The 72,089-nt window shown below is 34.8% G+C and overlaps 5 protein-coding genes across 12 annotated transcripts; 3 read left to right on the top strand and 2 right to left on the bottom strand.

Annotated features, from left to right (window-relative positions):
- Positions 1-2,065: 2,065 nt before the first annotated feature.
- Positions 2,066-19,400, top strand: LOC113708657 (probable starch synthase 4, chloroplastic/amyloplastic). 8 transcript variants are annotated; one of them, XM_072065065.1, is made up of 16 exons: positions 2,066-2,551; positions 3,678-4,101; positions 4,459-4,540; positions 4,634-5,681; positions 5,794-5,845; positions 10,403-10,525; positions 10,644-10,719; positions 10,807-10,991; positions 11,082-11,276; positions 11,434-11,505; positions 13,261-13,470; positions 14,763-14,888; positions 17,084-17,233; positions 17,317-17,378; positions 17,472-17,547; positions 18,773-18,912. In XM_072065065.1, exons 1-16 carry the CDS (start codon positions 2,394-2,396, stop codon positions 18,830-18,832), a joined length of 3,099 nt encoding a protein of 1,032 aa, XP_071921166.1. In that variant the 5' UTR covers positions 2,066-2,393; the 3' UTR covers positions 18,833-18,912. The 8 variants fall into 8 exon arrangements, with proteins under 8 accessions (XP_071921166.1, XP_027087011.1, XP_027087013.1 ...); XM_027231210.2 differs by having other exon boundaries at positions 2,067-2,551; positions 18,825-19,400; XM_027231212.2 differs by having other exon boundaries at positions 2,067-2,551; positions 3,731-4,101; positions 18,825-19,400.
- Positions 19,401-19,848: 448 nt separating this feature from the next.
- On the bottom strand, positions 19,849-20,810 carry LOC113708658 (chlorophyll a-b binding protein 21, chloroplastic). The gene has a single exon (XM_027231217.2). It carries the CDS (start codon positions 20,730-20,732, stop codon positions 19,938-19,940), a length of 795 nt encoding a protein of 264 aa, XP_027087018.1. The 5' UTR covers positions 20,733-20,810; the 3' UTR covers positions 19,849-19,937.
- A 2,804-nt stretch (positions 20,811-23,614) lies between these two features.
- On the top strand, positions 23,615-24,582 carry LOC113708659 (chlorophyll a-b binding protein 21, chloroplastic-like). The gene has a single exon (XM_027231218.2). The coding sequence runs from the start codon at positions 23,699-23,701 to the stop codon at positions 24,491-24,493; it is 795 nt and encodes a 264-aa protein (XP_027087019.2). The 5' UTR covers positions 23,615-23,698; the 3' UTR covers positions 24,494-24,582.
- A 6,270-nt stretch (positions 24,583-30,852) lies between these two features.
- LOC140014340 (chlorophyll a-b binding protein 21, chloroplastic-like) lies at positions 30,853-31,895 on the top strand. The gene has a single exon (XM_072065068.1). It carries the CDS (start codon positions 30,941-30,943, stop codon positions 31,733-31,735), a length of 795 nt encoding a protein of 264 aa, XP_071921169.1. The 5' UTR covers positions 30,853-30,940; the 3' UTR covers positions 31,736-31,895.
- Positions 31,896-59,866: 27,971 nt separating this feature from the next.
- On the bottom strand, positions 59,867-61,715 carry LOC113708390 (uncharacterized). The gene is made up of 2 exons (XM_027230849.1): positions 60,970-61,715; positions 59,867-60,854 (listed from the first exon to the last, which is right to left on the bottom strand). The coding sequence occupies exons 1-2, from the start codon at positions 61,713-61,715 to the stop codon at positions 59,867-59,869; spliced, it is 1,734 nt and encodes a 577-aa protein (XP_027086650.1).
- Between the last annotated feature and the right edge of the window lie 10,374 nt (positions 61,716-72,089).

Raw genomic sequence — 72,089 nt, forward strand, 5'->3', positions numbered from 1 at the left:
TCTTGTTACCTGGTCCATTGGGTGGTCCTTGAGAAAAGAAAGGTAGACTGTGAAAAAAGGTGGCCTATATTTTAGCTGGTTTTTGAAAACCTAATTCACCCCCCCTCTTAGGTTGTCTTCGATCCTTACAAAATCTGTATTTGAAAATAAATATTTGTAATAAAGTAAATGTTTAAAAGTAAAATACCCGTAAAGAACTGGTACTTTAAATAAGTAATACGTATTTGCCTATAAACTACGCTCCTTAAAGTTTATTAATTATTAATTAATTTGTAATACTTTGTCATTCATTGAACATGTAGCACAAAGGGCAAATCAAGTACAAAATTCTAATTTCACTCTCTAAAACAATATTTTAATCATTTGGACTGAATTTGTAAAGGATTAGTAACTTCAGGAGAGGTTAGTGTAATTGTTCAAACCACAGGGGGGTGAGTGTAAATGTCAGAAACTTCAGGGGAGGTTTCTGAAATTATCCCTATTATTAATTTACAAATATGCCAAAATATAAAGATTGACATTTTTTATGACCATGTGCACATGAATATTGAGTAAACAAATTAGGTGGGTACTAATTTTTTCCTTTTTTTTATGCAAAATATTTCCTACCAATAGAAAATTAAAATGATAATCAATTGCTGCAATTTAATTAAGGTGATCTAAATTTTAGGCATAAGTTACGGTGACATTAGGATATTTATTCCATCATAAGAATTAATGATTACTCAAATGAGTCCATTCTATTATTATTAATTTACAAATATGCCAAAATATAAAGATTGACATTTTTTTATGACCATGTGCACATGAATATTGAGTAAACAAATTAGGTGGGTACTAATTTTTTCCTTTTTTTTTTGATGCAAAATATTTCCTACCAATAGAAAATTAAAATGATAATCAATTGCTGCAATTTAATTAAGGTGATCTAAATTTTAGGCATAAGTTACGGTGACGTTAGGATATTTATTCCAACATAAGAATTAATGATTACTCAAATGAGTCCATTCTATTATTATTAATTTACAAATATGCCAAAATATAAAGATTGACATTTTTTTATGACCATGTGCACATAAATATTGAGTAAACAAATTGGGTGGTGTACTAATATTTTTCTTTTTTTTTTTAACCATATAATGAACTATCAAAGGTGTTACAATTCGATATGAGTGCATATATGAAGAAAAAAAAGTTTGGGAAACATAATAAGACCAATCAATTGCTAGAATTGCATTAATTTATACTCGTGATTGCATAATTTACATCACAATATGAAACATAATAGTTTGGGAAAGGAGATTGGTCCAGTGGTTTATTAAATCACTTAAAACGGTCTCCTCATCCTTCATGCCATGATTCTGACAAATTGGCTAGCACGGGCAAACTATGACTCTGCTTGGTGATGTGATTTTTTACTGCCTGCCGACCCCAAATTAATAGGCTTCCCCTTTTATTTTATTTTTTTAAGAGGCAAAAAGATAGATCCGCTTATAATTAAACAAATAATTCAATTTATATTTATTTTTAGTTCTAAAAATGCAAGATTTGATCCGAACCATATTTATTTATTTTTCTAAAAATGTAAATTCGACTTAATCTATATCTATTTTTGCATCTAAAAAAAGTGGGATCTAATCGTTTTATACATAAATATGATCACATGTGAATTTCGTAATGATTTCAAGTTAAAAAATAATCACAAATTTAAGTTGAAATCAAATTTTACTAATTTAAATTTGCAATGGCCATAAAGTTAATATTAATTTTAATTTATAATGGACATAAAGTTAATATTTAATAATAAAAAATGAAAAAATTAATTTAACAAAATATGAGAAATATTTTAAGCAATTTTCTCTTAAGTACTAGATACCCTCCTTGAAGTAATCAAATTGCGCCAACTATACTACTACATATGATAGATTGTAGGACTTGCGTGTAGTAAATAAATAGTTCAAGAAAGGCACATTTTGAGATTCGAGCAGCAATGATAAAAAAAAAAAAAAAAATCCCAATTTCCAACTTCACGCATCAATATAATCAGTATTCCTCCTTCATCCTCAACCATTCACTTCTTAACCCTCATATCATCCCATCACTCTCAACTCAAGATAAACATGCTTAATCATCTGCCCCGTGTCAATTCAGGACACAATCGATTTTCCTTTCAGTACACCATCACGTAGCCAATTTTTCCTCTCCCCAAAAATCTCCCGGAAGAAAGAAGAAGATACAATATGCTTTTGCCATTAAGCACTTGTCGCTGGTCCTAAGTAACCGTTTGTTCTCTCCCTCTCAACTTTCACACACACACGCAATTCCACAACACCATTTTCACACCATGACCGTGTGAAGAAGTTTTGGACCAAATTTGAAGGAAGAAGTAATCAATGGAAGCCAAGTTGGCATCAAGCTTTCTAGGCCAAAGATGGTGGTGCTATGGAGGAGGAGGGCTCGACTACTGTAAGCAGGGGAATGTGCGGTTCTGCCCTTCAGTTTCTCATCGTTTCGTCCCAGCTTCTTGCAAAATGCGCCAGCGGAATCACAGGTACTTGGACTTTATTGTTGTTTCATTTTTTTGGAACCTTCTTCGGTGCCCAGTATTCATTTCTTATTTCTACTTGAATAATCCCACATGGGTTGCCAATTTTTTGCATTGATAACTTGAATTTGTTGAACAAGATTGAAACTTAGATTCTGGATAATCTGGGGCATTTTTTTTCATGTCCTGTTTTTATGGGATTTTCTTGATTTTCTTTGGTTACGTTATTTGTATTGCCTTGAGAGGTGTAAAGCAGCCAATTGGTGATGAAACTAGAGAAAATTTGAGAACGAATAAGAGGTTTTTTTTTTTAATGATTAAATTGTAGGTCTGTTGCCTATGTAGACTAGACAATGTTGTTGGGAGTGTGAATTTTGGAATTTAATTTGGTTAAGTAATATGATACAATTGGACTCTGTAATGCTATTTATTTTTGTGATTGAAGAAATAGGATAGGATAGGAGCACACAAGTTTCTTGAGAAGTCGGCATATGGCTTTCTATGGTATCACTCGAGCTCATTGATATTGATTTTGGGGCCTTTTTTGATGTGATGTTAAATCTCTTATCTCCCATCTTTATACTGGTTTCAATAAAGTAGTAAACATAACTCAAATACTTGTCCTATTTTAGGATTAGGATGTTACACCATTGTCCCTCACATCTATGTGACGTCCTAGCCAGATAATATAACCTGTCCTGTCTCTCAGACCTGGAAATGTGTTTGTTTCCTCCATTTTTTTTTTACCTTGGGTAAAATGTCACTACTAATACTTGCAATGATCTGTAGATCGTGATAAGGGGACTCTGGTGGCATATGCAATATAATTTTAGGCTCATTTTGCAGCCTATTTATTATGAATGACTGCTTAACTGTCAGAACTGAAATGTTCAAGCTATTGTTTGATTCTAAAACCTAGGAGGGTAGACCAACATGCCTTGGTACTCTTACATAAATGTTGAGGTTTTCAAATCATTCGTGAAAGTTCTCTATTCTTTCTATGACATCAATTATCTGAGTTTTCATCCGTTTGCACTTCTGCTATTTGCAAAGCTAACATTGCCTTCTCTTTTCTATTCCGTTTTCATGTATTTCTGATTTCATTAAGTAGTAGGCCTTGAAATATGTACAGTTCCCAAAATAAAAGACAGCAAGCGAAGAAGTTATATCCTGATCGTCCCACAGGTGTGAATTTCCCTGCAACCAGTGACGAAGATTCTGATATGGAAAACTTCTCCAATGATGGCATCACAAGCTTAAAAGAGACAGCAGATGACCTTGATGCTGCTGAAAAAGCTGAGCAAACTGATAATCCCACCAGTGATGATTTGCTGGCAACCAGTGGTGAAGATTCTGACACAGAGAAGTTCTCCAAAAATGGCATCACAATCTTGAAAGATACAGCAGATGACCTTGATGCTGAGCAAACTGAAATACTTCCCAACAACAACATCACAGGTTTGAAAGGTGATGCCAATGGTATGGATTTTGCATCAGAAGCTGAGCTGTCAAATGAGAATATGAGCTTGACTCTGCTCAATGAGATTAGACCTGTGGTATGTATTCTTTTGCTGACATTAGTATGTTATCATCAATTTATTGTTAATATAGCTGATGTGGTAGCGCCTTACTTGTGATGCTCAGTTTTCAAACCAAAAAATTCACATTTTTTTAAAATCAATTCTTGGGGTGCTGAACCTTTGATATGATGCATCTGATGACTTGTTCTTGACCTCTATTAAGAAAATTCTTATTGTGCACAGATAGTAATTTTGTTCTATTAAATCAGTTGATTCTCGATTAGGATTATATTTGTCTATAATGTTATTGACTTGCTTTTGTATTTATTCTTCCATACGAGAGGATGGATAATTTATTAAGAATATAATGAACTCATGTTCTATCGAAAACAGTCAATTGCTGCTAATGGTGAGGATGAGCTTTCAAATGTTCATCTTTCAGGTTTAATTGGGATGATTAGAAATGCTGAAAAAAGTAAGCACTTTTCTTTCCTTAAAGCAATACTTGCACAGTTTTTGGCTTATGTAATGTCTGAAGAAGTTTAATTTCAGTTTCCTTTTGAGATAGATATCCATCTACTCAACCATGCTCGGATTACCGCTCTTGAAGATCTTGAAAAAATTCGTAGTGAGAAAGAGGCTTTACAGGGGAAGATGAATGTTTTGGAGATGAAACTTGCAGAAACTGATGAGAAGCTCAGAGTTGCTGCACAACAAAAGATGCATGTGGAACTCCTTGAAGATCAGTTGGAACAATTACGAAATGAGTTGCTTGCTAGGGGTGATAATGAAGGCAGTATGCATGACAAGCATGTCTCCCTGCCTTTTTCTCTCAGTGAGGAGCTTGATGTACTGAGAACTGAGAACTTGTCCCTAAAGAATGATCTTCAAGCACTAAAAGCAGATCTTGGAGATATTAAGGGAACAGATGAACGTGTTCAGATGTTAGAGAGAGAAAAATCGTTTTTGGAGTCTTCATTGAAAGGGTTGGATAATAAACTTGCTGCATCTCAGGAAGACGTTTCAAAATTATCTATGTTGAAGTTTGAATGCAAAAATTTGTATGAAAAGGTAGAGCACTTGCAAACATTACTTGATAAGGCAGCCAAACAGGCAGACCAAGCTATTTTTGTCCTGCAAGAAAACCAAGAACTACGAAAGAAGGTTGACAAGCTTGAAGAATCTGTTGAAGAGGCTAATGTCTACAAGCTATCATCAGAGAGATTACAACATTATAATGATCTAATGCAGCAAAAACTAAGAATTCTTGATGAACGGCTTCAAAAGTCTGATGAAGAGATTCATGGTTATGTTCAGTTGTATCAAGATTCTGTAAAAGAATTTCAGGATACACTCAGTAATCTAAAAGAAGAAAGCAAAAGAAGAGCAGAGGATGAACCTGTCAATGATATGCCTTGGGAATTCTGGAGTCAGTTATTGCTTATGATTGATGCTTGGTTGCTTGAAAAGAAGATATCAACTGATGATGCCGGGCTCTTGAGAGAAATGGTATGGAAGAGAGATGGACATATTTGCAATGCATACATGTCATGCAAGGAAAAGAAACAACATGAAATAATCTCTACGTTTCTACGGCTAATTTCATCCCCTAAAAGGTATAATCCTTTTGCATCTTTTATTCTAGTTTGTGTATTTTGCTCGTGTTCTTGTAATGCTACAGTGTTCATGCTTGCTTGTCTCTAACATTCACTGGTTGTCAATGTTTAGTTCAGAGTTGCATGTCATTCACATTGCAGCTGAGATAGCACCTGTTGCAAAGGTATAACATTTTATTTCCTTTTCAGAATTATAAACAGTCTAACTTTTGATTCTGTGGATAGAAAATTTCCTTCTTAAATGTGAGAATCATTCTCCTGGTCATATATAGGGTTGAAAACAAGTCTCAACGAGTGAGACAGAGGTATGTTCAGGATTGGTTTGAAAATTAAAAGGAATGTTTGAACTTGACTTGCATTTGAAAATTTTTTGAAAGAAACTGATCGAGCTTGGCTTGAAATTTCAAGCGTATGTTCATGGAAAACTTGGCTTGGCTTGGCTTGTTAAAGTATTGAGTTCAAGTACATACAATCAAAGTTTGGCTTGATTTGAAATATCATGTTGTATTATATGGAGATTTGACTCTTATATTTCTTTTTTCTCTTAATTTTTGCTTTCTGATTTTCAAGAAATCTGTTAGATGAATTAGGGATGTGATTAAAATCAATTATGTCTATTCAAGAGACGAGTATTATGTGCTTCTATTTAGAAGATAAGCAATATACACAAAGGAAAAAAGCGGAGTTAAGAAAGGAAACTATGGGTATATTTTTATGAAATTTACTTGTTTCATATGTTCCTGAATACATTGACTCAGACAACATGCAGATCATGACTGGTTCATTAATATTTTCGAGTTTGAAATCATGTTCGGGCTTGGATTGATACCTAAACAAACAAGTTTGAACGAGCCTGGTTTGAGTCAAATTCAAGCTGAGTACCGAGTTGTTTGGTTTGATTTACAACCCCAGTCGTAAAGCACCATCAAACTAATGTTTTCCCTCTTACTTTCTAGCCAGCCTTTTTTGTGTGGTTGAGTGTTTTTTTTTTTTTTGGGTTGTGACGTTATCTCAATCAGAGCTATCAAAGGGTAAGTTGGGTCAATTCTCAATGGGTTGATATAGGAGCAATCAGGAGGATCGTTTGATGCTGAGACTTTTTAGTTAGTCTACATGGTTCTCTGTTGACATCTACTCAACATCTTTCTTTTAAATAAATGAATGGTATTTAGGATACTTCTAGGTTGCTGAAAAGAAATTATGCCTACATGGAGAATTTTCTATGAGCTTTTAGGTCTTGCTTAAGCAAAACATCTCATGCCGGAATAATATGGCAGGTGTTAGGAGTTTTTTGGATGCTCTAGAGTGTGGTAGTTATTCAGTTGAATTTTTTTTTGCCAAATATGACTTTTTTGAAGTGGTTCTTATGCCTTCTTGTTTCGATTGTTATGCTCGCATTGAACCCCTCGTTTCATACGCAGGAATGCTCAGAATGGAAAGGTTTTTTCACCTAGAACACATTTACACCCAGAATTGCAAGGGAAAAATTTTATCATTAGACAAGTCAAAATGGAATGTTTACTCAGTTTTCGATATTTGGTATAATCAATATTCAGATGTTAGAATGAAATATAGTAAATGCCAAATTGACTTAATTGCCCTGGATTAGTTTATAGGACGTAACATGCCTTATTACTTCTTTTATTTGTTCCATAATAGTTGTTCCAAAAAATTCTTGCACAGTTGTTCAAAAGTCAAAGAATAAAGTATTTTAAAACATTTGTTTCCTAGTATAAAAGAAAAAAAATTATTTTAAATGCAAGAAAAATTAATTATTATGAAAAATTACATTCAAAAATGAATGGACCTACAAGTTAGAAAGAGGCTAAGATATCATGGTCTAGTGTAAAAATTTATAAGGATAAATTTGACGTCCTACCATTTACGCATTCTAGGATGAAGGTGGAAAGGGCTTTTGCCAAATTTTTTTTAAGGAATGGGATTCTAGGAAAATGTTGGAATGAACATTTCAGTGGGAAAGGGCTTTCCCACTTAAATGAACCATACTAAATGCTGAAATGGAATGGACAAGTTGGAAAAGCCTTTTCTTTCCTGGCCATTCCTACGTATCAAACAAGGGGTGAATTTCTTTAGGCTTTCCCACTTAAATGAACCATACTAAACGCTGAAATAGAATGGACAAGTTGGAAAGGCCTTTTCTTTCCAGGCCATTCCTACGTATCAAACAAGGGGTGAATTTCTTTAGATGATGATGGTTGATGAAAGGCATCTATTTCTACTCGTTAGTGTTTTATTTTCTTCTGATCTCATCGGTTTATGTTGAAGAAGGATCTTAGGCTGTTCTTTTTCTGCTTTTGTCAGAAACCCTTGACCGCAGCTTCATTGGTTTTCAAGTAGATTATTGTCTTGCATTACATTTCTCTGACATTGTAATTAAAGTGTTTAAATAGAGTGTCATTCTGTTATGTGTTACTGGTTTCCCTGGTCTGATTTTTGGATGATGCTTAAATTCATGTTTGGTCATATCTTTATTTGTGGTTATTGGTTTGTCAAGTCTGTTGGCTTCTTTAAAGCTGCACAATAGAAAGTTTCTGTGATAAATGTGTAGATAGGGGCTTTCAAGATTACCAAATATCAATGGATTGCTTGACTTTCTAGCTGTTTATAGGGTAAGTTTTGATGCCCTTTAGGTTATCCCAGTGTTATAGTGTTATTATTGTGTTTGCTAGGTTTGAATGGTATTTTTGTCATTTCAAAAATGCTTGACTGTTACTGCTAAGGACATGCTTTCTAAATTTAAGTTGTCAAGTCCAACTAGAATTGCCAAATCCTAGGCCTAAACAGCTGCAGACACGTAGCAATTTTTACGAGTTCGAGTTGAACTTGGTTTCCTAGATCAGTTGCATTCAGCATATGTAATTGTTGAGTTCCAGTAGGTGTAAAGTATAATGAGTAACTAAGAATGCTTGGGCTCCATGTGCTGTTTTCTACGGAAGGAATTGATCTAATCTAACGGAAAAAATTGATGTATGCTTAGTTGAATTAATGAAAATATGTCACATTTGGGGCACACAAACAGTGTAAGCTGCGCCATTGCACGCGTCTTGTGGGGTAATCCATGTTCTCAGAGGCAGCTGAGCAAATTGGGTCATGCCCATCCATTAGCAAAAATAACAATAATAAAAACTAAATAAATAAAAGTTTTATTGCCTTTCTTGAAGAATTGAAGCAGACAAACTGTTTTGTTTGGTCAATCTATAAGAAAATGTGGTTGGGATTCCTAGAATTTCTACTGTTCTTTCCACTCTTCTTATTCTTTCACCCCTTCTTTTAAATTCCATATCTTTCCCTTTGTTTCCTCAGATTCATAAATTTTCTTAGGCTGGGAATGCTAATATCAATATTATCCGCTTGTTGCATTTTTTTGCACTGTATCACTATGCAGGACAAATTCTGTTAGCATAGTTTAAAGTTCAAATAGGTTACAATTCTTGTAACCCTAGATGTGTCCAAATCCTGACGTTTGGCTTTTTGTTCTATTTTGATTATATATGAAGTTCAAACTTCATAATTTCCTTCCTTTAGAACTACAGTGTATGATAGATCAGCTTGCTGTTCAGGGGAAAACCCTAAATTTTAGTAATGAACAAAGGTGTTTTGATGGAGTAGCTCCGTATTTAGGGTTATCTCTGGTATTTTCTTTAAACTGATATCGTCAAGCATTAATTGTGTGTTGTACGCTTTCTTTGCACTTCAGTCTGCCTGTTCAAGAAAAGACTATTCACTTAAAATCCACTGAATGTGTCAAAGCTTGGTGGGGTAAAATAAACAAGTATACCTCTATGATTGCCTTTGTTTCGATTTTGAATGAGCTATTAAGATGCCAAGGACACCTAAGAAGCCAGAAAGAATGTCTTACTTGGAGGCTAGACCCCCCCCCTCTCTCTCTCCCTCAACCCGTCTTGTATAGAGAAATAATAAATTGCTAAAATTTTGCCATCAAAGGCACAGAGCATCTTCCAAAAGTTGATTGATCTTTGTTGAATCTGATAAGGTTGTTGGCTAATAGTGTTGGCCTTTTGAAACCTACGCTGATGTTACATATTATTAGAAAGTACTTCCTTTTTAATGCGAATAACAAATGAGCCCAATATTTCTTCTCCTCCTAGATTGGCAAATTTTATGTTTCTCACTGCTATAATAAAGTAAAAAATCTTCTTATGTTTCATATATATTATTCATTTTGCTTCTGTGCACCATCTTCTTTTCTGCTTGTAATATGATATATGAGAGCTAATATCTATGAGTTTTTTATTGATGAAATGCTCCATTAGGTAGAAATAACTCCAGACTATTAGAATATCTCTGGCCATCTGACACTTGATAATCATTGTATTTTATTAATTAATATTATTATTATGATGATGATGATGATGATGATGATGATGATGTTGGTGGGGGAAAGTAACAATTTTGCATATTCCTCCTTCAAGAACATCTAGTTTTCTGATTTACAATCTCTGCTCGTGGTTTTGATAAGAACATGTAGTTTGTAAGGACTCTTATTGTATTGAGAACTTAACATTTAGTATTTGAACTTTCTGCATAGGGATCTTATACAAAATTTCATGCATTTTTGCATTTATCCTTGAGGAATTGATATTGCTAGGGGAGTTTTTATCAATACTGCTGCACCATCTTCTGAATTACTTTCATTTTGATGAAATTTACGTGATATAACTATCCCTGTCTATATGAAGGTTGGTGGTCTTGGTGATGTGGTGACTGGGCTCGGTAAAGCTTTACAAAGGAGAGGGCATCTTGTGGAGATTATTCTTCCTAAATATGATTGCATGCAGTATGAGCTTATTCGTGATTTAAGAGTAAGTTCATTGCTTGGACTTGATTCTTGTTTTGTGGTCTTGCTTATGGAGGATTCTGCAGGAAGATAATTCTTAATATGGTGAATTTCATTACAAATATATGGCTTATTCTTTACAGGCTTTAGATGCAGTGGTTGAGTCATACTTTGATGGTCGGCTACACAAAAACAAGATCTGGACTGGCACCGTTGAAGGTTAAGAATGTTTACTTACTCCTTAAGGAAATGTTTTAGTGCTTTATTGTATTAATACAGCAGTTCACTTTGATTGCAAAATCTCAGGTCTTCCTGTCTATTTTATTGAGCCTCATCATCCAGGAAATTTCTTCTGGAGAGGACAATTTTATGGTGAACATGATGATTTTAAGCGGTTCTCATTCTTCAGTAGGGCAGCACTTGAGTTACTTATTCAAGCTGGCAAGAAACCAGATATAATCCATTGCCATGATTGGCAGACAGCTTTTGTGGTATGGGAGATTTTAGTTTGATAATACAAATGTTAATTCTTTTTGTCTTGATATTATATTTCAGCTAAAAGTTTTTCATGCTTTTCAAAGGCTCCGCTATATTGGGATATTTATGCACCAAAAGGTTTGAATTCAGCTCGGCTATGTTTTACATGCCACAATTTTGAGTATCAAGGGACTGCGCCAGCTTCAGAACTAGCATCATGTGGTCTTGATGTTCACCATTTAAATAGACCAGATAGAATACAAGACAATTCCGCACATGACAGGGTCAATCCCATTAAGGTAATGTGGCTCTAGCTGGTTTTGTTTTCTTCTATTATTGACAGCTGTGTCTATTACTTGTTTGTGCTAGTTCCTTTCAGTTTGAGTCTCATGTACATGTAGTGACTTTACGTACATGTATTTTTATCACATTAAAAGCTCAGGTGTTGTTTCTCAGGGAGGAATTGTGTTCTCTAACATTGTAACAACTGTTTCACCGACCTATGCCCAAGAGGTGCGGACTGCTGAGGTATGGGTACTGCTGATATTGTAAGAGATCTAATCTGTACATTTTTGTAAACTCAACATGGGTTTAGCTTCTGTGCAACATCTTACCATGTCTGCTTTTAAGCACTTGTTAGTGATTATTTATTGGCAGCCCTATGATCCAGGTTGTTGTCTTCACTGTGCTTTCTTTTTGGTATTTTGTTCTTATTTCTTTCCCAAAATCTTTTGTGCATTGAGTATTGAGGTGTACTTTCCACGAATATTTGGTCTTCATACTATTGAAGACGGTTGAGCATTGAGAAAGACCGAGTGCTAGACTTGAGGTACCCGCTTGCTGAATGCACTAGCTTGGATGCTGGATCAACAAATATTGATTTTATATACTATTAACAACTAGTAAATCTGTTTATGTGTAAGCAAGGGAAACGTACAACCAGCATATGACATCCTTAAGAGGCAAGCAGAATTTGTTCAATTTGGTATTCATGGTTGTTGACATTTGCAACCTGGTGAAGTAGTGTAACACATCAAAAGAACATGGTCCCAATAAAGTGGAAGTACCCCCAAGTCATTGGGTTTTGGACTGCTTTACATAAATAAACATATTTGGAAGGATATATTCCATTGAAGATTTTGAGATGAAGTTTGAGCTCCATTGATTTAGTTTATAAATATCATGATTAGTGCTGGTTACCTTTTTTAATGATTTCCATGTTTACCGAGGTTTTAGTACAGATCATCTGAGAATTGATGAATTGACTTTAGAGCTTTTGGTCCAAAACGATAGTGCTTTCCAATGCAACAGTGAGAAAATGAAGTTTTACTTCCAACCCTTGGATCAGCTGCTTATTATCTGAAGCTTTATTAGTAGAAAATTCTTTGTGTACTGCAAAGATTTTATTGCATATAGTTTTAGTAATTTTGTAACTTAAAGCAGCTACAGAGATGGAAACTTGAGCAAGATTAGAATTTGCTTTTGGGGAGAATTTTGTATATGTAAGTGCATGTCTGTTTGATATCAGGCAAAAATAGCTATGACTTATCATTCTGAGGGTCTTGGAGAGCATGAGATGACGAGAAAGGAATAGAAGGGACAAATTTTATTAAAAAAGGGTTATGGAGCCAGAATGACTGCGAAGAACCTCTAGTGCAGTTAGATGCATTTGCTTTAATCTTAACTGTGGAAGCTTCAGAATCAACTTAAAGCTGTTTATATATAGTATCTTTTATCCACTTTTTGGTTCCATGTGGCTATAATTAGAGTGATTCTTGTTTAAAAGCTCTTGTTGTTTTGTTAGCATAGTGGCTTCTGTAGTGGAACTTACCTCTACAACAGTTTGTACACTACGGGTCCAATTGAAACTCTCTTTCAAAATAAAGTTCAGTAATGGGTTTTGGCTAGGGATAAAATGAAAGCTTAGGAAAAGGTATTTGAGTTGCTTGTCTGGCACTCCTGTAGCACTAACTAAGAAGCTTTTGTCATGTTGTCGTCATGGGAATCACCAATAGTTTCCTAGGTCTGGCATTTTTTCGGATAAAGAGACTAATAACATTCATGTATTCAAGAAACGAACTTTTCTTCAACTGGATGGCTTTCTGTTGGGACTCAGGTCTTTTATTTTACACCAATCTTATTCATACAGTTCAAGTTCATATGGATTTTGAGTCCATCTTAATTAAATCAGCTATATAAAGTTAATAATCATGCACAACAGCATATATGGTGTTTCCTATTATTTCTCATTTTATTAGAGATATTTTTGGGTGTTTCATTCAGGGAGGACGAGGCCTTCATGCTACACTGAACTCTCATGCTAAAAAATTTGTGGGAATTCTCAATGGAATAGATACTGATGCATGGAATCCTGCTCGTGACACTTTTCTCAAAGTACAGTACAGTGCCTTTGATACTCAAGGGAAAACTGAAAATAAAGAAGCTTTAAGAAGAAAGCTAGGTCTTTCTTCTGCCAATATTGGACAGCCTTTGGTAATTATTATAAGCTTTTTCTCCTTTCAGTAAAAATAGCACATGTTGATGAACATGATATTATACATAAATCATGCATCATTGATTATGAGACCATAACTTTTGATGGGGGTGTGATTTTGTTAGCATGGCATAAATTAAGAGTATATGTATGTATGAGCTTATACCAGAAAGACATTTCAGCATTGAGATGTATTATGTACCATCTAGTGTTTTTTCAATTTTTATTTTATTTTATTATTTATTTTTTTTGTGTCAAAGTTGAGAGTTTGTTTTGTGTACTTATTGATTTCTTACTAAATTAATCATCATCTGTGGCAAAAGATAGTTTTGCATTAAATTGTGCGTGCATATTTGCATAAGTAGCAAATTATGAACATAGCTTAAGGGAATTTTGTCAATGAGCATGAATGGGCCATGAATATGATCATCAAATTGGTCATAGAATGATAGAAAACGTAATAATTTGTCGGGTGGTGGACGGGATAGGGTTGTTTTTGAACAACTCTACACTTGCACAGCACACCTATTGCCAGCCCCTAGATTTTATGACGTACACTGTGTTGTCTAATATTTATTGGGTTATTTCATGTCCAGTCCGTTTGATATTGTCCAACCATCTTAACATATTAATTATTATTTAATGATCAGCATCAAACTAGGTAAAAAGTCTTTTAAACAATTGAGTAATGGTACAATGTGCTCTTGGGCAGCATGGTTTTTTCCTTTGCCTTGAACATTCAGAAGGAATTATTTTTGAGTATATTTGATTGTTATCCTCTGTAAGGGATTCTTTGATGTAAGTTGTGCTACTGAATCTCAATTGGTGTTGACTTCTGAAATTTGTTTTCTGTTCTTTCTACCCCTAGTTGCCAAACAAACAAACAAACAAACAAACAAACAAATACACACATGCACCCAAAAAAAAAAAAGAAAAAAGAAAAAAGAATGGACAGAAGATGAACAACATGAGGACAGTAAAATACTACACACAACATTTTTGGGAAAGTAATCTTGTACTTTATGATGAAAAATTTTTGGTTGCAAGGAAGATTACCCGTTTGAATCTCTTATGAAGATGGCAGTTCCAATATTATTGGGTTACCATAGCAGTGCAACATTTTACTCTCAGTGCTGGTAATCAGTTGTTTGCTGCATGGCATTGATGTTATGACTTTGTCGTGTTCAATGGAATAAAGGTTTTTCCATCAGCATGATGCATCTTATGTGGGTCCATGCTCCTAAATGAAGCTAATTTGCTTACTAGACCTTCCTTGTCTGTTGTTGAGCAGGTTGGATGCATCACAAGGTTGGTTCCTCAAAAAGGTGTGCATCTTATTAGGCATGCACTGTATCGAACGCTGGAACTAGGAGGCCAATTTATCCTTCTTGGATCAAGCCCTGTGTCACATATTCAGGTAATAGATTATGACTCCTGTTTCATTTATGAGCCTTTATTAACATTGAATAGATTTAAGCAAATGTTAATTGTGACCAAGCCACATCAGTTGACAAATCAAGGTTTTATATTTTCCTTGTAACTAAACGTTTAGTTTTAATTTTAGCGGTTAATTATTGCTTCTAGAATCTTTCATTGAAATTTTATATGAGGGGTAAAATAGAAAATTACTTTACATCTTTTTTACTTTTCAAATCACAAATGATATAGGCTGAGTAGAAAATAGTTACTCTGACACATAACATGGAATGGAGGGATTACTTTATCTCCAGATTAGGATTTTTCTGTCTTTTAGTTTTACTAACACAAAAGATAAATTAGATGTTATAAATAATTCGTATCTATTCTTATTGTATTAAAATCCACCTTGAACCATTAAGATATTTGTCATGGATAGTACTGGTTTGTTAAAATGCTTCAAATGGAATGATATCCTACAGATAAGATGAATGCAGGAGGGACTTAAAGTTGATCTCCAGCTAAAATAACAGATTGAAAATCTACCAAGACTATATGCAGTTATTTCCTAAACCTTTTATGTTGACTGCTTTCCTAACAAAAATTGGCAACTCATTTGCTTGTTCATAGATCTGATCTAGTTTTTTCTGAAAGCTTGCATTGGTAGAATGTCAGCTGGTAGATTCTCTTCCAGCTTACAATTTATTGGAAATCATTAGGCTATCCTTGTAAATTGTGTATGTAGTTACTCTTATCAAAAATTGACGCACAACCTACCAATGATGAATCTTGAATCTCTTAAAAATATGTTGACTTGGTATCATGCATCCATATTAGATGATTTTCTTCTTGGAGGTAAGGATATCATTTGATCTACCATGCAAGTACACTTTAGAGTCTAATTCTTCGTATAAAATTTTCCGAGATTTGTGAATCTGTTAACTATGATTTAACAGTGTACGGTAGCGTTCTCTTCACTGACCTATTCATTCAATCTTCTTCATTGAAGCATTTCCACAATTTTTGCAAAGTAATCACTGAATCGACATCCCCAAGGAAAATGAACTAGCTTCTGACCCTCTGATAACTTTAATCAATGAAGAAGAGCTTTGTTTCATACCTTATTCTTCTTTCTTATCTTCCAAATAGACCACAGTAAATAGCAGTGGCTTACAGTGCTGAAGATCTATGCATTGTATTCTAGATCTTAACTTTTTTGTAAGTCAGGTTTTTTCTTGGTTATTTTTTAAGTTTCATTTCAAGTAACAATTTTGGATGTAGGCCTGGGGTATTTGAACTCCCATGTTTATACTCTTCTCTTGTTGATTAACAATTAAGGGCTTCTAGTGTTATTATGCATGTCTTGAAATCTTGGACTTTATTCTAATTCCATGTATGGTGTCTATTTCATCCTAGAAGTGGTTACCAGAACAACCTCCTCTTTTTTCCTAATTGCAGCTCACATCAAATCGCTTTCTCCTTGATTTTCTCAGCACAAAACCTCCAAAGAGTCCCGAAAACGTTGAAATTACTTTTAACGTTCCTCGAACATCTCCTTGTTCCTCTCCATCTGGGGCTCGAATATTCCATCCAGGCCAAACTTACTCCACAAATTGTTGGCCCAAATGATATTAGAGCTTGGCTGCATCTACCACCTTTTTTCCTTCATATTTTCCTTGTACTGGTTTTAGTTCTACTCTTCAAGTGGCTAGCACAATTTGGAAGTTTTAATTGCTTGGCTCATAATTGCTCACCTAACAACGTAAGTATTGTTTATCTTAGAGTTGAAGTGTTCAATTTTATTTTTGGTAGTACTTCAACACAGTACGTAGTACAAGGCCTTAGGGATCTTTGGATTCATAAGATGCCTAGTTAATCTTTTCAATTGGAAGGTGGTGTCATTTGGAACTCTCGCACATTCTTGGCTGTGTGTGTATATTCATAACTGTCAAACACCAGAATTAGTGCACCAGGTTATGTCCTAATTTATTCAATCAATTCCTAGGTTACCTCATTATAGATAGTTAATGGATCTTCAGGTTTTTTAACATTTTGGAATATGCTCATGTTTATCTTATTTTCTGAAGTAAATTACAAGCAACAGAGTTTAGGTTATCTTTCTTCAGTAGCTCTGTTAAAGGTTTATGTTTTCATATGCTTTGCTGTCGAACTATTGTCTCTAACGTTTTCATACAGAGGGAATTTGAAGACATAGCCAACCAGTTTCAGAGTCATGAAAATGCAAGATTGTTATTGAAGTATGATGAGTCTCTAGCTCGTTTTATATATGCTGCGTCTGACATGGTTGTCATTCCCTCCATCTTTGAACCTTGTGGCCTTACACAGGTAAATTGATGTCTCAATAACACTGACAAAGATAGCTGCATTAGAAACACACTTCTCTTCTCATACTGGGTTAGAATGTGCAGATGATTGCAATGAGATATGGATCCATCCCAATTGTGAGGAAAACTGGAGGTCTAAATGACAGGTGGAGTAATCACTACATGATATTTTAACTGTGAATATTTGAATGGTCAAATAACACTTGGAGAATGCCTTGTGTTTTTGATTGCTCTTACAGTGTTTTTGATGTTGATGATGACACAATACCTGAAGAGTTCAGAAATGGATTCACATTTTTGACGGCTGATGAGCAGGTCATTCCTAATTCATGGATGTATAAACTGTCTATTCATTTTCCCCTTTAAGCACTAAATCAAAAGCTTCGAGTGTTTCTCTGCTTCGCATGTTAGATAACAAGATTATCCACAATTACATGGATTAAGTTAGCTCCACTTCTTTTGTTATGGAATTTTTATTTTCAAAGCTAGCTCCACTTGATAAAGGGTTCAGTCTCTGCAGATAAAAGTCACTTGAGGCAAAAGCTAAACCTAAAATGCTTCTGGTTTAGTTACTGATGAAGCCTTGGAAGTCTCTCTCTCTCTCTCACATAAATATACACACACACGCGACAAAGACTGACAAGTACCCAAACATGTTACACACATTTTGCTCAATCTTTCTTCTGTAAAATTGCGGATTCCCTCCAACTTGCGGACACACACACACTCACTCACTCTCTCTCTCTCTCTCTCTCAAGATGTACACATACATTAAAAAAAATCCTTTTCAAATCCTTTTCACATTCTCTCTCTCTCTCTCTCAAGATGCACACATCTATCAGTTACCAAGATAAGAAAGAAGATACGCTGTGAGAATCAAGTTCAATCAAAATACATGATAACTACCGAAGTGAAATGATGTCAAAGAAAGTCTGATTTGGATATTTACTGGTAGAAAATTAGTTCTAATTTTGTTTTTAAACCATGATATTTATGAAAAGACACTTGATTTATTGCACTAATTTCCCTTGATTTAGTAGCACCACCTGCCTTTTTGAGTTACATACTTGAAATTTAGGTTCAATATTCTGATGATCAACTTTATTTAAATTCATGACGGTGTGATTATTCTCTTCTGGCTCCTTCTTTGATGATTTTTTCGAAGACAATAAAACTCCTTTTTCTCACATTTAAGTTTTATGGTATGCTTGTCTTAACAATCTATTATTGGTAAAGTTTCTCTTAGATATTATAGACTTAAGATCAGAATTGTTATGCTACTTGCCACTGCTGTGTAGCGCCAAGGTGTTTTCTGCTTCCTTTGCGTGGTTGTTGCTTTATGTAATGCTACTTCTTGATACTTTATGTACCGAAGGACGTAGTACCTCACATTTCAACACTTATATTTATTTACATTAAAAAAGCTTCAACAGATTAATACTATACCAGATGTTTGGCACCTTTCCTCATTATACTAGATTTTTCTAGCACTTTCTTTGTTGGTGTTGCTATTCTAAGTATGAATTCTGTTTCTGAATAGAGATGCGTTATCTTTGTATTCTCAACTTGTGCTGAATTCGGGTCATCTGCAGGCATTTAACAATGCCTTGGAACGTGCCTTTTTCCACTATAAGAACAATAGTGAATTTTGGCGAAAACTTGTTCAAAAGGTTATGAGGATTGACTTTAGCTGGGACTCGTCAGCTTCTCTATACGAGGAGCTTTATGAAAAGTCTGTGGCAAGAGCTAGGGCTGCAAATCGTGCCTAATACTGGCATGAACCCTTTTCTTTTCATCTGCTGCAACTGATGTCCAGACTAGCTGTGCGCTGGTAATTTTTTGCTTGACCAGCATGCGTAATACTCAGAAGGCATACCTGACATGCCTACAATGGGAGCTGATAGAAGTACATTGGCATCCTGCCTCTGGATCACATCAGCAGTATGAGTGGGACCAGATCGAATCTAAAATTTTTTTGTTGACACAATCTTTACTCTGTAGATGAATTACATCATGTTAGTATATACTTGGATTACTTTTTTAGTTTGTAAAACCTATATAATGCTAGGTTTAAAGTTTGAGAATGTACAGATAACTGATTTACAGAGGCACATCAAGTGAAATCCGAAGATCAAATACTTGTAAAGAGCTTTTATCTACTTCCACAATTGAAGGGTTTCTTGTGCATGTCTCTTTTCTGAATCATGTCTTATTGCTGTCGTCTCATGCATCTGGAAGTGTAAGCCGGCTAGGCAAGGGATGAAGTAATATCTTGTTATTTCTGAGAAGAATTTAGGAGCCATAAAGTTTTGGTGACGGGGAGAAGTGGGAGTTTGTGTTTTCTGGATCACCTAAATCAGTGTATCTATTCAAAGTTCACTCAATTCCTCTTTACTTATTTCGAGTTCTTGTTTCACCATGAAACAAAAGTACCAACATATTTTAGTCCAAATTGTAAGATGCCTTTTGTTCCGGAGTAAAATTTCTCCGGCAGATTTCATGATGACAATCAGCAACAGCGAGGCTTTTCTCTAAAACTTCATCTGATAATATTGCGCGAAAAACAAAAGCAAAAAATGCATGCTACAAAAGAGAGAATCAGAAAACGAGGCTCAATTGAAGCACACCAAAATTCACTTTACATTCTCCATTAATTCACAAGAATGTTACAGATCCATCGATCAGATTGGTCCTAGTAAGAAATTTCATTTTCCGGGAACAAAGTTGGTGGCATATGCCCAAGCATTGTTGTTAACAGGGTCTGCAAGGTGGTCAGCAAGATTTTCCAAAGGACCCTTGCCGGTGACAATAGCCTGGACAAAGAATCCGAACATGGAGAACATGGCCAATCTACCATTCTTGATCTCCTTTACCTTGAGCTCAGCAAAGGCCTCAGGGTCGTCAGCAAGTCCTAATGGGTCAAAGCTGCCACCGGGGTAGATTGGGTCGGTCACGTCACCAAGTGGTCCGCCGGCGATACGGTAACCCTCGACGGCTCCCATCAAGACAACTTGGCAAGCCCAGATAGCCAAGATGCTTTGGGCGTGGATCAAGCTTGGGTTGCCCAAGTAGTTGAGTCCACCCTCTTGGAAGATTTGGGATCCAGCCTTGAACCACACAGCCTCACCGAACTTGACTCCGTTGCGAGACAAGAGCTCGGGGAAGACGCATCCAAGGGCTCCAAGCATGGCCCATCTGCAGTGGATCACCTCGAGCTCACGGTTCTTGGCAAAGGTCTCGGGATCAGCTGACAGCCCAGCAGTGTCCCAACCGTAGTCACCGGGGAATTCGCCAGTGAGGTAGCTTGGGGGATCACCGGAGAATGGGCCCAAGTACTTAACACGGTCTGGGCCGTACCATGGGCTGCCAGATGGGGCAGGCCTAGAAGTTCTCTTCATTGAGATCCTTCCGTTTCCCATCAGCTCAGGGGCTGAGGGGTTGAGTTTCACCGCCTTTCCGGCGAAGGACGGGGAGGAGAGAGCCATAGTTGAGGCAGCCATGATTCTGAGCAATGGAGGATCGCTTGATTCTTTTCAAAGTCAGTGAAGTTTTTTTGTTCTTGGTGATGGTGGACAAGTTGGCTTATTGGTAGTTATTTATAGGAACTAAGGCAACGGTCCTCCTTATCTTAGCATATCAGTATCTTCATTTTCATTGGCCTCCAAGATTCTTGGTTTTGTATCTCCATGACTTCACTTGTCCACGTAGCACTCAAGCATCCATCTACTCATATAGTTTTCTGGTAGACGTCAACCACTAGATTTGTTACACGTCTGCCACTCGGGATTGCATCAAGCTATTGCATGGAGACGCACAGATTTCAGATATTTTTTCACCTTCATCATGCAATGTAGGAGATTGCTTTTCTGATGGCAGTAGGGGTTGAACTAATTTAACTTATATGTGGTATGCCTTCATCATTTTGGCTTTGATAATTGATTATCAGATTCCGAACCTCACACTTGGAGGTGAAAATACTGAAAACTTGGATATTATGTGGCTATGTGTGCATCCACAAATGTGTTGCATGGCTCAAGTACAGACTCAGATTTTTTGCAATCACATAGCAGAAAAGTTAAGCTAAAGCATTTTAGTTTGGTCATAACAAAAGTTCTGAATTGAAGAGATTTTCCAAGTTCTGTGCTGATGGAATAAGTAAATTACATAAGCCGGGGGGAAACAAAACGCTTATTGCCCTTCCTTTTTATGATCGGTATACAGATAGTGTGTCTTTTAGGAAAAAAAGGAATTTTGAGGGGAAAAATAGCAAGAGAACCATAATTTTTTTTTTTTGTCAATGTGCAAAATGCTGAATTGATGTGGTATGCGACACTCCATTGTAGGAATTGGTGCGGGTCAAATATCTGTCATGTCCACCATTTTGCTGACCCGACCTGCACCTTACACGTCAGTCATTTTCTGACTCTTACCCCCCCGCATATCAACAGGTATCCGGCCCACTTATTATTTAATTTTTTTAAAAATAATTTATACTAATTTGATTTTATATTTTACACATTCATCTAAAATTTAATAAAATTTTTTTCTCAAAAAAAATCTTCCATCAAGAAACAAGCATGTAAAGAGAATATAAAATAAAGAAAAAAATTAAAAGAATTCAAAACCAATAAAATGTTGAAATAAGTAGCATATATTTTTAAATATATGTTCCACATTAATAAAACTATTTTCTATAAAACATAAGACTACGACCTCTATAAATGAATCTTGTAAATAAACTATAGTCTCTGATATTTGAATTGCAATTTGTTCATTGAAATTATTTATTTAGTTTTAAATTGTTATTTTATGGTATGTATATAAAAATAAAAAATAAAAAATATATATATGCGGAGCGAATCGGGTACCCATGAATTTTTAATTATGTGACCCTAACCCGCAACGCATCTTAGCAGGTACCCAATCCTCTTTTGACCTGATCAAATAATATAAATCGAATATCCTAATTTTTAGATAGGATCGGATTGAATATGACGGATTTTAGAGTTAGCGAATAATTTTGCTCACCCCTACTCCGCAGGTTGTCAAGTTCAGTTCAAGGTTTTTGAAGGAAAACCTCCCTGATCCAGTTGTCTCTTATAACATCTCATGCTGTACATTTGGGGGCAAAAACCAACAACTTTGCTATTACTTCAACAATTGGCTAGCATATGAGACTTCAGATATAGTGCAATATTTGAATTCACTTCAAAGATTGACAAGAGCTGAATTTGAGATACTTTGGCTATATTACCTTCTACAAAGTGCAAACAAAAATGTATATCTATACAACCACATGATCTTGTCTTTTTCCTTTTTTTTTTTTTTTCTTTTAATGGAGTTTTGGGCATTTTATGGTTGTATCACAATGTGGCGTGAAATTCTCGTGCTTGTCAAATTTCATATTAGTTGATACTTTGTATTCTAAGACAAAATCGCAATGCCATGATACAGTAGTCGTAAGGTACTTTTGACATTGCATGGATGAAATAATGTCAAATAAATTTCTGAAAATTAGAGGCATTAAAAATTTAGGTTTTTCTTTTGCAAAAAGAAAACATTGATGTATGAAATGTCCAGACTAAATTTTGACATCATTATTAGAGGCAAAAATGTGAAATGAGGGTATGCGTATTAATTCAAGTTTCCTTGTATAGCATTAAAAAGGTTTTGTAGCTTTTAGTGAATTACCAGGTATAAATTAATGTGCAATTAATTTCTATCAATCTGTCTTTTTTTCTGATTAATTTCCATGTGAATCAATCTCTCCAAAAGGCATGATAATAAACATGGAATCCACTTAAAGGTGCTCCTTAGCCATTGGACACATAATTCAAGTGATGATGGTCAATTCCTGAGATTTTCATAGAATTTGTGTGGTCATAAACTTACATTCTCAGCCAACCACACAACACAAGTGGTCCAAATGAAAACATGACCTGTCAAAACTGAAGAATTTGTCCCTTATTATTTTCTTTTTTTTTTTTCCTGTTTGTGTGTGTGTTGGAAGAAAGAGCCAAGTCATTCTTTTTCACAAGATTTTTTCTTGCAGTTCTTCATAATTGGATCCTATAAACTTGTAAAGCTATATCTAAGAAGATATTCCACTATCCTCGGGTACAACTGGCAGTCCTTGATTGGTTAGAAGGTTAAACATCTGCGTTTGGGTGAGATTTTTGGGACATGACACAGAAAAACTCAATGAGAAAGAAAATGGAAAATGAAGATCCAAAAGTAGTGGTAGTGGTTTAAGCCATTGCCAAATGGGCATTCAATATCAAGCCCTCAAAATGTCAGCAACCAATGAAAATGCAGATAATGATATTCAAAGATAAGGACCTGGGCCGACCCTTCTCATATTTATACGTTCTGTTGTGTATGGGCCATCAAACTCAAGCCACAAGCAACATTGTATAATTCCAACTGCCTTCAATAGTTCCATTCAGGTGCTAATCTCAATCATACAATGGCTGCCTCAACTATGGCTCTCTCCTCCCCGTCCTTCGCCGGAAAGGCAGTGAGACTCAACCCCTCCGCCCCTGAGCTGATGGGAAATGGAAGGATCTCAATGAAGAGAACTTCCAGGCCTTCCCCATCTGGCAGCCCATGGTACGGTCCAGACCGTGTTAAGTATTTGGGCCCATTCTCCGGTGAGCCCCCAAGCTACCTCACCGGCGAATTCCCTGGTGACTACGGTTGGGACACTGCTGGGCTGTCAGCTGATCCCGAGACCTTTGCCAAGAACCGTGAGCTCGAGGTGATCCACTGCAGATGGGCCATGCTTGGAGCCCTTGGATGCGTCTTCCCCGAGCTCTTGTCTCGAAATGGAGTCCAGTTCGGTGAGGCTGTGTGGTTCAAGGCTGGATCCCAAATCTTCCAGGAGGGTGGACTCAACTACCTGGGCAACCCAAACTTGATCCACGCCCAAAGCATCTTGGCTATCTGGGCTTGCCAAGTTGTCTTGATGGGAGCTGTTGAGGGTTACCGTATTGCTGGCGGACCACTCGGTGACGTGACCGACCCAATCTACCCCGGTGGCAGCTTTGACCCATTAGGCCTTGCTGACGACCCTGAAGCCTTTGCTGAGCTCAAGGTAAAGGAGATCAAGAATGGTAGATTGGCCATGTTCTCCATGTTCGGATTCTTTGTCCAGGCTATTGTCACCGGCAAGGGTCCTTTGGAAAATCTTGCTGACCACCTTGCAGACCCTGTTAACAACAATGCTTGGGCATATGCCACCAACTTTGTTCCCGGAAAATGAAATTTCTTACTAGGACCAGTCTGATCGATGGATCTGTAACATTCTTGTGAATTAATGGAGAATATAAAGTGAATTTTTGTGTGCTTCAATTGAGTCTCGTTTTCTGATTCTCTATTATGTAGCATGCACTTTTTTGCTTTTGTTTTTGGCACTATATTATCAGGTGGAGTTTTAGAGAAAAGCCTCGCTGTTGCAAATTGTCATCATGAAATCTGCCGGAGAAGTTTTACCCTGGAATAAGAGGCACCTTACAATTTGGATTATAATATGTCGGTACTTTTGTTTCATGGTGAAACAAGAACTCGAAATAAGTAAGAGGAATTGAGTGATCTTTGAATAAAAACACTGATTTAGGTGATCAAGAAAACAAAGACTTCCACTTCTCCCCGTCACCAAATCTTTATGGCTCCTAAATTCTTCTCAGAAATAACAAGAAATTACTTCGTTTCTTGCCTAGCCGGCTTACACTTCCAGATGTATGAGACGACAGCAATGAGACATGATTCAGAAAAGAGACATGCACAAGAAACCCTTCAATTGTGGGAGTAGATAAAAGCTCTTTACAAGTATTTGATCTTCAGATTTCACTTGATGTGCCTCTGTATCTGTACATTCTCAAACTTTAAACCTAGCAAAGGCAAGTAGTATAATAATTCTGATCTGAAGTCTATAATATCTAAGAGAAACTTTACCAAAAATAGATTGTTAAGACAAGCATGCCATAAAACTTAAATGTGAGAAAAAGGAGTTTTATTGTCTTCGAAAAAATCATCAAAGAAGGAGCCAGAAGAGAATAATCACACCGTCATGAAATTAAAATAAGTTGATCATCAGAATATTGAACCTAAATTTCAAGTATGGAACTCAAAAAGGCAGGTGGTGCTACTAAATCAAGGGAAATTAGTGCAATAAATCAAGTATCTTTTCACAAGTATCATGGTTTAAAAACAAAATTAGAACTAATTTTCTACCAGTAAATATCCAAATCAGACTCTTTCTTTGACATCATTTCACTTTGGTAGTTGTCATGTATTTTGTTTGAACTTGATTCTCAGTGTATCTTCTTCTTATCTTGGTAACTGATAGATGCTTCAATACAATTTGAAAAGGATTTTTTTTTTAATGTATGATGTGTGCATTTTGAGAGAGAGAGAGAGAGAGAGAGAGAGAGAGAGAGAGACAGATGGACAGACAGACAGACAGAGAGAATGTGTACATGAGTCGGAGGGAATCCGTAATTTTACAGATCGAGCAAAATGTGTGTAACATGTTTGGGTACTTGCAGTCTTTGTTAATGTTTGCGTGTGTGTGTATATATTTATGAGAGAGAGAGAGAGAGAGAGACATTTCCAAGGCTTCATCAGTAACTAAACCAGAAGCATTTCAGGGCATTTCAGGTTTAGCTTTTGCCTCAAGTGACTTTTATCTGCAGAGACTGAACCCTTTATCAAGTGGAGCTAGCTTTGAAAATAAAAATTCCATAACAAAAGAAGTGGAGCTAACTTAATGCATGCAATTGTGGGTAAATCTTGTTATCCAACATGCGAAGCAGAGAAACACTCGAAGCTTTTGATTTAGTGCTTAAAGAGGGAAATGAATAGACAGTTTATACATCTATGAATTAGGAATGACCTGCTCATCAGCCGTCAAAAATGTGAATCCATTTCTGAACTCTTCAGGAATTGTATCATCGTCAACATCAAAAATACTGTAAGAGCAATAAAAAACATAACTCAATTCTCCAAGTGTTATTTGACCAGTCAAATATTCACAGTTAAAATATCATGTAGTGATTACTCCACCTGTCATTTAGACCTCCATATATAAAACGAGCTAGAGACTCATCATGCTTCAATAACAATCTTGCATTTCATGACTCTGAAACTGGTTGGCTATGTCTTCAAATTCCCTCTGTATAAAAACGTTAGAGACAATAGTTTGAAAGCAAAGCATATGAAAACATAAACCTTCAACAGAGCTGTTGGTTTTTTGGGGCATAAACTAAGAAACAACACCTTAGTGTTGCAAAAAAAACTTATAAGAAACTTGTACTGAAGGTAGAAAATGAGCTCATGTTATTCATTCATTAACTCACTATTTATAGTGATTACATGAAAGAAACTAATAAAATATTCAACTAACAATTGTCTTAAAAATCTCAACAAAATATAATCTTCCTCTACTAGCAAATCTTCTCTAAAATATTTGTTAACAAACCAACATGATCTTTGGTTAACAAATATCCTTATTCTTCTAATAACTAAATTATTTTGATATCAAACATAATCTAACAAAATTTGTAGGAAAAGTTGGCACATCTCAACACTCCTCTTTGCCACTTTTGCTGCAGATTTTGAATTGTTTTCTCACTTCTTTGAATCTTGTTTTGGACAAGACTTTTGTAAGAAGTTCTGCAACTGATGATTAAACTTGCAATGAACTTCTTCTTTTAGATTTTTATGCAAGCTAAATATTAGTCTTGCAACAAACCACTTCTTTTGTCTTCTCATGTCATACTCCAAATAGAAGATGATCTTTTTTTATGTTTCCAAATAACCTTCTCATAGGTTCAAAGTAAAACACCTTTCGACAATATTTGAAATTACATAGAAATATGAAATTCTACATGGTTCTTCATTTTGTTATCACCATCAAAATCTGTAGACTCAAAAACAGCAATATTATAATCTTGATAAACATCAGGAATCAATTTGATATCTCCTGATTTATCAATGATCTCCTCCTGAATTTTTTCAGGATCTGAATTCTTGATTTCTTCATCATGTTCCACTTTAGAATTGTCAAAATTTGACTAATTCATAATGAAACTTTTTCTTTTTATTTTAATTGAGAATAATTTATTCTCAGTCAAATCATTGGCCATTATCCTTGTGAAAACGGCATAAAAAACTGATATGTGAATGCTAGCCTTGAATCTCTATCTAACTGCAACTCCGTGGTCTCTAATTTGTATATCCATCAGCTCTTCAAATGCTGGCAAAACAAAATTCGTCTCCACCATATCCCGTAGATCATTGACTACCAAATAAGTCCAAAATTTTATGGCTCAAATTTGGTAAGTTTCACAACTAAAAGTTGAAATATTTGACAAAAAATTCATTCCTGTCATGACTTTGAACTTATAAAGGATCTTCACCAATGCACTCACTCTAAAAAAAAAAAAAAAAAAGACTCAGGCCCTTAAGATAGGCTCTTGATACCACTTTGTTGGTTTTTTGGGGCATAAACTAAGAAACAACACCTTAGTGTTGGAAAAAAAACTTATAAGAAACTTGTATTAAAGGTGAAAATGAGTTTATGTTATTCATTCATTAACTCACTATTTATAGTGATTACATGAAAGAAACTAGCAAAATATCCAACTAACAATTATCCTAAAAATCTCAACAAAATATAATCTTCTTCTACTAGCAAATCTTAGCTAAAATATTTGTTAACAAACCAACTTAATCTTTGGTTATCAAATATCCTTATTCTTCTAATAACTAAATTATTTTGATATCAAACATAATCTAACAAAATTTGTAGGAAAAGTTGGCATATCTCAACAAGAGCTACTGAAGAAAGATAACCTAAACTCCGTTGCTTGTAATTTACTTCAGAAAATAAGATAAACAGGAGGATATTCCAAAATGTTAAAAAACCTGAAGATCCATTAAATATCTATAATGAGGTAACCTAGGAATTGATTGAATAAACTAGGGCATGACCTTGTGCACTAATTCTGGTGTTTGACAGTTATGAATATACACACACAGCCAAGAATGTGTGAGAGTTCCAAATGACACCTCCTTCCAATTAAATAGATTGACTAGGCATCTTATGAATCCAAAGATCCCTGAGGTCCTGTACTACATATTGTGTTGAAGACTTGAAGTACTACCAAAAATAAAATTGAACACTTCAACTCTAAGATAAACAATACTTGCGTTGTTAGGTGAGCAATTATGAGCCAAGCAATTAAGACTTCCAAATTGTGCTAGCCACTTAAAGAGTAGAACTAAAACCAGTACAAGGAAAATATGAAGGAAAAAAGGTGGTAGATGCGGCCAAGCTCTAATATCATTTGGGCCAACAATTTGTGGAGTAAGTTTGGCCTGGATGGAATATTCGAACAAGGAGATGTTCGAGGAACAATGAGATGTTCGAGGAACGTTAAAAGTAATTTCAAGGTTTTCGGGACTCTTTGGCGGTTTTGTGCTTAGAAAATCAAGGAGAAAGCGATTTGATGTGAGCTGCAATTAGGAAAAAAGAGGAGGTTGTTCTACTAACCACTTCTAGGATGAAATAGACACCATACATGGAATTAGAATTACGTCCAAGATTTCAAGACATGCATAATAACACTAGAAGCCCTTAATTGTTAATCAACAAGAGAAGAGTATAAACATGGGAGTTCAAATACCCCAGGCCTACATCCAAAATTGTTACTTGAAATGAAACTTAAAAAATAACCAAGAAAAAACCTGACTTACAAAAAAGTTAAGATCTAGAATACAATGCATTGATCTTCTGCACTGTAAGCCACTGCTATTTACTGTGGTCTATTTGGAAGATAAGAAAGAAGAATAAGGTATTAAACAATGCTCTTCTTCATTGATTAAATTTATCAGAGGGTCAGAAGCTAGTTCATTTTCCTTGGGGATGTCGATTCAGTGATTACTTTGCAAAAATTGTGGAAATGCTTCAATGGAGAAGATTGAATGAATAGATCGGTGAAGAGAATGCTACCGTACACCATGGTTCGCCGTCGCGGGTTGCGGTCATATCGCGGTTTCGGTTGTTTCACATCCGTTGCGGCATATTATTTTGAATATCGGGTGATATGCACATTATAGCACATAGAAATTTTCAAAAAATCTGAAAAAATTACTAAAATTAGAAAATACAAAAAAGACATAATTTGAAAAAATATCTGAGTCGACTCTAAGTTGACTCGAATATATCGGCTGATACCATGCATCACGAATTCGAATAGACTAATATCGGCCGAGTATCATATTCGCGATTTGGGGATCGGCATTATACCGGTCCCTTTGTTCCGGTTACGATTCAGCCGATTCGTATCGGAATCGATCGATATTGCTAACCATGCCGTACATTGTTAAGATACGAATCGGCCAATATTGCTAACCATGCCGCCGTACACTGTTAAATCATTGTTAACAAATTCATAAATCTCAGAAAATTTTATACAAAGAATTAGACTCTAAAGTGTACTTGCATGGTGGATCAAATGATATCCTTACCTCCGAGAAGAAAATCATCTATTATGGATGCATGATACCAAGTCAACATATTTTTAAGAGATTCGAGATACATCATTGGTAGGTTGTGCATCAATTTTTTGATAGAGTAACTACATACGCAATTTTCAAGGATAGCCTAACAATTTCCAACAAATTGTAAGCTGGAAGAGAATCTACCAGCTGACATTCTACCAATGCAAGCTTTCAGAATAAACTAGATCAGATCTATGAACAAGCAAATGAGTTGCCAATTTTTGTTAGGAAAGAAGTCAACATAAAAAGGTTTAGGAAATAACCGCATACAGTCTTTGTAGATTTTCAATCTGTTATTTTAGTTGGGGATCAACTTTAAGTCCCTCCTGCATTCATCTTATCTGTAGGATATCATTCCATTTGAAGCACTTTAACAAACCAGTAGTATCCATGACAAAAATCTTAATGGTTCAAGGTGGATTTTAATACAATAAGAAAAGAGACGAATTATTTATGACATCTAATTTATCTTTTGTGTTAGTGAAACTAAAAGACAGAAAAATTCTAATCTGCAGATAAAGTAATCCCTCCATTCCATGTTATGTGTCAGAGTAACTATTTTCTAATCAGCCCATATCATTTGTGATTTGAAAAGTAAAAAAATGTAAAGTAATTTTCTATTTTACCCCTCATATAAAATTTACAATGAAAGATTCTAGAAGCAATAATTAACCGCTAAAATTAAGACTAAATGTTTAGTTAAAAGGAAAATATAAAACCTTGATTTGTCAACTGATGTGACTTGATTTGTAAATTAATGTTTGCTTAAATCTTAGAAGATGTTCCTCTATCCCCTGGTACAAATGGCAGTCCTTGGTTGGTTAGAAGATTAAACATCTGCATTGGGTGAGATTTTTGGGACATGACACGGAAAAACTCAATGAGAAAGAAAATGGAAAATGAAGATCCAAATGTTGTGGTTGTGGTTTAGCCATTGCTAAATGGGCATTCAATATCAAGCCCTCAAAATGTCAGCAACCAATGAAAATACAGATAATGATATTCAAAGATAAGGACCTGGGCCGACCCTTCTCGTATTTATACGTTCCATTGTGCATGGGCCATCAAACTCAAGCCACAAGCAACATTGTGTAATTCCTACTGCCTTCAATAGTTCCATTCAGGTGCTAATCTCAATCATACAATGGCTGCCTCAACTATGGCTCTCTCCTCCCCGTCCTTCGCCGGAAAGGCAGTGAAACTCAACCCCTCCGCCCCTGAGCTGATGGGAAATGGAAGGATCTCAATGAAGAGAACTTCCAGGCCTGCCCCATCTGGCAGCCCGTGGTACGGCCGAGACCGTGTTCAGTACTTGGGCCCATTCTCCGGTGAGCCCCCAAGCTACCTCACCGGCGAATTCCCCGGAGACTATGGTTGGGACACTGCTGGGCTGTCAGCTGATCCCGAGACCTTTGCCAAGAACCGTGAGCTCGAGGTGATCCACTGCAGATGGGCCATGCTTGGAGCCCTTGGATGCGTCTTCCCCGAGCTCTTGTCTCGAAATGGAGTCCAGTTCGGTGAGGCTGTGTGGTTCAAGGCTGGATCCCAAATCTTCCAGGAGGGTGGACTCAACTACCTGGGCAACCCAAACTTGATCCACGCCCAAAGCATCTTGGCTATCTGGGCTTGCCAAGTTGTCTTGATGGGAGCTGTTGAGGGTTACCGTGTTGCCGGTGGACCACTCGGTGAGGTGACTGACCCAATTTACCCAGGTGGCAGTTTTGACCCATTAGGCCTTGCTGACGATCCAGAGGCATTTGCTGAGCTAAAGGTGAAGGAGATCAAGAATGGTAGGTTGGCCATGTTCTCAATGTTCGGCTTCTTTGTCCAGGCCATAGTCACTGGAAAGGGTCCATTGGAGAATCTTGCTGACCACCTTGCGGATCCAGTTAACAACAACGCTTGGGCTTATGCAACAAACTTTGTCCCTGGAAAATGAGTTTGAGCGGTGATTGTAATTTGTGAATCCAAAAGTGTGTATAGTGAGCCCCTAAAGTGATCTGTTTGTGAGCATCGAGCTCGGCTCGCGGCTGAATATTAGCATGTTATATTGGTGGAAATTGGTCCAAGCTAATGCCAAACGAGTTTTTTTTTTTTTTTTTTTTTGTGCAGTATTTTGTTGATTTTCTTTGCAATCTTTTCCACCCCCTAAAAGTTGCCGGAAAAAAGATAAAAGCATAGAATTCAAAGTGGTGGAACGTAAAGGCAAAAAACACAATTAAAGTTAAAAAATATAAAAGCTTGAGCTTGTCAAGTCAAATTGTTTATAGAAACTTATTTCAATTACAGTTTACTCCATCAAGAATCTACCATAAATTTTGTTTCGTACGGTGCATACTTAATTGCGAAATTTTATTACTTTTTATTTACTGCATGTGCTTAGAACGAGTGTAGGGTTGACTTGAGCATCGATGCCTGTTTTAGCAATTATATACTAATTTTTTTTTTTATCAAACTTTCTACTTCTTCCATCCCATTTTGATAGGCTTGTTTTCTTTTTTCATCCATCCCAAATTATAGTTCACTTTCCAATAAAAGAATATAATTAACTTTTTATACTTTCTAAAATATCCTTATTTAATGTATTTTGTTATCATTGAATATAACCTACTTTATTTAATACAGTTAATTTTTTTGATCAATAATTGCTTTGATTCATACCTTGAATGGTATAATTTTTTAGTATTGTTGTTGTAATTAATGTAAATGTATGATGATTAGTTATACTCCTAACATTTATTGTAATTTTTGAAAACAGTACACTAGATTTAATCTCTTAACAAAGTTGACTAATACTTCTTAAACTGTGTGAGAAGGAACAAAATCAAAACTATCAAAGTGGGATGGAGAGCAGTATTATTTAGAAAACTCATTAGTTCACAATGATAAAATTGACATCCTGACAAAAATAAAATAAAATAATTGAAAGGGTTATTATTATTTTACCCCCTTAACGTTCAGTGTCACTGTCAATTTCTCCCTTAACATTACCTTTTAGTCACTTTACCCCCTAAACTAACGGTCAAATTTAACAGAGTTTGTTAATTAAAGTGAAAAAACATGTTTATCTCTTAAAAATTATTATCGTTTTACCCCCATAAACTATAGACTCATTATCAATTTACCCCCTAGAGTTTTTTATAAGCAATTTATCCCACCATTAAACAAACTTAGCAAGTTAAAGAACTTTAGAAGAAAGTACCCTCCTCTTTTTATAATAAATATAGTAAAAAATTTAGAGTGGCTCTTCTCCTTTTTAGTATCAAGAAAAAAGTCAAAGTGTTAATTTTTTTCTTCTTGGCAATCTTGTTAATATTGAAAAAAATAGAAAGATACGGAGGAGGAGGAGGAGGGTGGGAGAGAGAGAGAGCTCAATTCTTTTTTTTAATACAAATAAGAAAGAGTTAAATACTTTGTCCGTTTGAATTAGCTATTTTTTGGGGTGTTTTTGAAAAATTTTACTGTAACAGAGTTTTTATAGTATATTTTGGGATATTTTTAAAAAATATTTTGGGATATTTAAGAGTAGAAGAGTTTTTAGAATATATTTTGGGATATTTTTTAAACATTAAAAAAATTTAGACTACTTTTACATTTTAGAGTACTTTTTAAAAATTTTAATATAATATTTGAAAAACTAATTTTTCAAAAACTCTTGAATCCAAACAAAGCTTTATTTTAAAATCATTTCACTTTTCTATTTACCATCAAATTCCAATTCTAATCCTGACAGTCTTAAAGTAATACGATAATGTTAGACTCTTCTTTATTTCTTTCTTACAAAATCTAATTTCCGCCTCCTTCTTTCCTATCTCCTTTTCTTTTCCTAGTATTAATAAGTGTGAAAAAAGAAATTTGAAAAAGCCCATTTATTTTTATGTTTTTGGATCTCTTAAAGTGAAAAAAAGGAAGAATAGCCATTCCAATTTTTTTATTTTTAATTATATATAAAAAGGGTAAATATATTTAAAATTTTTTTACCATACTAGTTAAATTAACAATGAGATAAAATGCATAGAAAATAATGTTAGGAATTAAAGCGATTGTATGACCATAATTTTAAGGAATAAAGTGATAATAGCAATGTGATAATGCTATAGAATAAAAGGGGTATTTTGTCCAAAATTTCTTAACATGTTGAGTTGAATTCCTTATGGGGTTGAAGTGATTAAATATAACATTAGGAGATAAACTAATAATAGTGATATAATTTAAGGGGTCAAGTGATAATAACCCTAATTGAAATGGAAACTAACAATACAAAATACTCCTTGGGTAACAATACAAAAGACTTCTTCGGTTTTGAATTTTCTCAATTGTCTTTGCCAATGAAACTACTATAATTGATTGATTTTTCATTTCTTTTGGTCAAAATAATGATTGTAATTTTCTAATATATGTTATACATATTTTTTGCTAGCATACCAACTATACCTTGTTTGATAACCCAATTCAATATTTAAATTTATGGATTCAAATCTTAACATATTCAGACTGTTTGATAACAAAAAATTGAACATCTGAATTAATTAAGTGGCACTGAATTTTCTAAACAAAACTTACTTTTAAAATTAAGGGATAAGCTGTTCACTTATCACTGAATGTGATATGTGTTGGGCTTGGGTTTTATCCGATCAAACGGTATGCATTCAAATATATTAGATTTAACACTTAACAATTCAATAATCTAATGGATTTAGACTTCAAATTTTAAATTTTAGATTTCAGTTTTATCAAACACACCCTTAGTTACAATGATGTGTCTCTACTTTCAGAAGTTTACAATCTATGTTTAATACTTTTACTAACTAGTCATTCCTGAAATAGTTTACAGTTAATGATAGGTTAATGGCAAAACGTGAAATACAGGAACAATAATTCATTTGCACAAAGTATAATATCAACCAACCAAATGCATACCATTTAACAAATAACAAAAGAATTCATTAAAATCGTGGGATAAGAAACTTAGCTTGATACGTCAATAATGAAAGAAAACATGACGCAACGGATCTTTGTCCTGCTTCTGGTCCTTCTATCTATTCTACTTTTTATTATATTATTATTTCTCCTTTCTAAATACTATATTTTATTTTTTTTTATTTTCTTACTATCAAATAATTACTAACATAGTAAAAATAAATACAATAGTCTCAAAAAATAATATATGATAGAAAATAAAAAATAGAGCACAATAATCATAAATCTCATTTTTGGTGTATTTTGGGGCTCTTTGGAAATGCAATACTTTTACTAGAGGAGTACTTTAGGCATAAAGGCATAATTCTAAAGTTTTTGGTAAGTATCATTTGTTAAATTTATTAGAGACCTTTTGCCCATTAAAGCAACTTCAGCAGAAGTTTAAAATTTTTGTTTTTAGAATAAATTTATGTTAATAAAAAATAAGAAATTAAGATTAAACATTTTATCATAAATTTTGAAGTAGATTAAGAGATCAATATGTTTTATAAATTCAAAATTATATATAATCAATTAGAAAAAAAAACACCACTTATGCAAGTATACACCCCAAACAAAATGATTAAATGTTTTAATTAAGTACTTTGACTAAAGCTCTACTCGTTGAGCTGCCTTTGGATAAATTGCCACATTCCAAAACGGGCACTCAGTGGCTTATTAAAAAATTTTCATGCAATAGAAATTTTGGTAAAAGTAGTTATTAAGCGTTTAATCATATTGTTGGATGTTTATGGGTATAAGTGCTTGTTGTGTTGGATAACATGTAATTTTACAATTTTTAAAATTTAATGATCTCTTTATTCAATTCAAAACATGATAAAATATAAAATTTTAATCATTTTTTGAAATATAAAATTTATTCTAAAAGCACCAAAATTTTAGCTTTTGCTAGAATTGCTTTTGAGACCATAACCGCTAGTCCTAAGTCTACTAAATACCTAAAAAGCACTTTTATCACAAAAAGTACCCTTTTTTAACAACAGCATAACATTCCCAAACACACTTTTAAGTGCTTAAAACATGAGTACTTTCTTTTTTTTTCAACTTTCTAGATAATTGGAAACCCCAACAAAGTTAGATTAACACTCGAAGGTAATCGAGTGTCAAGGTGCTAAGTACAATCTAAGGTGGAGCCCACAAACCAACACCATCCAACCAATTGGTAACTAGAAATGCGGCTGAGGACTTTAAACCCAGGGTAACTACCTCACAATCTTTCGATGTGGGATGAAGTCCCATCCCCCCCCCCCCCCCCCCGAGCACACGTCTCACCAAATTTATTGATTTTTTTCAACTGTCAAGATAATTGGAAACCCCCAACAAAGTTAGATTAACACTCGAAGGTAATCGACGTCAAGGTGCTAAGCACAATCTAAGGTGGAGCTCACAAACCAACACCATCCAACCAATTGGTAACTGCAAGTGCGGCTGAGAACTTTAAACTCAGGTAACTACCCCACAATCTTTTGATGTGGGATGGGCATGAGTACTTTCTAAGCAATATGGATTATAATGCACACATGTTGAAGATGTAAGCCACTTGTGTAAACTTTTCCATGGTATATATAATATAACCTCTTTGTGCCCAAGGTCATTAACAACTTTGTGTTTGGACAACAGATTATTTGGAATAATTTTTTAAAAAAAATACTAAAACACTTTTTGGGATGTAAGATAAAAAGATGGTTAAAAGAATAAAAATGTTATTAAATAATATGTTTATGATGCAATAAAAGAATGTTTTACAAACACGAAGCTATCCATAATACAAATAAGCCAAAAAATAGTCTACCAAAAAACTAATCTTAGGAAAAATTGTAGAACCAAAAAATTCACCGAAAATATATAGGAGATATATTTGATAAAATTAATGTATCTGGGGAAGCAATTCACACACCATAAGAATATGTATGAGAGAGAAGAGGAATAATACCAATAATAATTTATTAATCACGTACCATAATAACAAGGCTCTCAATCTTTCATTCTTCTCAACTAAAAACAATAATATGACTCCCTATTTATAGACTAAATAACTTGAGAAACAAGTCTTACAATCATAAAAAATTTCCTAACAAGATACCGATTTTTAAACAATAAAACTACCATAACTTTGACTCAAATAGAATTTCTAAAACCCTAATATGACGAAAACACTACTAAATAATAATATGAAAATTTTTAATTTTGAGCCTTAATTTAATATGTCAACATTAACCGGACCGGACCGGACCGGACCCGCTGGTTCGACCGGTTGGACCGCGAACCGGCCATGTCACCGGTCCGGTCTAATGCTAAAGCCGGAAGTTCATGGAGAATCGTTGAAACCCGGATGAACCGAATGAACCGTGTGAACCGTTAAGAATCGTGAACCGGCGATTTTTTAAATTCTTCAACAAAATATCAAGAATGGTGTAGTTATGATTCGAACCTGGGTCTCCAAGTTTGCATATAACAATCTTACCGCTAGACTGTAGTTAAATTTGTTGAGAATTCTACTTGACTAAAAACTATATTAAAACATCAAGTTCTTCTCTTATTTTTTTTTTCAATTTTTTCTTCTTAACCATTTTTAACCCAAATATGCACAACAAGATTTTCTCAAGTTTTCACCATTATTATCAGGTTATTATCTTTAGCAGATTGTAAACAAGTTGAAAATTTCAACTTTTCTTGTTTTCCAACATCTTAGTAAGTTTAATTTTTTTCTTTTCAAGGTTTTTTTTTCTATATTATTATCTTTAGTTGATTTTTTTGCATTTTCTTCTTTTTCCCCTCAATTTTCATATGTTTCCCTCATTTTTGTTTTATTTTTATTTGATTAATTAAGGATGAAATTTTTGCAAAAGTAGTGCATATCCGTGTAGGAATTGGGTAGGAAATATAAATAATAACATTGGGCTGGTCAAAAATATGGTAGTTGGCACATAATCGAAGCTATTGATAATTGAATTTAAAATAATTAATGGTATAGGATCATTGAATTTAATATAACATGTTAATTAGTAATGTTTAGTAGCAATTAATTTTTTGTGTGTTTAACTGTATATTTGTTTTTAAAAAATTTTTACTTTTTTTTTTAGTTTGAGCAATTAGATTTATATTTTTATAATCAAATTTTAACTTTTTCAGCTTAAGTTGATGAAATTGTGAAGGTGGTGTGGTTGCTTATCATGCCACTGATAAAAGTTTGCTATTCAAATGGTTTGTCTTAACTTGAACTCTTTTATGGATTTTTTTAAGGGTTGTAAAAGAATTTCAATATTTAATTTATTTATTTTTTTATTATGAATTTATGAAAACTTGTGGTGAATTATGATATTTTAATTATATTTACCATTCCATGTTTTATGTATAACTTTTAGGAAATTTATTATTATCATAACTTAAATTAAGTTATGTTAGTAAAGTTCCAGTGTAGAATGAAACCTGCTTAGTACTTAACACTAAAACAAAAAAAAAACAAAAAAAAAAACAATGAACCTGTGAACCGGCTGGTCGGACCGCGAACCGGCCACCTCTTCGGTTCATTGACCGGTTCGAGTTTAAAAACATTGTTTATTTTTCACTAACGAAAATAATTCACGCTTCTGAATAGACTGTGTTCGTCGCCCAATTTGATGTCAACTTATTGACAATCACTTTGTGATTTTTATAATAACAATTCAACTAATAGGATTCTTCTCCGATCTTTGTCTTCACAACCACAATCAATTTGACAATTCTTCTAAACCAATCTTACAGTCCAATTTGTGATCTAATTCAATCATTTAATTTCTTTGCAATAATTTTTATATTCTAACTCTAACAACGAAAAATATCCACAATTAACCCTTGTAATCGGGTCAATTCTTCAATGTGTTCAGGAACTCCATGATCAATTTCTTGAACCCAGGGCTCTAATACCAGATGTAGAACCAAAAAATTCACCGAAAATATATAGGAGATATATTTGATAAAATTAATGTATCCGGGGAAGCAATTCACACACATAAGAATATGTGTGGGAGAAGAGGAATAATATCAATAATAATTTATTAATCACACACCATAATAACAAGTCTCTCAATCTTTCACTCTTTTCAACTAAACACAATAATATGATTCCTTGTTTGTAAACTAGATGACTTGATAAACCATTCTCACAACCACAAGAAATTTCCTAATAAGATACTAATTTTTAAACAATAAAATTACCATACCTTGATTCCAATAGAATTACTAAAACCCTAAAAAGACAAAAACACTACTAAATAATAATATGAAAATTTTTAATTTTGGACCTTAATTTAATATGTCAACAAAAATGGAAAAAAAAAAAGATCTAGTTTAGTATTATTACCTGAATCTGAAATAGAAGAGTGGAAGGAACCAAGCAAAATAAATTTGTTTGCAAAAAAATCACTGGATGTGAAAAAGTACTCTTTCGGTTTGCCTTTAACACGGACGACCGGGAAACAGTAAAAAGATTTCCATCTCCATTGTGGGTGGAAGTCAAATTGTCCTTCTCCACTTAGAAACACCGCCTCCATATTCTTGGATTGTTTTGCTGACGTACTATACCACCCGTCTAACGATCACCAAGGTTTCAATAGAGGATGGACGGATAGGATTTGTTTTTCTATTGTAGCAGAAAACCACTCTATTTCTCTGCCTGTATAGGTACTCCTTTTTACCGTTGACAAAGTTAAACTCATTTTCTGAAAATGGGAACGGCACTTTAGAATAATTGAATTTAGAAACTACCAATTTAGAAACTCTTCAATTTGGTATATGCCAAATAGGAAATATTCAGATTCCTAACTATAAACACAGATCCGCTGCAGTTCTCCTTTCTACATGTAAATCAACCAACCTCTTCCTCTGATCCCACAAGAAAATCGATTAATTGTGTGTGTCCAAGCCAAAACCTTTGGCTCAAGAAATTGTTCGGCGATGGAGGAGAATGCCGTAATACTGAATAAAAGGAACTTCGGTGGTCGAAGAAAGATTGAAATCAAGAAAATTGAGAAGAAGAAGAACTTGCTAGTCTCGTTTTCTAAACGTCGTGCAGGCTTGTTCAAGAAAGCTGAGGAATACAGCAAAAAATCTGGGGCTCAAGTTGCTATCCTTGTCCAATCTCCAGGTGGTAGATTCTTTACCTTTTGTGGTCCTGACTCTGCTTTGGTAGACTCCATTCTTAACCAGTATCTTGCTGGCATGATGCCTTCATCTTCAAGTTCTTCTTCTGCTAAGAATGGTACTGTTGTTGATGATCAGGGAAAGAGTAATCCTGTGGAGATTGAAGAAAATACTATGGAAGAAGAGGTTATAGAGCAGGGATTGATGGAAACTAACCAGGTCAGTGATGGAAAAGAATCTTTGTTGAAACAGCTGTTGGATAATGATGATCTTCAATGCTTTGACGAACTCGAAAACTATATGGTCACCATGAAAGGCCTGGAGAGTGAGGAATTGTCTCAAGAAGATGATGGAACGAATAGGGCTGCTGATGATACTATTAATGGTGATCCTGATTCATCAAGTTTATTGAATCCCAATGTTAATCTTGATTATTTTGGTGGGTTTCCAGTGAATAATGATCAGATGATCGGGGGTGCTGATACTGCCGTCAATGATGCTAATCCTGTTTATTTTAGTGGGCTTCCAGTGACTAATGATTTTTTTCAAGAATATAATGAGATGACCAGGGCTGCTGCAGATGCTGCTTCATCAAGTTTGTTGATTCCAAAAGTTAATCTTGATTATTTCAGTGGTCTTCCAAAGAACAATGATTTCTTTCAAGATGATGAGATGGCCAGGCCTGCTGATACCATTAATGGTGATGCTGATCCATCAAGTTTAGCGATTCCCAACGTTAATCTTGATTATTTTGGTGGGCTTCCAATGAATAATGATTTCTTTCAAGATGATGAGATGAACAGGGCTGCTGATGCTGTTAATGGCGATGTTGATTCATCAAGTTTATTGATTCCTAGTGTTAATCTTGATTGTCTTGGTGGGCTTCCACTTGATTTTGATTTTGATGAACCGAGTCCTCAGTACAATGATTGGGAGTAGTAGCACTTATTCAAGATATAGAGATATGGTTAATTAATTATGTTAACCAGATAGGTTTTATCAATTTTCCCTTTTGCGTTATTGTTTTGAAAGGCGAAATCTTATTGGAATTGGTATGTGTTATTAATGGTTTACTCTTTGAATTATTTTATGAGAAAATTGTTGAGATTTCATAAATTGTTTTTTGTGGTTGCTCTGGTTTTCCTTTTTCTTCATGTTCATAATCAGTTTCGTTATGTTTTACACCCCACAGGACTTGTGGAATTTCTAGGGGAAAAAGCGGGTAAAAATGGTTACCCAATTGGTCTTTTAAATTCTATAACGCTTTCTAACTGGAGAACCAGCAGCAGTAGGTAAAATGGTTGCAAAATTGGGTTTAGAAAAATTGCCAATTCAAACACTATGGGATCTCTTTGTTTGTTTTGGTGTTTTCTTTTGGATCTTTTGAAATTATGAGAGCAGAGTCCTTGTTTTTGGGGAGTGGAAACAAAACCCAAAATTAGAAAAATGAAAAATGAAAAAAAAATAAAAAAAATAGAAAAAAAAGGAAAATGGAATATATGGGTATGGTATAATTAATTTTGGCACCACGTTGTGCTTTCATCTCTGATAGAAAGGCCTAGTCAAGTTTAACAAAAAAGAATGAAAGAATGTAGGAAAGCTTGACCAGTTAAGAATGTATCTAGCAATATGCACCTTGTTTTTAATCTAATTAACAATCCACATTTGAAATTAACACGAAAGAGGAGTATAATTTTCTTTTATCAAAATTTATGATTGTTTGTCATGATTTTGCACGGTAATGAAAACCGATTGCTTGTCATTATTTTGTATGGTAATGAAAAGCAACTTGTAAAGGTGGGGAAAAAAAAAGAAAGATTAGGTAGGATTTAATTGTGTTAATTAGTGTCAATTGCACACCCGTTAAGAAAACAAATCCTTTGTGCTTGTCTACAAAAATCTAGTTGTTTTTTAAAATCCTTTTCAGGAAGGGAGGGATGAGATTTAAGAAGAGTGGAGGTGGAAGGAGAAATTGAACTATGAACTCGACACTTATATGCAAAAGTTTTTTTTTTCTTTAACTCGCGTTTGTCGGGCACCCTATAAGATCTAAATTATACTCCTTTTGTCCTTATATTAAAGTCAATTTTTAGAAATTCAAGTTTTTATGAAGACATAATAATCATTATGTTTAGATGAGGTGACACTGGAGAAATTACATATGTACTCTTTGAATTCAAAATATTCATTTGCTAAATGTGCATTGGGATTTTAAAAAGTTACTTTTTTAAATGATAAGATTGGAAAGCATGTGTTGGACTTAAAATGGTGAATCTTATTATGGAACACCAATAAAATAAAAAACATGATGTTGAAAATGGGACCGAGGGAATACATAACTTCTCATATATTTATTCATTGCCCCTTTTACATTCAGAAACTTTCTTGATTGCACATAATTCTTGCAAATAACTAACACCTAAAGCTCCTTGTTTTAAAAAAATAAAGGGTTAATTACATTTTGCTCCTCTCAAGTTTGTCCATATTACCAAAGAAACATGAGGGGAGGTAAATGTAATTAACCCAAAAAAATTTACCCTCCCACCCCGCCCCCCACCTAATGTTCCTTTTGAGTGGGCACTTATTGGACAAATCTAGATACAAATACTTTTGAAGATCAGTCTCCTTTAGAGTTCCAATACTAAGACAATTTCTTTCCATTGTGTTTTTGTGTTAATAATCAGTAAATAGTGGACTTACTAGCTAAACACAATTTTCATTGTGGTCCTATTATAAAAGGATATTTATGCGCTCAAGTCAGTGACTAAGGACGGGAACGGCATCGTACACCATTTTAATGAATTTAGGAACTGCAGGTTAAAGAAGGAAAAAAGGGGGTTAAATAAGGGTTTTTGTTTTAAATTGTTTTCTCTAGGAATTGATACACGAGAGTTTTAGGACTCAATCAAATTCAGGCCTAATATAATTGGGACTCAATTGAATTGAGGACCTAATATTGTTGGGCCTCTTATAACTGGACAACGGGCGCCTAAAATATGTTATTAGCATTGAGTTAATTGCTGTTATTGAAGTAAACTTAGGGATAATTGCAATTCATGAATGTAAAATTAGCAATTAAAGAGATGAAATAGACAATTAAACGCTAGGAACCTCATAACATAGTACTAATCTACACACACATATGAAAGAAATAAATTTAAGGAAAAATAATTTAAAATGTCTTTCACATTTCGTCAAATGTATTTTTTGATTATTTATTTTTAAAATAGTAACTTTATGTCCCTTACAAAACCAAGTCATTAAAATTTGGTTCCATCCTAAGTTTTCGACCATTTTTTACCCCGAATCTATCATATGACCCATACATAATCATTTTTTTTGGGCGAAAAAAGGATAGCTCTCATTTGTAGCTAAATAAATGATCCAACCCAAATTCCTTTTTTTATCCCTAAAGAAATTGAATCTAATCCAAATCATTTTCATTTTCTCCCTTAAAAAGTGAGATTTGCTCTAATCTATTTTCATTTTTGCTAATAAAAATGTGGAATCTAACTTTTTTGTACATAAAATATGACTGCATGAGGATCACATGATGATTTTAGGCTAAAAAGTAGTTAGAAATTTAGATTTCGATCAAAATTTGCTAATTTGAATTTGTAAAGAACGTAAAGTTAATATTTTAAAAATGAAAAATGAAAAATTTTATATAACAAAATGTGATGGACGTTTTGGATGATTTTTCATAAATTTAATTAACTATCTTCTCTCCTAGGTTTTACCCATATTAGTATACAAGTCTTGTCTAATTAACTTTTCTTTAATTGTTGTCTCTTTTAAAAACTTATATCCTTCTAAATAAAATTGAATTATTTTTTCTTATGATTTCTCTCTTTTCTACCAATTTTTATCTTTTTAAACAAATTTGTATAATTTTTTTTATCAATATGGATTAACTTTATTTTGTGTAGTTTTAATTGCTACATTAGTAGATTGATTAGTACTGTTGGAAATGGAATATTTGTTCATGAGAAAACGAATTATTGCATCTTTTTTATTTTATTGAGTAAGAAGACATAGTTCTAGATTTCTGGTCATTGTGATAATTTTAATTATCGTAAAAGTATCTTTCTTTCTTTTTTTTTTTTTTTTTCGTTTTTGGTATGCATTGTAGTACATGAATCAATACTTTAGTAAGAGCATGTCTAGAAGTTTTCAAAAAATAGGTATGATAGTTAAACAGTTAGAATACATTGAATATATAAGAACATTTTTTAAACTTTAATTATTGATATTTGCACAAGTTCACAACTAGTTTAATACAAGAAAATTAAAGTACTTGCCTTTTCCTATATCTGGCAATAGCTAAAGAGGCTGCATATTTCTTTTTCTTAGTTTGGCAAGATTCAAAGATTTAGAAACTCATTTATTACCATTTCTATAATTTAATATAGTCAATAAAAAATACCAAAATCTACCCGTCCATGATTTTGTGCCCATGTATAAAACTATAAATATCCACCGATCTAACCAATTTCTTTCTATTGTCTACGAGAAAACTCGTTTTATAAAAATAGTAATTATTATTGTGCATATTCATACGGTAAGTAAGAAGTGATTGGCCGTACTTGTTAGAAAAGTTGTTTATACTTGCCAAGATACGAAAATCTAGTTCTTAACAGTTTTTTTTTTTTTTTTCCTTAAGAGTTGTTTGTTGAGCATTCGATAATAGATGTAAATTACCCATAATTTCCCATATGTGTATATAGACTTTTATGTATTTCCCTTCCTATATGTAGACACTTACTTGATTGTACGTAGTATTTGCAAATAACTAGCACCTAAAGCTCATTTTGAGTGGGCACTTATTTGACAAACCTAGATATAAATATTCGTGAAGACCAGTCTTCTTTCAGAGTTCTAATACTAAAAAATTTCGTTCCATTGAATTTTTATGGTATAATCAGTAAATGCTGAACTTAGTATTAATTAAACAATTTTCATTGTGGTCCTAATATGAAAGAGTAATATTTCAAGCACTCAAGTTAGTGACTAAGAACAGGAAAGCTACGGTGTACACCATTTAATAAATTTAGGAACTAAAGATGCAATAGGGTTATTTATTTCTTTATTTTCTCGGAATTGATACATGAGACATTTGGGACTGAATTGAATTCAGGACTAATATTATTGGGACTCAATTGAATTCAGGACCTAACATTGTTGGGCCTCAATCGTTGTGCTTTTTTTTAACTAGACTAGAGGTGTCAAAATGGGTGACTTGAGCGGGTTTGCGTTGGGTAAAATGGATAATGGGTATAAGTGAGTCAACTTATTTATACCCATTTAATTAAATGGGTAAGTCAAAAAATGAATTGGGTAACCCAATTACCCATTTATAACCCATTTATTTTAACTTTTTATAAATTCATTTAAATTCATTTTTGCAAATTAAGTTATCAATTTATACCACTCTTTGTACCCATCATTAGTTTTAAATATTTACTTATAATGTTCAATAAACTTAATTACCAATTTTTTTTCATTTATACTCTATGTCACAAAATTACCTATTATTTAATAATTGAATAATAAGAATATAAAAATTTGAACTAAGTTCTACAAAAATTAATATAAAAACTTAATCCAACAATTTTGAACCCCTAACATTTTTTCATATATAAATTTAAAATTTCATTTTATAAAGATAAGAAAATAGGCTAAAATTTATCATAAATTGGTAATGCTAAAAAATGAGCAAGTTAACAAATTAAGAGAAAATAAAATAATAAGATAAAACCAACAAATAATAATAATGAAACAAAAGTAGTTAACATCATGACAAAATGAAAAATTTGAAAAAAAAAAGGTAGGGGAAAAGAAGAGACTTGGGGGGAAGAGAATTCTAAATGGGTTAATTGAGTTTGATGGGTTACCCAATAATACCCACTTAATAAATGGGTATTATTGGGTAACCCATTTATACCCATATACAAAAATTTAAGATACCCATACCCATCTATTCATGGGCGGATATGGGTAAATTTAGTTAAGTGGGTTGATTTGCCACCTCTAAACTAGACTAAAGTGCACCAAAAAAAAAAAAAAGTTGAGATCTGTCTGACAAGTGCCAATTAAAATGTAGTTCAGGTGTTAAATTTTAGAAAGATAAAATTATTTATAAAAAATATAAAAATGCAATTGGCAAAGTAAAATTAATAGAGAAAATATATAATTAATAGTAGGGAAGGTAATAATTAGGTGATTTAGATAGGTTAATGTATTGGACACCCCATTAGAAAAATCTAATATGTTACTAGCATTGAGTAAATTGTAATTAATGAAGTAAAATTAGGGTTAACTACAATTTATTGAAGCAAAATTAGCAATTCAAGAGATGAGATGGGCTATTAAGCCCCAGATATCTCACAACTTGGTACAAATCTACACCCAGATATCAAGGCACTAAGTTTAATAAGCTATCTTCTCTCCTAGGTTTTACTCATATTTATATGCAACTCTTCTCTAATTAACTTTTCTTATAATTTCTCTCTTATTTTTACGACTTCTATCTTTTTAAATAAATTGAATCTTTTTTCTTATGGTTTCTTTCTTTTCTAACAATTTTTTACCTTGCCTAATTTGCATAATTTTGTTTTATCAATATGGATTAATTTTATCTAGTGCAGTTTTAATTGTTACATCAGTATTAGTGCTACTGGAAATTGAACATTTATTCGTGAGAAAATGAGTTATGACATCTTTTTTTTTTATTTAATTGAGTATAAATATGTAGTTTTAAGTTGATGGTCATTATAAACATTTTAATAATCAAAAAGAGTGTATTTCATTTTTTTGGGCATGCAATATAATGTACGATGAATGTTATTAAACTATAGCAAAAGTGTGTTTGAAGTTCTAAAAAAAATCAGTATGGATGTGAAACATTGGAACACATTAATTTTCAAAACTTAATATTAAATATATAAAAACATTGTCGTTTTTTTAACTTGAATTATTCATACTTGCACAAGTTCACAACTAATTAAAAAAAAATCTTGTTAAATACTAGTAAGCTAATAAAGAAAACAAAAGTAACTGAGGGAGATATGGATTGGATTGGGCGGTACAGGCGACTGCAGGGTTGCACTTGCTGCGTCGGTGTACTTCATCCAGAAAGCAAGAAACCAGGTACTATTCCAGAATGGTGGTGTTTCTGCCTCGTCGATGTTGAAGCAGATTGTTGAGACAATTCGTCTTATTGCAGTAAGTTGGAGGAGTGCCAAGGACGTATGAGAACTGGGAAGTAGTTGTAGATTGGGGCATCCCCCAGAAATGTATTGATAGGGTGTGTACAGATATAGTCTAGGAGAATGTAAATATCATTATTGAATAGATAGCCTCTGCTATTGTCTACAAACTGAAATTTCTTCATCAATAAAATTTCGCATTTTACCTTCAAAAAAAGTGAATTTTCCCAATTTTAAAGGTGGATAATGGTTTTGAGAAAAAAAAAAAAATTAAAAGTGTGTGCTGGAATCCGTGGTTAAATACTACCCACGTATATATTTCTTGTATTAGTGTGTATATTTACTGCTTTAAGGTACATAATTATTGGCTAATTATCTTTATTACAGTACAATTAGAATTGCATTAAGTCCACTTTTGGATCATAAGGAAATTAAGTCCACTTTTTGGATCTTCAAGAAATGTTAACCATGTTGAATTGCATCACAAATTTTCAATAAATCATTGTGCTTCAGACTAAACACAGTTTAGTGCATTTGATTCATCGTTAAGTTGAGATGATCATGTTTTGTAATCATAGTATTTGGCATCAAGTAAACAATGTACTCAAATTGATGAGTTCAAGTCTCCTCAAGTGCAGTTCAGGGCAGCTATAATTAGTGTTTATCTCACCATCTGTGCATCCTTACACTAATTATAAGGAGTTTAGGGCTTAAGTTTATTTTCCTTATCTAGGGGTAAAATAGTCTTTTCATTATCTATGGTAAGACATTTGTTGCATGTAGTACTACTAACGGCTGCTTTATTGGGTGCTGAATTGTCGTGGATGCCCTTTTTTGCCTAGGCTATCCTACAAAGAAAACACAGCCAGCCAAACAAAGGAAGCGACCATCCATATAAAAAGGCTATTTGCTTCCGTTTTGCAGTCATTGCTACCTAAAGGTCAGTATTCCAAGCGAGACATTATTCCCAATACAATTACATAAGCATAAATTTGGCCTTAAATTATCAATTCCTGCCATTATTTTAGCATCCTCAATTACTCCCTTCTTCTTCCTCTTCCTCCGTCTGTTTCAACAATTCGCATACATGACAAATAATCACAGGCGCCGAGACCATTAATATCACCACTCAAACCATGACCACACAACCGCCTCTTCATCTTCATCCTCCATAAATTTCACCCAACTTGATTGCTTATTTATACACTATTATGATTTAAGTGCATTGGTTTATCTTGCTCCAACTTATAATAAACACTTACTAATTTTTCTCTTTACAACTGACACTTCTGACATGTGATTTAATTTCAGGTGCATATTTAGATTATGACTTCCCCAAATATAAAAATTGAATTCTTATTCATTGTATAAGAAAACATAAAAATTGAAATCTTATTGATTGTATAAGCAAACAGTTTCGCTCTAAAACCTTCTCTCTACTCTTCTTTATCTATAAGAGGGAGATCTTGGCCTTAAGCCAAGGTCTTCCTTCCTCTTCCTTCGTTTTTCCGTCCTCTTTGTTCTTACTTTTATTTAATAAAGTCTCTTGTAAAGTATTTTAATGAGAGTTTTCTTCTCTCCCAAACTACTTTGGTGAAAGTTTTCTTCTCTCTCAGGTTATCCTGGTAAGAGTTTTGTTTAGTTTTTATTTTTTTGTTATTTATTTTCTCAGATCTAAGAATTTTTTGAGATCTATATGTTAGATCTAAAAATTCTTGAGTCTTCTCGTCAGATCTCAATATCATATTTGAGTTTAAACCAATTGGATAGCAGATCTGAGGGAATAGACATACACAGATATCTATGGAGTGGTTTATTCAATTGATCAAATTTGATGATTTGTGATTCACGATGTAATTTTTTATATTTTGTAACTCTGTTAAATCTTATGATTTTTCAAATTAAATATATCTCTGACATGTTCAATGTATCCTCTACCAGTAATGCAGATTACTTTATCAAGCAAGTCATGCTGGACGATTTCCAACTAGATTATTAATAATATTGACTTATGTTTTATAAAAAAAAAAGAAAAAGAAAAAGAAAGCTCAATCAATCCCTTGCTTGTTGGCTGTTTAGTATTACATACACTTATTTCATCATTTTAGTCTCGTTCTCAATCATATGATTAAAGAAGTAATTTAATTTAATCTAAAATAATTTGACTCGTATCTAATTCTTTTAGTGTCCTCTATATATACAGGTGCCCGAATCCCACGCATCGAACGGACTTCATTTCCTAGTTTATCATGCAATAGTGGACTTGTAATCTCTTTGTATTGATCTCACCATTGAGTGTTGATTGTAATCTCATCAAAATGATAGCAATAAAATTGAAAAATGGGAGGCCAAACTAGGACAAAAAATATTAAGATTTAGATCAGCACTTTTAGAAGCATTTCTTAGTTTCATACCAGTCTACATAGACAAGAAACGGAACAAATAATTGTTACGGAATTTATTACAATTCCCTCTCGAAAGCACAATCCGGGCATAGGTAATAACTGCAAGAGTTGCATTCAAAACTCTCTTTCCAATCCAGACTGTCTTTGCAGGCCTCACAAAAGGATTTGTATCTGAGAAATTTCCAACTTTGTGATGAATTTTAAAAAAATTCTACAAAAGGGGTGATTTTGGGATTAATTTCCGTCCGGGGGGTCTTCGCATTCGTGAAATGCGAGCTCACTTTCACAAATGCGAGCTTACAAGAGCTCGCATTCGTGGAATGCGAGCTCTGCTTATTGAGCTCGCATTCCACGAATGCGAGCTCTTCTCAATTTTTTTTTCCTTTTTTAAGAGTTAGGGAATTATTTCCAGAAAGCAAATGCGAGCTCTTATCTTTTTTATTTTGGTATTTTTTGAGAGGTAGGGAATTATTTGCAGAAAGCTTCTAATTTTTGTTTTAAAAAATGTTGCAAATATTTAAAATTTTGCAAATAGCTCGCATTTGTTAAATTTGACCTGCAAAAATTGTATTTAACTTTTTTGTTAGATTTCACATTTATAAGTATGACTTTTAGAAAATTAATTTAAAAAGTGTTAGGAAAAAAATTTAAAATGATATCTACGAGCTCCATAAAAAATTTAAAAGTAAATGTAAATATTGTTTGTTTTGTAGAAATTGCCTTTACTAAAATGGTGTCGGTAGTAAAATGTTATTTTAAAATCTGTACGAAAATCTTATTTTTCGGAGAAAGGTTAGAGAAATTTTGTTTAAAAATCTGTAATGTTTAGAGGAATAATATTTTATTTATTTTTGAACTTGCACCTGGCTAAAGTCATCAAATATGAGCTAAAACAAAATCAGATTAACAATAATCTTGTTAATATAATTTACTATACATGCATAATTCTTTTATAATAACAAAAATTGGTAATCGTACGGTTGAAAATACGTTATTTAATTATAATACATTTAAATGGTGCAAAAAGTACACATGATAGTTCTTTCTATCTCATAGATCAATGTTCTTTCTATTTTATAGATCAATGTAAAAATAGAATGAAATTGTTAACATGTAAGGTGTTGAGTATTTGTTGTGAATAAAATATTAAGTGTTTTTCCTTTTGTATCAAATAAATGTTTTTGATCAAATTATAATTTTCCTTTGCCATGCATGAATCGTATTTATTTGTTGACACCGATGAATATTAATTATAAGAATATAATAGTTAATAGTCATTAATATATGTTACAATGTCAACCGTAATTTTAGAAATTGCATAACGCAATCTTATTTAAACAAAATTATATAAGTTATTCAAAAATTATATAAGTTATATTTATGAAGTGCATGTTATTTGTTTGTTAGTTGGAAAGGAAAGGAAAAAAATGAAAGCAAAGAAAGGTTAAGGAAGACGGGCGTGACACTTGCTGTAGAGAGACCACTGATCCGATCCTTGGATGGGAAGCTTGAATATAAATCCGAGGACGGATCGTTAGGATCCGACCTCGGATAGTTAGTATCCGAACTCGTATAGTTAGGATCCGACCTCGGATAGTAGGATCCGAGGGCTTCGCATGATGGATCCGAGAGCGGATCTGCTGACCTCGGATACACTCCTACAGAAGTACAGACGAGGGATCGGATCTGTCTTAGGTCTCACGAATCTGAGCTCGGATCCTACTATATCCGCGAACCGATCCGCGCTCGGATCGGTTCGCTAAGTTCTCGGATCTGAGAGGGCTCGGATCAGTTTCAACAGAAAGACAGACGAGCCCTCGGATCTATGTGGGTTGAACTGGATCCGAGCTCGGATCTTTCATCCGTGGTCGGATGTTTCTGGGCACCTTGTGATCCGAGCTCGGATCCGTGATTCTCTGCAATAATTGCAGAAACTGCAAATTTTTTCAACTTTTTTTCCCTTTTTCCGGCCACTTTGAATTCGGAAATTGGACAAACATGGATCAATTCTAAAGACTAACGCACGTGTAATATACCATAAACACATGCTCCAACCTCTCAAAACACAACAAACACATTTACATTGGAAATCGAGGGGTGAGGAACTTTGGTCATTTTTGCACTATTACACTAAAAGGGCATTTTTGGGCATTAAATACATATCAAATGTGTCCACATGCTTTTATAACCATGATATCACCAAAATTGACTTGAAATGCATAGTGCATGTATATGCAATGGAATTTCTAGGAGCACTTCAAACCCAATTTGGTAACAAAAACTGCCTTTTGACACGTGTTCTTGAACGAACATTCAAGATCGAAGTTCCGACATCTAACTGATTTCATGTGTATAAAATAGAGGTGTCGGGCTGTATAATGCATAAGAATACTCGTATAACTGCAGTTATTTGGTAGTGTTTAAAAGAGTACTCATATAAAGTGAGAACTAAGATAACTCGTTCGCATTGGAACACTCATATTCCTGAAAATTTAGAATATATACAAAAATGTCACAAACAAAAGGGCATTTTATCCATAAGTAAGGTTATTCATACAATAACAATACAAGTAGCGTGCAATCAATGGTGCCAAAGTTTCCCATGAGTACCACATGTTGTTGGTTTGGGTATTCTTTGGCTTCGACGTGGTTGGTTTGGCACTATTGTATGGACCTGAGTCATATGCGATAACAGTGTAGCATCTTCATTTTCAGTGCTTGTGTCTTCACCTCCTTCACATTGCTCAGAAACATGGCGATGTGAGTCCGTATCGGTTGTAAACTCTGTGTACATCACAGGGGACCTGTGAGATTGGCCAATCGATACACCTCTGCCATGCATGCCTTCGGTCTGAGGTGTGACAAAAATAGATGCGCCAGCTTGGTCTTCCGTAGCCATCGAACCTCCATGGAAGCTAGTCTGTATGGTTGGTTTTGGTGATCGGAGTCTACGACGTCGCCCATTGCCATGCTGACTTCCCTGGGTATTTCTAGGAGCTCGCTGGACACGACATGTATCAGGGTAGAGTGGAATCTCATGTGGTACGTGTGGAGGGCGGAATGCAAGTCGGCGTGACTCTCCTACATGATGCAAAGACGTGGATGCAAAATCGCTCAACTCTTGAAAGTATCCGCTGTGTTGTTCATCACTAACTACAAGAGAGTCCTGTGCCATGAAATACATTCGAGACATGGCATCGCTCTGCAAAAACAAATATAAGAATCAGAATGACATACTTGGGTAAAAATTAGTAAAATCCTGCAATACGCTCAAAGTGATTATTAAAAGTGAGTTGGAAACAAACTGTACAAGATATTGTGCCCTAGCGCTATCACCCTGAAAGCCCTCTGGGAAAGCGGGAAATCGACTCGGATTTGAGATATAAATCACCGTCCGCTCCCGATACCACTGAACATACTCATCCGATGGATATGTAGTATCTGCAATTACAGTGCCGTCTTGTACATGCACATGTCGATCAGTCCAAATATGAAGATATTGTCTATGCGTGGTGCTCCAGTCTTGATTCGCCCTACCACGGCGATCTATAGAATGTAGAGCTGCTTGATTATCCGTTAACCTCATAGCAGGCAGGGACTGATATAATCCAAACTGCCGCATAACCCGATGCGGGAGGTGCGGCTCAACTACATCCCAGCAGATAAGATATGTTACGGACCTCCAAATGTCCCGACCTGCAGTACAATACGCAGGAAGAGAAGCGAGAACGTCCTCCGAATATGGCTGCCATATGAACTGAAAAAAATATAAAAATGAAAGAATGATTTCGAAGGGTGAGCTTCCAAACACGTTTTTCCCTTTTTTACACGATTTTGGCAAAGGCCTATTGTTCGGACATATGTACAATACCTCTTCAGGATGCAGTCCTGTCAGCTGATCTCGGAATGCGGGCACAACATGCCTAACAACTCTATGTACGTCCAAGTCATTATTCCACATATATTTAATAAAGTAGGAAACCAAGCTTAGGCAAATTGAAGTCGGTTGGATTATCAAAAGCCATTAAAAAAACCTAAATGGGTGCGAAACGCGCACCTAGCTGCATATGGACCAGGGTAATGCTCCAATGGCGCGATTCTGTCCGGACGCATGGTTGGTATATGTTCCCAAATCCAGAGCTGTTAGAAAATAAGAATCAATGTTAGAATTGCAAAATGATAAAATGAAAAAAATCGAAGATTGATGTTCCTATTGAGTGTAATGTACCTATAGCAAAACTAAGGGATCCGGCAATAGCCGATTTGGCAGGATGCGTGGCATCACAAAGTGACCGATAGAGAGTCGCCAAACACGCACTACCCCAACTATATTGCCCAACAGTTTCCAAGTCCCGCAGTAATGGAAGATACAACAAAGGGACTTTGTTTCCGGACTTATCCGATAATAAATGTCCACCTAATATCAGTAGGATGTAGATGCGTGCACGCTGCCTACATTCGGCATCTGAAGCATCGGCTGGCAACCCTGTATCCAAGGCTCTTGCTAAACATCCCAATTTTAGCCTCTGTCCATCAAAGTATCCAACTGCAGGAGAAAATCCAAGGAGCTCCTCACAGATGGCTCCCCACTCCTGAATGCTGCGGTATGTGTCTACCCCTATAACCGGTGGACCATCGATGTGCAAACCCCACAACACCTCTACATCCTGTAATGTCACGGTAGTTTCTCCCACCGGTAAATGGAATGTATGCGTCTCGGGCCGCCATCTCTCCACTAAACTTGTGATCAAAGAATGATCAACCATCTGATATCCACTCTCTAGCACGCCCTCAAATCCAGCCAAGGCAATATAACGACAAACCGGATCAGGAATAGGCGTATGCTCCCAAAATCCTCTGTCACACCGTCTGACATCTAACTGATTGCCCTGAATATGTCCGTGAAAAATGGAATGTGCCCGGTGTGCAGTTCCCTCCGATATAATGTCGTGCACGTATGGTCCTGGATGTAGGCCTGCAGGGATAGGGTTGTCGGCCATAATCCCAGGCAAATATCTGCAACGATTAAATTGCAAGAACAATGAATAAGTAATATCCAAAAAAGTATGCTGTATCCGCTTTTTAACAGCCCCCAAAAAGGTAGGGATGTAAAATATTAGCAAGTTTTGACCATATATCCGTTATACATCGCCTAAAACTCCTTACCTTGTATTTATATGTTTTTTAATAACATTTGTTATCCCTTTATGTATTCATAGCGTGCAACAATGTATTTGTATTTATATTTTACCAATTAATAAAAAAATTTGACAGAATCTCCCCTATAAAGCGGCCATAACTCCCTGCCAAAATATATACAACAATATCATATCCTGTACATGCAAGAGTGCTTACATATATAACACACATTCCAAGCATTCCTTTAACAGATAAGTTACAAATCAATGGACAGGGGATTTAGCGAGCAATGAATAAAACTGTTGGGCTGCACGCGTAAACTAGTTATTTCAATACATATCAAAGTACAAAACGAAGCAACAATTCTGAGTAATGAACAATGAAAGTCACTAATGTAATTATTTAAAATAAATCCAGAAATTCGGACACAAATGAACTAGCTCGAACCCCACGAGCAAAAAGAAATGCACTAACATTACTTTCAAATTTCTAGGGAGTCGCTCAAATCAAGACCTATAATTCGGACAATTTCGTCTATTGTGACCCGTCTGATGACAATTTCGACATCTTCTTGGTTCGTCTGCATCCCTTTCATCCATCTCATTCCGAATTCGTCTAACTCGAACTCGCCCTGCCCGACGTGAAACAAATTTGCTCGGGTCAGCCTGCAGGTCCCACCCAGCCCGTTGCCAAGTATCTTGATGCGGCAGTGGGAAAAACTTCCCTGAATACTGGACGGCCCACATTGTCTTGGTAAAATGCTGGTCAAGAAGCAATCTCGGATTGTCACCTCTATTCCTGCACACCGCCAAAGCGTGTGAACAAGGACGCCTGTATATCTGCCACTTTCCACACGAGCATGTCTTATCAAAAAACCTGATGGTTTTCGTATTGCCTCCTTTACCATCGACACGCCGCCCTGTGATGACCTTGTATACGCCCGATGGGCCATCGAACTCAACGACTCTGTGGGCGCCTGCCTTCCGCTCAGCAACTGTAAAACGCCGCCATATCTTTGGGGGAAAAGGGTGGCGACAATGTGAAACATCTTCCCTTCTCGTCTTAAATAACTCAACTGTTCGATGAAATGTCATATCAATGCATGCACGAATTGGCAAATGACGCGTCCTGCGCAAGACATTATTATAGCTTTCGGATATGTTGGTAGTTAGAATACCCCAACGTCGGCCATCGTCGCACCACTTATCTGGACTAATGGCTGACAGATAATTCCAAGCATCTGGAAACATGCTTCGTAGTTCTCTCCTGAACATCCGCCACTTGCGTAATTGTCTTGCCCTTCCCATTGCCCAACACAACTTGCGAAGGTGTAAACCTTTGAAGTGTGTCATCAAATTGCTCCTAACATGTCGCAGGCAAAATCTATGGTACGCTAAAGGTTCCTCCCAATAGTCAAAGTGTGTCATGGTATAGATGATACCATGATGGCGATCAGAAATGACACAGATAGGATGTCGATCAAGCGCCACATTATATCTTAATTGTTCCATGAACCACGACCAACTGGAAATCGTCTCCTCATCCACTATGGCATAAGCAATTGGTAGAACGTGGTTGTTCGCATCTTGAGTGACTGCAACAAGGAGTTTGCCCTTGTATTCGCCACGCAAATGAGTGCCATCAACGCATATAACCGGCCTGCACATGTGGAATGCTTCAATAGCCGGCCCAAACGCCCAAAATACATACTTAAAGGTCTTAACTCGATCCGAACTATCCGAATGATGTGACCACTCTACCACGGTGCCTGAATTGGATGAAACCAGGGCATCAAGATACTGTGGTAGTTCGAAAAAATTCGCCTCCCAAGATCCAAACACAAGCTCAATTGCTTTACGTCTGGCATACCAGGCTTTTTTGTAAGACGCATCAACCTTCAAGTTTTCTTTAACGTCACTTAGTATGTTCTTGACCTTTAATCCAGGGTCATCTTCAACCCGACGGAGGATGTGCCTTGAAATAACGGAAGCTGTGAGGCTTGTATTGTTATTTCTAATCATGTCACCCAAGCAGTTATGGTCATTGACCCATTTTGTAATTTGCCACATTCCATGGGTCTTTTTCTTTACGGCTCTAACACACCAGTCGCATGGTGGATACGATGGCGCAGTTGAAGTGGAAGAAATTCTTTCAATTGATGATTTGCATTTAGCAAACCACGTGTTACTCTTACTCTCAATAACTCTGAACTCCCTATTCTGATTGATGGACCACAGTCTAACTGCTCGGCTGAGCTGCTGCTTACTCTCAAATCTCATATGGAGACGTATATTATTATTCTCCTAACTGAATGTTACAATACGCTCCAATCCATCCTCCTCTTCTATATCATCATCATCTATACTACCAAGATCGGAGAAAAAGGCCATTCCCCTTGGCACATATGCAGAGCTGCCAGCTGGGCTATTGCGTCTGTCTTCTTGGAACATATCGAGGTTTACTCTTAAACCCCCACCTTCATGCTCTTCATCCGAATCACTACCAGACACATCTTGCGACTCCGACTCTTCAACCTCTTCCGCATCAACTTCCCGGTCATCGTCTTCCGGATCATCTTCTTCAGAGGCACGGAGTCTATCATGTATACTAGCATATAGATCATCTTCAGCCGAACTACGACAACCTTGACCAGGGTTATAATCGATCCCATGTGGAGAAATATGGCTTGATGGCCCTGGATCTTCAAAACTTGGAATCGAATCCAGGCCATGAAAATATTCCTGGGCATCCATGGACCCTGATGTGAGTCTTGGTTCTAATGAATACATAGATCGATCATCATGCATATAGTGACATGCCGATGAAGTCTCTGGAACGACTGAACTAGAACCAAAGTTAAACTTTGTTAGATCCATGAATGCATGTACAAGCGACATCATTGGACCAACATTACCTATTGGTCCAGTGAATACGTTATTAACTACAGGCATTTGGACGATTTCTTCCTTCTCGATATAAATCTCCGCCATGTATGAAACTCATTCGATCCAAAGATCGTACATTACATCAAGAGTTTCATCATCCACCACTGCGGAAACAGTATATTTGGAACTCTCCAACGGTTGACGAAGAAACAATTTCAGCTTGAACACCCCTTTATCGACCCCAATATAGTGGTAAATCCTGTCACCAACTCCCCGTATCCAATTCTATGCCTCAAAGTGAATGTCCGGTTGGAAGTACGAGGCAAATAACAAACGAAGTCACCCTCGTAATGTATTTGTCCTCCCCAGTATAGGTTTACCCGCAGAGGTCTTTCTACAGACATGTCTGTGAAATGTATCCCTATTTTTTGGACAATAAATAAAAATTAGTAGTCCAAGGATCCAAACAAATGAAAGAGAGTGGACTCTAGGTCGAAATTGGAACTATTAAATAGACTAATTTCGATCCAAATGTTTATGAAAAAATTGAAAACATGTATGAAATATACTATAAATGACGATACGAATAGTCTAAAACTCCGAACGAAGTTTTTGGAAAAATTGGACAGAGCCTCCCTTAAAAATAGACTAAAACTCTCTATCTGCAAATCCAAACAGGGTAAGAAATGTACAAGCGTAAGAATTGTACCGGAAGTTATATATATTTGGGCTCCACATTCACACCGCATAACAAGATCCACATTGACAATGATGTGATATTATACCAATGAATCTTACAAAATTAATGTTTTTCCCTGTAACTTATTTTGCCACTTTTTTAGCATTATAGATTTTGCCAATACCAAAAAACATTACAAGGTTGGTCAGTGAATTTCAATCCATCAATTCGCCTTAAAATAAATCGGTATTTCATGTTCTACCGCCCTTTTCTACTTAAACAAAATTAAACAAACCATCGTCTCAACGAAGTGACCGAAAATATCCATAGTTGTAATATAACATAAATTAGCTAATGGCTTGTATCAAATCCGAATTAAGCCTTATGCATAAGGAATGGTAGTTGTAATATAAAATAAATTACCTAATAGTCAGTTGCCCTCACAAAGAAATATCTACAAAAATATCGACATAGTCTCCCCAATAAAGGGGCTCACAATCCAAATATCCATGAAATGCAAATGCTCCAATCTATAAACTACACCCCAAATTTCTAAGCTCCAATTGCAAAACATACACTGTCCAATGTAGATAGTGTTTCGACCAAAACTAATAGCTGCGCAATAGATTTAAAAAAAAATTATGATGAATTTTAAAAGAATTCTACAAATGGGGCATTTTGAGCATGAGACTACGTACAAATGGGACTACGTACAAAGGGTCTTCGCATTCACCAAAACTGAACTCACGGAGCTCGAATTTTCGAACTACGGCATCCCAAAAAAAAATTAAAAAAAAAATACCACACCTCGCATTGTATTATGAAATGCCAAGATCCGAGCTCGGATAATTTATGGCATCCTTCGGATCCAACAGGGTTCGGATCTGTCTCAACGGATGATCAGACGAGCCCTCGGATCCGGGTGAACAACTTTGGATCCGAGCTCGGATCCAATAGATCCGAGTTCGGATCCGTCTGTGTTGAGTCTTATCCGACCTCGGATCATGCTTTTCCTGCACTAATTGCAGAAACGGCAAATAAACTGCTCCTACATTGGAGAGTCCAAACATTGTACGAATTCGAAAAACATCTAACGTTTATCCTCAAATCCACCACAAAAAATGCAAAAATAAGCACAACCCACGTCAAATTTAAACCCAAATTTCACCACAAATCTGAACTTGTCTTGGATTCAGGTATTCAAGTATTAATTAAACTTAAAATGCTATTACTGAGGCATTGCAAGTGAAAAAGCCTAACCTTTATGCTGTTGGAGAGTTGGGACTGAAATTGTGGACAATTTTTGGCAAGCGGCACGTGCGGAACCAGTCTTTGGAAGCTCCGCTCAGCCCGGTCCTTGGATGCTTCGATGTGCAGAAACCACCTCTGTTTTCTTTGTTGTGCTTTTACATACAATTCCGAATTCTGTGTTTTTCTGTTCGACAGCTATAAAAGGCACTTCTGCTTCGTCTGTTTGCTTTTGTCTTTTTTTTTCGAAATGGAGTGTTGGCGGTGGAGCTTAGTACGAGCTCGCATCCTCAGAATGCGAGCTCAGTGAGCTCGCACTGAGCTCGCATTCTCAAAATGCGAGCTCAGTGAGCTCGCAAGACCCCAATTCTAGAAAATCATTCACAATACGCCCTCGTTGTAGAATCATTTTTTTTCCATCACAATGTAAGAATTCACCCATTTGTATCTTGCTTCCGTAACGTGTGTAAGATTATGAGGATGATCATCAACAAGCAGGGATCGGCCGAATTTGAGATCCCTGAACAACTTAATTTGGGGAATGCACCAAGGATGCAAAGAGTAGTCGCAGTCGCGGCAATGATACATCCAAGTATTTGGATTGATTTCTTCTTCACAGAGAACACAATAGAATTCTTCAGGATGATCGAAATACGGAGGATACACTAAAATCAGCGGGTGCTTGTCCCATCTCTGCTTGGTTGCAGGAGGCAGCAGAGCACATTCATAGTCCAAATAGAAATGGCAATATTTACAGGCAAACACAAAACCATCACTTTTGGTGCCACAAGCATTGCATTTTGTGGGATCAGAACTTCCATATTGAGTCAAGAGGTGTTTATGAGCAGCGTGTACGACATTTGGGATCATGCTAGCACTAGCACACTTGATACAGAAACGTAATTCACAAGAGTCGCGATCGCATTCATAAAATTCACCATTGCTCTGTCTTTGGCAAGCATTGCAGACGAAATGACCAACAGCATTCGCTTCATACCTTAACAAGAGCGGGTGCTCGGGATGTTTTGTGATTTGCAACTCACTGGGGAGCTTATAACAAGTAAAATGGACGTAGTAACCACATTCGACGCAAGAATAGTGAGGATCAGATAAGGAAATAGGCTCAATGCACCAATCACATACTAATGTTATAGCTTCTTCCTTGGTACCGTTATTCTCATCTTGAATTTGCTCCCTCTTGGAAAGAATAACTGGATGTTGGTGTTCTTCTATAAATATTTTTTCTTCAGCCTTCAATTCACCTGAACTACTGCTACTTTCATCTGCCTTGTTAAGCAAATGGCTGATCAATTCTTGGGCTGCATGACTTGATGGTAGTTTCACCACATTTTTCTTGGTAGCACATTGATCTTCCAAATCTAGTTCTCCTTCCCTAGAAATTAAATCCACAAGACAATAAATTCAAAGGATATGATGTCACAACATTTCATCACAATTAAGGAAATAAAAGGGCAACAAATAGCAACAAAGGATAGAAAAGCTCTTACGAGATAGAGTATTTATCATCTTCATTTTTCTGCTTGGTATTTTGAGAAATCATGATGCATTTGATATGAACGAAATATCTGCAGGGGCCACAATAATAAACCCAATAATGGCGATGGATCTTTCCATGGCAGACAGGGCAATACTGTCTAAAACTACGATGCTCAGAAGGAACAGAATAAGCCAGCAACAATGGATGATTGTGATCCTTGTGCTGCACAGTTACTGGTAGCAACGCACATCTCTTGTGGATCCAAAATGGACAAACAGTACACAAATACGACGAATCTTCACCTACCATACAACAAGCATTACAGTGGAAAGTAGCCGATCTTTGTTCTATAACAGGGTGGTCATGGCATTCGAGCTTAATTTCCCAGTCTAATGTAGCGCATGATACATCTAGTTCAAAGTGGCACAAGTTACACTTGTAGATGAAAAACTTCCAACCCTTTTGGCCACACAAATCACACATACAACCATGAGAAGAATTAGTGGGCTGCCTATGGAGTATGAGTGGATGCTGGGGATGAATGGGATGTGTGATTTTAGGAGGAAGTTCAGCACATCTTTTCTGAAGAAAGAAATCACAATGGAAGCAACAGTAGGCTGTGGAGTCTGAAATTTGTTTTTGACAGCCATAACAGATTACTAGTTTCTGGTCAAGTTCACCGTCATGTTTCTTCCACAATCGACTCAGGATTAGAGGGTGTTCCTCGTGACTGAAATGATTAAGTTCTTCCTCCATCTCTGTTTTTTTACAATGAAAATCTTGTGTATTTTGGGTTTGTACAGGTAACCAAAGAGTTTGGTAGCTGAGTGTGCATTGAAATGATATTCAACTCCTTTCTTGAATTGACTAAAGAAAATTTTCTTTTTATTTCTAAATTAAATAAAGGAAGACATTGGTTATTGGTAGAAATATTTGAGAAAGATAAATAGAGATTATTTTCTCTTACAGAAATGTTGCTTCTCAGTTTTGTGTTATTCAAATAGGAAGCCCGTAAGGAAAACAATAATCAATGACTAAAAAGACTTATTTTCAATGTGTAAATATTTTATATACTGATAGTGTATACATTAACGGATTTATATATAATGCATATGTAAAATTTGATATTCAATTGATGCAGCATGCATCTAATCACGTAAATCTGCACATTAATAGTGTAGAAAAAATTAATTTATTTTCAATATATCAAATAAAATGTAACAAAGATGCAAGAGCACTACCAATAATCTTGCAATCAAGTCTATTATACGAGTATGACGAGATGCAAAATGTTATGGACTTCAATTTTGTGGCTTGGACATCATTCGTGGCCATTGAACTCGGAAAATGTCTACTCTTTGTTCGGCCATTACAGCCGTAGTTGGACCCAACTTCACCTTATTCCAACAACTTTTTCTCTTCTTGAAGTTCGGCTTTCTAAAAAGGGGCATTTCAATTTGATTCACTTACTTTTTCTTTTCTTGAGGTTTGGCTTTCAAAAAAAAAAAACCAAAAATTTACCAATACTTCATTTCCGTTCACATTTGCTTTGCTTGTTTTTCCTTCCGATTTCAATTGTTCCCAATTTGCCGTATATGGAGAAATAAAAGTATCAAATTAGAGTGTTAGAAAAAAAAAACTCTTATGATGCATTTAAACATGCAATTCTGCTATTTCATTTTTTTATTCTTAATATTTTTTATTGTGGTTGTAAAGAGTGTTAGAAATTAAAAAAAAAAAACACTTTTCCCTTTCGTTTTTGAAATCCATAGACCTCCCACTATTGGGACCAGGCTTTCCGTTTTATTTTGTTGCCGTATTAATGTAGTTGGAGTTGAGCATATTTTGAACAAGTATAATGAACCATTGAGCTTGGCTAAGTGGCCACCAAGAGGAACTTTAAATCCCTCGCTGTAGGTAGGGGTTCAAATCCCACCTGTAACAAAAAAATCGAACTTTAAGTCCCTCTTTGAACTGTAGATAGAAGTTCAAATCCCGCTTGTAAGAAAAAAAAAAAAAATCTAAGAGTAGTGCCATAACACTCTCTCGATCTAGTTAAGTCTGCATATTTTAGAGTAGGGTTTAATTATTATTTTTGCCAAAAAAAAAGAACAGGTATAATGCATATCTTGAAAAGAGAAAATCATTCAAAATGTCTCTAATATTTTGTCAAATGAACTTTTTATTCTTCACCTTTAAATAGTAACTTTACATCCTTTATAAAATCATGTTGATAAAATTTAATCCTAACTTAGATTTTCAACCCTTTTTTTTTTTATCTTGAATGCATCATATAACCCACATATAGTCATTTTTTAGGGGTAAAAAGATTAGATCCCATTTATAATTAAACAAATAATCCGATTCATATTTATTTTTGCACCTAAAATATGATTTGACCCGAATTATATTCATTTTCCTCCCTAAAAAAATGAGAATTCATATTTATTTCTGTTTATGAAAGAGTATAATTTGACCTTTTTATACATAAAAATTATTGCATGTGGGTCACATTTTAGGTTAAAAAGTGGCTGAAAACTTAAGTTATGACCAAATTTTACAAACTTAAATTTATAAAGGACGTAATTTTGACATTTTGAAAATAAAAAATAAAAAAAGTATTTAACAAAATTTGAGGGATGTTGAGAATGATTTTCCCTTTGACAATGATCTGGCGTGGGATCTTGTGTGCCTGCAACTGCTGAAACGATTCGGCTCTGAGTCCGATTCAGCGTCCAGGTGGATCCCGGGACGATCCTCTGACGATCAGTTTTATCGCATAGTTGATATGCTGCCTTTTCATGTTCAAAGGTGGGGCAGTCACAAAGTTGCTTCTTTAGCCAAATGATTCCTAACCATTTGTGTGACCCATTTCCTATAAATAAAAAAGCCTCACGACAATTAAAATTAACATTTTACAATTTATTATTTTAAGTAAGAAAAACCTTGATTTTGTTCTGAAATATTCCTTCTTCTTGTTGTATCCTAGAAATAAATTATCACGACCTGGAAATGAATTACTGGGTGTAGCAGGAGGAGAACTTTCAACCCAGTCCATATGTTCGGATCCACAATTCCTTCTAGTTTCATTTACCCGGATCCAAATTATATACATCCTAATGTATTTACATCTTTTGACCTGTTTTGAACTCAGATTCAATTAATAAAAATATATAAATAAATTAGTAATATATAATTATTATAATTTTTTCCTAATCCACGTGTTTCTCTTAGAAAAAAAAGAGATGTCCTATTAATCAAGTAACTGTGGGAATATATCTCAATATTGTATTGAAACTATTTTATTAATAAATTTTTTGTAAATGTAAAATATTAAAATCATTAAAAATTTACTATATTGAATTAATTAAGCTAACCGTATATATCTCACTCGTATCAGGATCTAACCGAAACAAGATTCAAAACTACATATGAAGACGCATCGGCTAATCAAACCCAGATCCAGAATAATTATTGCTTACCGGATCCGAGTTGGTGTCACCAATTGGAAGCAATTATTGTTGACATCCGTAAGTGGAAGCAATTGAAATCTTAAGCATAATGTAATAATGTCCCAAGAAATCATTATCGAAACTCTATTTGCTTGTGTTCAACTTAATGTTTTAACTTTTTGTACTTTTTGTTAGCACTTTGTCTACAACCTTTGACAAGTCACCATATTTGAAATCTGAAAAGAGAACCTTGCCCCTTTGGTATTTATTTGTCTGAAAAAATTAGAGGTAAAAATTGAATTTGTTGTGGTATAGAACCTATGAACCAGCTGGGAATGGAAGAGTAGTGCTGAAAGTAATTGAACTTTTAATGGATACTCAAATGAATTGCAAATTCAATTGAAAGAACCACTAATTTTATTGATGAACTTCAAATTGGATACAGAAACAGATTTTGGCGGGAAAGGGAAGAAGGGGAAAAAGAATGCAGGAATTTGGGGAAAAGACAGAGGGAATACTTCCTCTCTGATTGCAGAATGAATTTAGACAAAAAGCTGCCTATCTATTACACGATCCAAACATTTATAGAAATCATCCTAACTAACTATTTTTCCGTAACCAATAAGCCAATGACACGTGTGGTAGGAATCTCAGGTTGTTTGGATTCCAGTTCTTGTACAGAAAGCATGAGCCCAGAATGGGCGTGTTTCATCAGTCGCGCCTTTGCCGCTTCTCCCGCGCCTTCTCCTTAGCTGACTTCGCGCCTTCATCCTTTTGCTTCCATCCACTTGTCTTTTCTCGTTGGTTCGCGCCTTTCCCTGCCTGTCCTTGCTATTCCCACGCCTTCCCCTTTGTGCTCTCCACGCCTTCTCACTTTCAGCTACCTACTTCATTACAGAATTCTTGAATTATTTGGTTACGATACGATTGAAAAGTAAGTGATAACTAGGCATCTCAAGTTGACAAGTGAGTTAATATAGGGTAGGATATAGATAAAGCGACGAAAAAAAAAAAGTTGGCAATTGGGATGAGGTTAGTATGCGTGCGAGTGGGTTCACGGTTGGGGATTAGGGCAGGGATGGGGGTGAGGGTGGAGGTGGTGTGGTGAAGAGTATGATTCTTGATAATGGCAAAAAGTTTTGGCTCTCGAACCTTAATGATATTATAGTTTAGGCCCTCTTTAATTATAATTTGTATATTTTTAGCCCCTAAACTGTTAAAAAAACATGATTTTATGGCTCTTCAATCAATTCAAAATGTTAATTCTAACGGAACATAGTTCAAAAAGATGTAATTTTAATCTTCCTCTCTCTCAAATTAGGCCTGATGACCAATACAGATATTCACCACTGATCAACAACCGCGACTGCCAGCAATTTGGACATCGAACATCATGTTATCATTATCAAAATTTGATGAAATTACACATTTAGACTTCACTTTTTGCATAGTTTTCAAATTTGGATTTAATTTTCAATGGATATCCCAAGACAAGACGAGATAAGATAAAGATGGTGGTTCTATTACCATTTTACGTACATATCTTTCACCAAATCTTTTGAATTTTATATCAAAATTTCTCCGGTGCATGAAGACTTGAAATCAAGATAGAATTTGACATGATATACACGAAATTTACCAGATTCATTTTTGCACTATTTCAAAATTTTCTGGTTATTACAAGACCCAATATACGTCAAAACTTTCAATATTTTATACCTCTTCACGTCGGGAAGAGTCAGAATATATATATGGCTTTACTATTCCAATAGCAAAGCTTTTCATTTGGGATAATATCAAAAACCTCCCTGAGCTTTGTTTTAATATCACCTGGCACCTTTAAACTTTTAAAAATATCACTTACCTCCCTTATTGTTGTTATTTGTTTAAAAAAAATTTAAAAATCCTAAACTACCCTTTCACTTGCTAAATAAAAATGTTTCTAAGCCACTTTGTTTCATTTGAAGAAAACTATCACCTCAAAAATAATCTTTTGTAGTAGTACCATATCATAATGATATACCCCATAAAAATATAAATTTGAAAAATAAAAAAGAAATTTGAAAAGAAATACACTTGCATCAATTTAACTCTATATGTTCAAAACTGATTTCTTATGAATTTATATTTTTTTCTAACATCTTCTCAACCCTTGCTCAAACCATTAAACTGTACAAATTATTATAAGAATCAACTCAAAATAAGCAAATAAATCATACACCACTTTATCATAATCACAAAAAGTAAAAGATAAACAAAATTCAATTTATTATAATTGACAAATAAAATATTGCATAGTCATTCAAAAAATGAGTAAGAAAGAATGATGGAGAAAAGGGAAAAAGAAGAAAGTAACTTTCGTTTCTTTTTTAAAATTTTTGAGCTCCATTTATTTGATATGTTGTGAGTTATGTGTCAAGTGAGGGTTAATATAGTCTTTTTTCAATTATTAGGAGAGGTAAGTGATATTTCTAAAACCTCAGGAGTGCCAAATGATATTAAGAGAAGCCTCAAGTGAGGTTTCTGATATTATCCCTTTTCATTTTTGTTTGTACATCGTGCTTGATGCTCTTTCCGTCACCTTAAATTAACGAAAGAGCTAAAAGTATATGATTTTAATAGTTTAAGAATTAAAAAAATACACAATTAATAGTTGGGTTAAAAGTGTAAAATTGGTAAAGTTTGAGGGCCAAATAGGCTTTTTGTCTTTGTCATTAAGACATGAAATTTTTATTTTTACCTCAATAGCACATACAAAGTTAATCTAAAACTCAAAAAATAAAATTAATCTTAAAGTCAAAGTCTACTGTTAATGAAAAACATTAAAAAGGCAAAAAACAAAATAGAAAAATAACCCTATATATAAGTTGAATGTTCATTAATTAGACTCCCTTAATTGTTATTGGCATGCCTCATTTTTAAATAAAAAAAAAACAAACATGTGAAAGGTTAACAATAACCCAACTCTTCATTAATATGCCTTACTTTTAAACTTGAAGGAGCAAAATAGACATTAAATCAAACCTCATTTTTTTAATAATAAAAGGGCAATAATAGAAATCCATAGATAATTTCAACAACAAAAGGACAACAATATCGTAACACTCGCTATTTTGTACGGAATTATGATTTCTAACATTGATCACTCTTATTCAGGACAAGTTGTATATTTTTATGGCTTACATTCCTAAAGCGTAGCTACTACATAACTTTGGGGGCACAGTATGAGTAATCCTTTGTATAATTTTTGTTTAAAATTAATCTAAAACTGATAACTAAGTCATGTGCCAAAATTCGGAAGGAGTTCAAAGGCAACTAGCATGCATAAGGTATCATGTCATGTCGTGTTACATTCAAGTAGCGCTATAATTATAATTGTATTCATGTTAAACAAGTCCAAATGCATGTCTGTGCTCGTGACACATTTAACTTTCTTGTCATATTTGTGTCATTACTGTTTATTAACATGTCGTGTCATGTCGTATTTTAATCGAGCTGATCCATTTTATTTTGTACATAAAGTTACAGGTGTACCATCAAAATGTAAATATGGCTCAGTTCAAGAAAAAGTGTGATTTTCTCTCAATTTCGGAGTTTTGATGTCTCATTAAACAAAATTTATATAAGTATTTATCATGCTATTATCAATACAAAAACAAGAGGCCATTTTTTTTTTTTATTTTACGGAGCAAATAAAGATTTAGATGTAAAAACATGCAAAAGAAAAAGAATGTGCATAAGAACATATTTTTTAAAAAAATAGAAAAAAATGGTGCTAAATTTATAGAATGGAGTTAAAATTTGCCTAAATAATATTCAATCACAATGGGAGAAAGAACAAATGAGCAATAATTAATCCAAAAGTGAGTGCTAATCAATTTAAAGAGGAATGAAGCTGAGCAGCAAAAAGTTAAAATCATAGTGATCGTATATATGGATTTATGAAGTCTAGACTTCAATATATTGTGAGCATATGTGCGTGCAAGAGATTAATCTCATTATTTTCTTAAACTTCAAATTTAGGAAATAAACTACCACACTTTTTGGTGTAAATTTGGGAAGGGACCCAAATTGTTTTTTTTAAGTATCTAGTATAAATTTTTGGAGAGATCCCAAAAACAAATGAAGAGGACTAAATTGATTTTTCATTTGAGCTATAAAAGTGGAGTTACAAGTTTGGATTAATGTTTCAATTAACAATTTTTAATAGGTTGGTAACGGGTTAATTATATCAACAACTCATAGATTGACCCATTATGACCCATTTTATTTACGTGTTTACTCAATTGTGACACAAAATTTTTCTTGCTTTGTTCCAGTCAAGGTTTTTGCGGGTTGTATTCATATCCTGCCCACTTTTTAGGTCAATATTTACCACTTTGTCAGGATGAAGAATGACTGAATTTGAGAAATAAGATGAAATTGGAATTGAGAAATGAAATGTAATAATTGAAAGTCGAGTATGGCAAAAATGATGTAGTTTTGGGTTAAGAGCTATAAGTGAGGTGGTTAGAGGTGATTAGTGACTAACTACTTTAGTTTGTTAGAAATAAGAGTGGGCTCACTGTTGTAACCATAATAGAATTGATGAAAGCAAATTTCCTTTCTCTCCTCTTCCACTTCTTCTTTCACTTCTTCTCTTTCCTCATTTCTTTCAATCTGTCATCTTCTCTATACTTCTAAGGATAACACAATCTCTCTTGCTAATTACAATAGTTAAACTTTTGATCCTAACAAATTCATATCTAGAGCCGTAGATCATTGGAGTTCAATCTGTAAAATCCATGGCAGAAAGTACCAGATTTAGAACATTAGAGGAACAAGTTAAAAAATAAGAAATCAAGCTTCAAGAATTAATGGAATCTCTGCAATCGTCTTAGTTTGCACAAGAACAAATTAGGAACGAGCTGAGAATGGAATTGGAAGAGAGTAATAAGCGAATGGAGAATCTTTTAGCAAGAATGGAGCAGAATTTCAGTAATTTTCTGGAGCAAAAGTTTAGCACTCTCATGTTGAAGATGACTCCTGAGAAAGACAAAGTAGTAGAAGGAGATAAAATGGCAATGGTAGATCAGACACCAATATTGCCATCTTCTCCAGCTCACCCAAGGTCACAAACAGAAGGAGAGACACAAAATAATTTCAAGAAAGACTGGGGTAAGTTTCATAGTCCAAATCCTCCCAAGATTGATTCACATTGTTTGCTAGGGAAAATCCTAGGGATTAGTTGCACACATGTAACAAGTATTTCTTGAACTATCAAATTCTGAAGGATCAGAAAGTTGAAGTGATTGAAATGTATCTAGAAGGAAAAGCTGATAAGTGGTTCCAAGGTGTAAAAATTGAGAAATCTAAACTGAATTGGGAAGAATTTGGGGAATTGTTTTGTAAGAGATTCAATGATCAAAATTGTAGAGATGTAGTTGAAGAGTTCAATAAACTACAGCAAGAAGGGAATGTTGAGGACTATCAGGAGAAGTTTGAAGAATTGAAATCCCTGATGATGATCAAGAATCAAAGTCTTGATGAAAATTATTTCATTTCTAGTTTCATCAATGGTTTAAAGGAAGAAATTAAACCAATGGTTACATGCTTAAGCCTGCAACTTTGTTTGAAGCTTTTGAATTATCTTAATGGCAAGAATATTCCTTAAAAGTGCAGAATTGGAGTTCTAAGAAGACTCCAAAACACATGTTGGAAAACAAATTTTGTATGTCCATAAGCAATGCAACAGTACAGGGAATAGCTTGTACAAAGTTCCTACTACCAGTGCTTTCAAAAATCCTAAGTTCAAGAATTTCTAGGAAGATACAAGAGAATCAAAAAAGGATTTCAAACTAAGAAATTCAATATTGAAGGAGTAATGGCTTGCGTTTTAGATGTGGAGAAAAATATGGGGTAGGCCATCAGTGCAAGGTAGGACATTCGAACTACATGATACTTGATGATGAGGAAGATTCTGCATTTGAATATGCACTAGGAGAGAAGGATGAATAGACAGAAACCTTGGTCAAACTATGGAAATGTCAATACATGCCTTATTTGAGACCATAAAGAGAATGACAATCACACTGACAGGAATTCTGAATGGTGAAGAAGTGTTAATCTTGGTAGATACTGGAAGTTCAAATGGCTACGCCAGTAGTGAACTAGTCATTGGAATGGATATTAGGTACCAATTGGTTGATCAACCATTCTCTATAATTATGGAAAATGGAACTTGTGTAACCAGTAGTGCCATTTGTCCAAGTATAAGTTGGATGATCAACCAAAATAACTTCAGATTTAGGGTAGGACATAATACTTGAGATGGATTGGACATTTCAACCTCATCATATTTGACTTCTAACATCTTAGAATTCCCCTACATAATGAAGGGAATGTGATTCATTTGCAAGGGTAGGCAGAAAAATGTGATTTGGACTTGATCAAGGGAAAAGATTTGAGAAAATTCATTGAGTATAAGAGACAGATTTGTTGGGCATTGAACTCAAAAAATATTGAAGAAGAAGAAAAAGAACCCGTACCTAAAGAAGTAGTGGAATTACTCCATGAATATGAAGATGTGTTCTAGACTCCAGATTCCTTACCTTCAAGCAGGAGTGTAAATCATGAGATTCCTCTCAAGCCAGTAGCACAACCTTTCAAGTTGAAACCTTACAGATACCTTACTATCACAAGGAAGAGATAGAAAAGCAAGTTATTGAGATGCTTCAGAAAGGCATAGTCAAACATGGCAATAGCCCCTTTGCTTCTCCTGTACTACTAGTTAAGAAAAAGGTAGGAACCTAGAGGTTTTGTGTGGATTATAGGAGGCTGAACGAGATAACTATCAAAGACAGGTTTCCAATACCCAATGTGGATGAACTAGCAGGATCTGTGTTCAAAACCAAATAGGACTTGACAGTAGGGTATCACCAAATCAGGGTTAAACCTGAAGACAACTTTTCAAACTCATTGTGGACATTTTGAATTTCTCGTCATGCCCTAGCCACATTTTGATCATTAATGAATCTGGTATTTCAATCTTACTTGAGAAAATTTGTTCTGGTTTTCTTTTATGATGTACTGGTGTATAGTTCTACATTGGAAGCTTATGTACAACACTTAAGGATTGTAGTGAGTGTCTTGAAAGAAAATCATCTGTATATTAAGGAGTCCAAGAGTGCTTTTGCCTAAAAGAAAGGTGATTATCTGGGGCACACTATTACTGATAAAGGGGTAAGTATGGATTATTCTAAGGTTAGTAGTATTTTGCAGTGGCCTATACCCCAGACAGTAAAAGATTTAAGAGGATTTTTGACACTTACTGGCTATTATAGAAGGTTTATAAAGCATTATGGCCTTGTTTGCAAGTTGTTGAGATATTCAATCATACTACTGTATATATTGTTACCAGATATGTTTTTGTCAGGACATAATTGTAGAAGTAATTTTAGCTTTCCATTACATGATTTTAGGAATGATTGTATCTTCGTATTTTGTCACAATTCTTGTACCTAAATATAAGCATACTGGTGGAATCAGTAATAGACACTAAAAGTTTTCTCTAACTTAAAACACTTTTCTTCATAAGTTTTCCCCAATCTAAACACTTTTCTTCATGGTATCAAAGTAGGTTGAGCCTCAACAATTGTTGACAACAAAATATGTCAACAACTCCAGAGAATTCAATGAA

Source organism: Coffea arabica, chromosome 9c (genome assembly GCF_036785885.1).
Source record: "Coffea arabica cultivar ET-39 chromosome 9c, Coffea Arabica ET-39 HiFi, whole genome shotgun sequence".
Lineage (NCBI taxonomy): Eukaryota > Viridiplantae > Streptophyta > Magnoliopsida > Gentianales > Rubiaceae > Coffea > Coffea arabica.

Coding starts and splice junctions, on each gene's coding strand:
- LOC113708657 (XM_027231210.2), top strand. CDS start 2,394: ATGGAAGCCAAGTTGGCATCAAGCTTTCTAGGCCAAAGATGGTGGTGC. Junction 5,846..10,402: donor AGATAGCACCTGTTGCAAAG/GTATAACATTTT, acceptor GTCTATATGAAG/GTTGGTGGTCTTGGTGATGT. Junction 14,889..17,083: donor GCCCTGTGTCACATATTCAG/GTAATAGATTAT, acceptor GTTTTCATACAG/AGGGAATTTGAAGACATAGC.
- LOC140014340 (XM_072065068.1), top strand. CDS start 30,941: ATGGCTGCCTCAACTATGGCTCTCTCCTCCCCGTCCTTCGCCGGAAAG.
- LOC113708659 (XM_027231218.2), top strand. CDS start 23,699: ATGGCTGCCTCAACTATGGCTCTCTCCTCCCCGTCCTTCGCCGGAAAG.
- LOC113708658 (XM_027231217.2), bottom strand. CDS start 20,732: ATGGCTGCCTCAACTATGGCTCTCTCCTCCCCGTCCTTCGCCGGAAAG.
- LOC113708390 (XM_027230849.1), bottom strand. CDS start 61,715: ATGGAGGAAGAACTTAATCATTTCAGTCACGAGGAACACCCTCTAATC. Junction 60,855..60,969: donor GATGATAAATACTCTATCTC/GTAAGAGCTTTT, acceptor TTTAATTTCTAG/GGAAGGAGAACTAGATTTGG.